The sequence below is a fragment of the Notechis scutatus genome, chromosome 2 (assembly GCF_049901735.1).
Source record: "Notechis scutatus isolate UNSWTSFEM ecotype Mainland chromosome 2, rNotScu1.2, whole genome shotgun sequence".
Classification (NCBI taxonomy): domain Eukaryota; kingdom Metazoa; phylum Chordata; class Lepidosauria; order Squamata; family Elapidae; genus Notechis; species Notechis scutatus.
In genome coordinates, this window is record NC_142010.1 from 200,894,066 (window position 1) to 200,966,154 (window position 72,089).

The 72,089-nt window shown below is 39.2% G+C and overlaps 1 protein-coding gene across 1 annotated transcript; it reads left to right on the top strand.

Moving 5' to 3' along the window:
• Positions 1–20,911: 20,911 nt before the first annotated feature.
• On the top strand, positions 20,912–39,065 carry ANXA1 (annexin A1). Its single transcript, XM_026675212.2, has 13 exons — positions 20,912–20,967; positions 26,357–26,436; positions 28,617–28,710; positions 29,733–29,827; positions 30,712–30,825; positions 32,482–32,572; positions 33,124–33,203; positions 33,303–33,359; positions 34,688–34,781; positions 36,276–36,371; positions 37,348–37,406; positions 38,198–38,320; positions 38,770–39,065. The coding sequence occupies exons 2-13, from the start codon at positions 26,371–26,373 to the stop codon at positions 38,827–38,829; spliced, it is 1,029 nt and encodes a 342-aa protein (XP_026530997.2). The 5' UTR covers positions 20,912–20,967; positions 26,357–26,370; the 3' UTR covers positions 38,830–39,065.
• Positions 39,066–72,089: the final 33,024 nt, after the last annotated feature.

Consider the following 72,089-nt stretch of genomic DNA (forward strand, 5'->3'; position numbering starts at 1 on the left):
GAGACTTTCAAGAAGAGATTGGACTGCCATTTGTCAGAAATGGTGTAGGCTCTGCTTGGGTGAAGAGTTGGACTAGATGAAATACAAGATCCTTCCAATTCTATTTATCTGTAATCTGTAATCTGAATCCAGATCCCATCCCAAGGTTTGGAATATCCACAGTACACACCCACCTTGCTACTACAACTAGAATAGAGCTGGAAGGGATCTTGGAGGTCTTCTAGTCCAGCCCCTTACTCAAAGAGGACAACCTATTCTATTTCAGATAAGTGACTAGTCTAATCTTAAAAACCTCCAGTGATGGAGCACCCACAATTTCTGAAGGCAAGATATTCTACTGGTTAATTGTCCTGTCAGGAGTTTCTCCTTAATTCCAGGTTGTTTCTCTCCTTGCTTAGTTTCCAACCATTGTTTCTTGTCCTGCTCTCTGGTGCTTTGTAGAATAATTTGACACCCTCTTCTTTGTGGCAGCCCTTCAAATATTGGAATACTATCATGTTCCCAATTCTTCTCTTTAGATTAGCCAAACCCAAATCATGTAGCCGTACTTCATGTCAGTGTTCCATCAAACCTCCATTCCAATCAGTAACTCTGAGACAAACATATCTCAAAAGTACCTTTATTAGAATAGCACCTGGCACATCTGTGGAAATTTAAAAAAAAAAAAAACAAAAAAAAAAATTTTCACAAAACCCAACCCCCCCCCCCCCCCCCCCCCCAAAAAAAAAAAAAAAACCCCCCAACCCCCCTCAAAAAAAAAAAAAAAAAAAAAAAAAAAAAAAAAAAAAAAAAAAAAAAAACAAAACAAAAAAAACCCCCCCAACCCCCCCCAAAACCCCCCACCCACCCCCCCCCCCCCCCCCCCCAACCCCCCCCCCCCCCAACCCCCCCCCCCCCCCACCCCCAAACCCCCCCCCCCCCCCCCCCCCAAAAAAAAAAACCCCCCCCCCCCCCAAAAAAACCCAAACACCCAACCCCCCCCCCCCCCCCCCCCCCCCCCCCCACAACACCCCCCCCCCCCCCAAAACAAAACACCCCCCAAAAACCCCCCAAAAAAAAAAAAAACCCCCCCAAAAACCCCCCCCCCCCCCCCCCCCCCCCCCCCCCCCCCCCCCCCCCCCCCCCCCCCAACCACCAAAAAAACCAAAAAAACAAAAAACCAACACCCCCCCCCCCCCCCCCCCCCCCCCCCCCCCCCCCCCCCCCCCCCCCCCCCCCCCCCCCCCCCCCCCCCCACACCCCACCCCCCCCCCCCCAAAAAACAAACCCCCCAAAAAAACCCCCCACCCCCCCCCCCACCCCCCAACAAAAAACAAAAAAAAAAAAACCCCCCCCAACAAAAAAAAAAAAAAAAAAAAACAAAAAAACCCCCACCCCCCCCCCCAAAACCCAACCCCCAAAAACAAAAAAAAAAACCCCAAAAAAAAAACACCAACCACCCAACCCCAACCAAAAAAAACCAAAAAAAAACCCCCCACCCCCACCCCCCCCCCCAACCCCCCCCACCCCCCCCCCCCCCCCCCCCCCCCCCCCACCCAAACCCCCCCCCCCACCCCCCCCCCCCCCCAAAAACACCAAAAAAAAAAAACACCAAAAAAAAAAAAAACCCCCAAAAACCCCCCCCCCAAATCTAAAAGTTTTTTTGGCTTTCCACAATTTCTCAAACTACAAATCCATCCTCCCTTGGTCGTCATCACATCACATGGCCCAATCACGATCCGTCCAAAAGTAAGATCCTTATTTCATCCAGCGCCATACTAAATGACCTTGGACTAACAAAATAATTTTATTTTGTCTACTTAGAGCTATTTAATTGAAATCACACACCCCTTCCAATCTCCCAGGCTATGTGGCATCATGGAATATGGCTTCCAAAGCTGACACTTCATATATTTTAGTCTCCAGGCCTTTGATCATCTTAGTTGCTCTTCTGTGGGCTTTTTCCAAAGTCTCAACATTTTTTTTGTAGTTTGGTGACCAAAATTGGTTGCAGTATTCCAGGTGTGGTCTTACTAGGATAAATTTATATGCTCCCATGTCACTGTTGAAGTGACTCTGGGTGGCTTATAAAATGATACAAAGATAATACACAATGACTAAAATTAAGAAAGATTAAATAGAGATTGCAAAGCAAGAGGCAGGTGACACAGGAGGGAAGATTTTTTTCACTCTATCCAATCAGCCATCCAGTGTAGACAGCCCATTGTTCTCAGCAGAGGCAGGTTTTAAGACTCTTCCGGAAAGTCAGAAGTCAGGGGGAATATTCCAAAATATGGAGGTCACAGCAAAAAAAGGCTCCTCTTAGATCCTGTCAGTCACAATTCTGTGATAGTTGGGACCCTAAGTAGGCCCTCTCTGATGGAAAGAGTGGGCTAGCCAATCTCATTGGAGCTAGATGGCTTCTTAGATACGACTTCTTTCTTAGCAGGGATTTTTTGCACCTCTTTTTAGTAAGTAGATACAGATACAGATAATCAGAGTTGGAAGGGACCTTGTAGGTCATCTAGTCCAACCCCCTACCCAAGCGGGAGACCCTACACCATTTCTGACAAATGGCAGTCCAATCTCTTCTTGAAATCTCAATTGATGGTGCTCCCACAACTTCTGAGGGCAAGCTGTTCCATTGGTTGATTGTTCATGATCAGATGAGGGGGTGAAGCTTCCTGCATGGTCACAGATAGAGGGGAGAAAGAGTAGAAAGCTCAGTTACCAAGTTTCATTCATACCGATGATGTTCTAATTTTACCTCATCCATATTTGGTAGTCCAAGCTATCATTAGAAATAAGTGGCAGTGGGTTTCCGGTTTGCTAGCCTTTGGCGGCGGCAGGGATTTGCGACCGCGCGATCCCTGCTGCGTTCGTCGCCAAGGTTCCCCCGATCCATTTGGATCTGGGGGATATAGCTGCCCCGTAGAGGCAGCTGAAGATAGGGGGATCCGGCAAGGGGTTTGGGGGTGTCGCAACCCCACTCCCCAGCCGGCTAAACTCCCTTTTCCCGAGGCGGACGAACGGCGGTCAGTAATGGCCGCCACGAAGAAAGCTGCAGCCGGGTAAGCAAGTGCAGGAGGGAGAAAGCTGGAGAAAGTGAAAGGTGCTTTTAACCAGGACAAGACGGGAGAAAGTGATTTGGAACCTTGAAAGCTGTTAAGGATATATTGTTCCTTGTGAGAGCCACAAGCTGCGAATACCCTAAAGGGGAAAGTTTTTTTTTCTTTGTTCTACTCTCCTTCCTAAAGTGACAGCGGGAAAAAAAATCTTTTTGGCTGTGAGTGGGAAGGGAGAGTGAAAAAAATCAGAGCAAAATTTGAAAATAAGGAGAAGATTGCCTAGAATTGCAAAGAGTTTAAAAACTTCCAAAAAATATATTTGAAAAGGATTTGTGATTACTTTAAGAAAAAGAAAAAGTGAAGAAGAAGAAGGTATTTAAAAGAAACAGTCTGTTTGGATTGTTTGGTGATTTTGGAACCTTTGGATTTTGGAACCTTTGGAAATTATTTCTGATTAAATCATCTGGGTGGTTGTTTGGAAAAACTTTTTCTCTACACAATGGCATCATCTGTGGATGGATTGGAACTTATATATCAAAAATATGAAAGAGAAAAACAAGGAGGGGAAGATGGACTTGGCACTATTTTTTAATACTTAGAAATGGCGGTTTATATTTATGCGAAGCAGAATGAGGATGATGGGGACAAAGAAGAAGAAGAAGCCATCTTTGATGAAAAAAGGATTTTGATTGGAGACGGGAAAAAGCAAGAGAAAAAGGAAAAGAGGTCTTTAAGATTTGAAAAAACAGTCCAAAAAGGGAAGAATAAGGTGAAAAAGGGACATTATGTTAAGAAACAACAGAAAGGGGGAAAGCAGAATAAAAGAGAGGTGGAGACACAAGGGGTTAAAGAGGACAAGGAGAAGAAGAAGCAAGGGAGAAAGGAAGGGATGAGAAGCTCTAATGGAGCACTTCATGCTTTCTTCCGCAGACGAACTTTATGGGGATGCTGATTTCATTTTCCAGCAGGACATGGCACCTGCCCACACTGCCAAAAGCACCAAAACCTGGTTCAATGACCATGGGATTACTGTGCTTGATTGGCCAGCAAACTCGCCTGACCTGAACCCCATAGAGAATCTATGGGGCATTGCCAAGAGAAAAATGAGAGACATGAGACCGAACAATGCAGAAGAGCTGAAGGCCGCTATTGAAGCATCCTGGTCTTCCATAACACCTCAGCAGTGCCACAGGCTGATAGCTTCCATGTCACACCGCATTGAGGCAGTAATTGCTGCAAAAGGGGACCAGACCAAGTACTGAATACATATGCATGCATATACTTTTCAGAGGTCCGATATTGTTCTATGTACAATCCTTGTTTTATTGATTGCATGTAATATTCTAATTTTCTGAGATTGTGGATTTGGGGTTTTCATGAGCTGTAAGCCATAATCATCACAATTATGACAAATCACAGCTTGAACTATCTTGCTTTGCATGTAATGAGTCTATCTCATATATTAGTTTTACCTTTTAAGTTGCATTACTGAAATAAATGAACTTTTATTTTTATTATAATATTTTTATTATAATAAATTTTTCGAGTTTCACCTGTATACACTAGTACTGAAAGACATCAAAACAATTACTGTAAAAGAGCTATCAAAAGAGAAATCAGGTGCCTGGCTATGGTTGTGTGAGCATAATGAATGTTCCCTTTGGATGCAGATTGGGTCCTCATATTTCAGTGATTCAGGGGACTTCCATTTTTTGTTGTTCTGCTGGTTAGCTGCTGTGTTGCAGAAGGTCAAATGTGTGTCAAAACTTCATAAGCAGAATAAGGTGACTGTGTCTTTCGGAACAGACAAGGATAATTACTAAGCCCAGAAAGTATAGTGTAAAAAAAGGAACTGGCTTGCTTCATTTTCTTTTGTTTGAAAAACAGAATGTTGACTGGGGGTTGGGGGGGGGGGGAGAAACAAGAGGACAAGTTACAACAGAGGATAAAGAAGTGGCAGTTATTCCTACAAACAATTGACTTACAATATTTGTTCAATAGGAATTTCTCCTGTACTATATCCTGATACTTATTAATTTTTAGAAATCTGATTATTATGTGTTATGTATCTACCACTAATGAGTTGTTCTCCAAAGAAGTGCAATTAAAGATACTCTAATGAACAGCCTATTTTGTGGCAAGGATCTGTGTTTTTGCATGCAATTTTAATATATAACTTTGACTCCTAAATAATATTTCTGTTATACAGCTCATACCATTTTAAGGCTGCTTCTCATTTATGGTTTACTGTTTTTAAAAAAACTCCGTCAAGTATAGATTTAACTTGTTCAGTGACTGAAGATCAAGCAATATCTGAATTGCAAGAAGATACATGGGGCCCAAGCAGGGGTGGGGTTCTACCAGTTTGCACTTATTCGCTAGAACCGGTTGTTAACATTCTAAGCAGTTCAGAGAACTGGTTGTTAGAAGAAATTACTGGACTAATCCTGTAAGGAAGGCAGGAAGGAAACATAGCCACCACCAGTATCACCCAACAAAATGGTAGCAAATGAATGTTTGTAAAATAGCTCATTTCAGCTAATGTATAGCTATTAATAGCTAATAATCCAAATCAATGTTTCTCCACCTTGGTAAATTTATGGATTTCAACTCCTAGAATTCCCCAGCCATTAAAGTTTCCAAGGTTGAGAAACACTGACATAAATCACAAATTAACCCATTTGACCCAATGCACTACATGATTTTGCAATATTCATTAATAAGGACCCAAATGAAACTGTTGTCCTCCATTGGTTCCCTATTGTGGTGTTCCATTCACAGCACAAGACCACTTCTAGAACTAGAAAACGGATGACACATTTGAGGTCCAAAAACCATCGGGTCATTAATACAAGTGAGAAAACCATTTTTCAGGAATAATGGATGCCCTGATCTTGCCATTACTTCAATCTCTCATAGCAGAAGCAACATATTTAATTTAAGCATTTCTGGAGCTTTGAGGAAACATAATGACAAACAGCTGTACCCATCTCAATAGCATTTGGCTGGCCCTATGAAAACAGAAGTTGGGATAAACCAAGGCGTCAGTCTCGTCCAGTATCTTGTCAGAGGAAATGGGAAAATTGTTTTTTTTTCCAGTTCTAATAGAGAGCCATCCTAGTCAATGTTTCTAAAAATTCTCAGTATGCTTATTTGTTTGTTTATTTATTTGCAAATTTATATTGCCGCCTATTCACACATGGTGACTCAAGGCAGCTTTCAATATATATATATATATATCATATAAAAACAATAAAACCAATAAAAGAGAGAATCAATAATAAAATAATAAAATAACCTCCACCCTCCACCCAGGCAATATCACATCACACAAGCCATTTAATGGGCTCCATCCCACTTTGCATTCCCCAGGCCTGCTGGCAGAACCAAGTCTTCAGCGCCTTCTGGAAGAGTGTTAGAGTAGGGGCCATTCTAATTTCTGGAGGAAATTTATGCAAATGCACAAATGTCACATTCCATGTCATTTTGTGCATTTGCAGTCATCTGACAAAGTGTGAATTATTGATGATGCTGGTCAAATGGGAAGCAAGATGCTGGTGTTGTAATGGGAAGCAAGAGGAATGGGTTGATATATAACAATTCTCTATATCAAAATACATGGAATTCTGCAACATATATCTAGGATTACCAGTTGATTCAGAGGTACTGTCATTATTGTAGGCCAAATATAACATCACAGAGAAAAATAAATAAAGAAACTACGGTAATAAATGTAAATATTCAGTCTTACTTTCAGATAACTGGATATACACTTGTACACTTAATACATCTATAGTGTATTAATGAAGTAATTCCTTGGCAGAACGTACAATATTGTCTATTTTCTACTTCCTTCTTTTTATGTGATAATTACTCATGAGACTTACTGACAGTCTCTTATTAAGTTACATTTTCATCTTTTACTATAAAAATATTTATATATGACAAAACCATTCTAATATAAATGTGATTTGGATATGCTGGTATTGGCTATTTGTTTCTACTTCTATTCAATTTACTGTAAATAAACTTTTGAATAACAAAAAAGTTGCATTTAAAGGTAATTTTCATTTGGTCTGAATAACTCAAGATAGTTTGCATGAATGATCTCTTAAAGTAGTATAGTGATAAAAAAACATAGTCTCTTCATGAAAAAATATCAGCTGAGGCTGCTATTGGCCAGCTGTTTATCTGAGGTTAAATCTTTTTTGTTTGGCCTGATCTTTAATCAAAGCTGTGCTTAGTTGCACAAGACTCACTGTACATACATCTGATGAATAAATAAGTATAGAATAAAGTTTAGACATTCATAATCTGGATTTCAACATTTCTGTTCACTTAATATAATATGTAAAAGCCACTATGGTTTGAGATTCGTATTTATAGCTTACTGTGATGTGTGAACCTGGCCATTGTGGAAAAATGATACAAAATCATAATTTAGCAGAACATAGGACTAAAATGGGTACCTGATTGCTATTTGGACTTATTTTAATTGTTAGCATATTTAGTGCTTGTGAAGGACACATTCAAATGAAGATAAACACTGTCCTTACGAATTTAAACAGAGTTGCAGCTGCTATTTGAATTGTACACCACAAATCAAGCAATTTTCCCCTCTTGCAGTAAAATGCAGATTAATGATTATTTCTGCTCATTGAGCATTATTTAATAAGGTTTAACGTGATAATAAATGCATTGATACAATGTATTAATTTACACATCCAGATCACAAATGTACTTACAAACAGAATTATGATTAATTTTCCCCATGGAAATGCACATCTAAACCCTTGCATTAAAAGATATCTCCTTTACACTGTGAACACCACTCATGTAAGCATGCCCTGACTTGAAACTAGTAAAAACTATGATAACAATTGCCTCATGAATGATGTCAGTGGTATATTATTTACATATAATTCAGGTGTAACCTGTGATAAATTTATGCTAGCCCTAGATTATTTCGACATTATGGCCTTTCCGTTTCGATCAGGCGTTGCTTTTAATTAGATGTCTTCATGTGGAATCTGTCTCTTTCTAGTACTATAGAGCATAACTGATGGATTTGAGTTTCTTGCAAATCTGATTTATATAATCAAGAGGTTTTACATACTGTGGTTAACTGACATGCAATTATATGAATTGTTATACCCTAATTCTGTTGCTGCTGCTGTTCAGTCGTTCAACTCTTTGTGACCCCATGGACCACAGCATGCCAGGCCCTCCTGTCCTCCACTGTCTTCTGGAGTTTGTCCAAATTCATGTTTATTATGTCTACGACACTATCTAACCATCTCATCCTCTGCCACTCCCTTCTCCTTTTGCTTTAATCTAAAGTGACTAAAGTAGTTGAGTTTCAGCTTCAGGATCTGTTCTTTCCTTCAGGATTGGCTGATTTGATCTCCTTGCAATCCAAAGGACTCTCAAGAATCTTCGAAAGCATATCGCAATTCTGACCAGGGAGCAATTACACAAACAGTTGTTACAAAGGAGAAAGTTGAAATTAATAATCTGATGGATTTTTGCTGATCCAGGCTTGAGCGAGCATTTTAGAAACATCAACAACTGGGTTGGAACTGCTTAATAATGCAGCACGATATTAAGTGCTGGGTGGAAGCACTATTTCCATTCCATTAGATTGCAAAAATGCAGTTGTTCAAGGCCAGGTTTCATAATCATTTATTCTCTTTTACAAAGGTTCTGTTTTTCTTCATGCCATTACCAGTTGATTTTAGGATTCAGGATCAGAAGATAAAAGATCAAAAAAGAATTTATAAGCAACTGATCTGTGGCAGACAATAGTGGTATTCTACCGGTTCAGCCCGGTTCTGCTGAGCCGATAGCAGCAATGAGCAGCGAAGACCAAACTGGTTCTCTCCGCCACTCTGCTGTTGGGCTGACCCACCTGCCTGGACTCCCATACTCACCTTTATTCCCTACTTTTGAAGTGCAGCTGCTTTGCGCGGCATAGCAGAGTGCTGGCGGCAGCTGCTGAAGCTACAGGGAGAGTGCAGGCTTGCAGGAGGTGAGTTGGAACGCCTCTGCACCTGCGCAAACGCCTTTGTACCTGCTCAAAGTGTGTGTTTGGCACGTGCGTGCATGCACACAAAGCACGCCCACCAAGCCACACCCACTGAACCGGTGGTAAAGATCTTTGAATCCCACCATTGGTTCTAGAGCTTTCGCTTTACAAATGCTACCGTATGTGAACTTAACTGTATAGAGGGTAAAAGAGTTGTTTGTAGGATAAACTCTCAACTGAAGGTCATTATTGCAGAGCTTCCCACTTTTGTGTCTTGTTACTACAGAGTCCACTACTCCTTTCCTTTCACTTCCCCTTATTTAGGATCAATAAGACGACAGAATGTCTCAATGTATTTGTAAGAGGCAACTGTAGACATATTTCCCAATTTCAATGAGGACACAAATGATTTTGAGCTGTACTGTCTATGATAGTAAGGCTAAAGTAGTCCCATGGGGAAGAGAATCCTTCTCTTAGTGTTTTTAATATCAAAATTACCACTAATATTTCTGTTCTCTTCACACTAATTTAATCTTCGTTGTTTGTTTTGAATGGTAAATACTATGGATAATTTTTGTGTTAAGTGCCTGATGCTAACTAGGTGAAACTAATAATTCCTAGTTATTTTAATAAATAATCAGTGGTAGAACGGATAAGTTTTCACAATCAGTTGAAACCAAGTAAGATTTCATTTAAAAAAACCTCTTTATTTATTTATTCATTTTTAAAATTGCTTTTATTATGGTTTTCAAAAATACAAATTTCACTCATATGCATAACAACGTTTTGGCATCAACAAGTGCCAACAAATACATATATCCTATATACATTATTACATACATACATATATTGATAATCTATTAAGGTCTCTTGCTTTATTTACCATAATCCTTCATCCTAATCTTTATATCTATTTTTTAACCACTCATACCATTTATCCCATATTGCATAATATGGAATCCTCCTTGTCTTTCATTTCCCATGTAAGATTATCCATTTAGGCGCATTCCAGTACTTTTTATATGACTAAATCTTCTGAGGGGATATTAGCTCCTTTCCATAATTGTGTGAAAGCTATTCTGGCTGCTGTCAAAATATGTAATATAATATACTTAATTTTTTTACTATATCAGTCTGTAATTATTCCTAGTAAAAAGAATTCCAGTTTGAGTTCAATTTGGTGTTTAGTAATCTCTTGTGGCCAGTTTTTTTTTTTTTACCTAATATTTCCTGGTCTCGGGGCATAACTACCACATGTGATAGAAGGTACCATACTTTTGTCCACATTTCCAACGATTTGGACTTGTGTTGGAATATATCTTAGCCAATTTCACTGGGGCCAAGTGCCAACGATAGAACATTTTATACAAGTTTTCTTTGTAAACCATGGAGATCGTTAATTTATAATTCCTAATCCATAATTTCTCCCATTCATCCAATTCAATACTGTATCCAAAGTTCTGAACCCATGCTATCATGGAACCTTTTACAATTTCTTCTTTCATATGAAATCCCAATAAATAGTTAGACGCTTTGGTTACAATTTTTTTCTCCACTCCAACTAAAAATTTATCTTATTGTTGTTGTTCTTTATCAAATCCAAATTCCTCTAAATCCTTTTTATATCTATCCTGTATTTGCAAATATGGTCACCAGTCAATTATAATTCCTTGTTGTCTCAGCTCTTGATTTGTTTTAAGTTTCCCTTGGTTATCTAATAAATTGTTATAGCTTACCATATTTTTTACATCCAATGTATTTGGGTAGATCATGGCCTCTATAGTTGACAGCCAGCGAGGTATCTTCATGTCATGTTTCTTTTTAATTTTCATCCATATCTGAATTCCTGTGTCCCTTATTTGATGTCTATAGAAGTAAGAATGTACCCTGTTCCTTTTTTTCCCATAGAAACACATGCCAGCCTATCTAGAGGTCATGACCTTCTAACGTTCAGTTTCTTTTATCTTTTAGATTTACCCATCCTTTATCCAAGTTAATGCTGCTGCCTGATGGTAGAATTCCCACTCTGGTAGTCCAAAATCACCTCCGCTCCTACTATCTGTAGCACTTTCAATTTAATGTGCGGTTTCTTGCCTAACCAGACAAATTTCATTGTTATTTTGTTTAGCTCTTTGAATTTTTTTTATCTAGTTTTATAGGAATTGTTTGAAATAGGTATAATAGTTTGGGCAAAATATTGATTTTTATTATTGCTATTCTTCACAATAATGACAATTGTAAGTTCTCCCATAATTCTAGATCTTTTTTTTATTTGTTTTAGTAATTTACTATAGTTGTCTTCTTTAATTGAAGAGCATCTTGATGATAACCGTACTCCTAAGTATTTCACCTTTTTTGCAATCTGTAGTCCAATTTCCCCTTCTAATTCTTTTTTCTGGTTTGCAGTACAATGTTTAACTATCATTTTAGTTTTGTCTTTATTAATTTTAAGACCTCCCTGAATTTTTCTATTTCTTGCAACAAAATGTGTCCAGTATTTAGTGGGTCTTCTATAAATATTAAGTTGTCCGCAAATGCTTGGAACTTATACTCTTCTTTTCTAATTTTAATCCCCTTTATTTATGAAATTTGTCTGGTTTGGGCTAATAACACTTCTAAGGACAGAATAAAGAGCAGAGGCAATAGTGGGCAACCCTGCCTTACTCCCTTAGCTATCTTAAAATTATACGTACGATCCCCATTTAATAATACACTGTATTGCCCATAGTGTTTTTCTGATATTTGTTCCAAAATTCATTTTTTTAATTTGCTGTAACATAAATTGCCAATTTAAATTATTGAAAGCTTTCTGCGCGTCCAAAAATATAAAAGTTGCTTGCTTTTTGGGGTGGGCTTCATAATACTTCATAATACTCAATAGCATTTAGCACCGTCCTTGTATTATTTCTTATTTGTCTACTAGGTAAAAAAACATTTTGGTTGGGGTGTATAATTTCACTCAATGTTGGTGAAAAAAAATTTCTTCACTCTAAAGTAAGTAGAGGAACTTGCTATTTTTTTTCAGAAATTAGAAGCAAATTTTGCTCAATTTCTTTCAAAACAAGCAAAACACTATGTCCCTTAATAATATTTCATCATTGCCAAGGTTGCGTTTTAATGCAATTGCTGGTTCTGACTGCCACAGCAAACTGAGGAATGGATTGCAACATTGGTGGGGGAAGCATTTTGCATTTCACTGCAAACCCTTACCTTTAGAAATATTTTTAAAAACTATTTCCTACATATAAAGCATTCCTGTAGGACAATAAGGGTTGGGTCCTGAGTTAGTCTCCTTGAAATTTGCACCCAAGTCTCCCCCCCTTTTTTAATATTGAATACTAGGCGTAATTTAAAGAACTGTGATACAGCTAGAGCATTTTTACTGTTTAAAGTTGAAATATGGAGTTTCAGTTTAATAAAGGGCAGTCTAAGTATTTGTTTCAAAGTTAAGTGGTTTTTCTTGTTTCACATATTTGTGTGGCTGAGAACATGATCAGGAATGACCTACTCATGAATTAACTCCCATTTGAAATATATCAAAATCAGAAGCCAAAGCTGTACATTCTCAATGAAAACCAGGAATTTATTCATTAGTATTTATTTATTAAATTTCTACACAGCCGGACTCCCACTCACTCATGGTCGCTCACTAAGTAAAAGCACAGGGGAAAAAAAACACACAACAGTAATACAGAGTCTCAACTCGGTTTGATACAGTTAACTCAGTTAACACAGAAAACAACTCAGAGAAAGTAGTGCAAGATTAGAAGATGTGGAGAGACCTGGCCCGTACAATTTTCAAGAATCAGACCTGAGCATCCTCATCAACACAGAAACGAAAGAAAGCTGGCAACATCAAGAAACACACCCATATGATCCCATAAGTTTGGTAAACACCCAAATTGAAAATCAGAGTGAACACCCAGCTTTTCAAGGCTTCTGAAACACCAGTAAGGTGGGAGCCACGTGAATCTTAACAATAGAGGAGGCTTGCTTGCAAGATCCTGATAGATAGCATTGTTTAATCAAAGGAACCCGGTGTGTTGGCTGCCGTGCCAGATCAAACTGGTTGGGCAGATATTATGGGAAACAGAGGAGCTATCCAGGTAGATAATTCCTAGTGTAATCTCAAGCTATGTGAAAAAGACCTGTTATTTTTATGCTATTTCAGGCAGTGGGGAACACCCAGTTTTTACAAACTAGCAGCTGGAATTAAACAAAAATTACATATACATACATATCAACCTTGCCATTCCCAATATACTAAGATAATATCTCGGTTGAGCAAATAGTTTACTTAAGATACTGCAACAATGAAAATAGCTAGAGCAAATTTACCTTCTGCCATGGTGAATAAACTGCAAGTTGAGAATAATGGGTCCATTCAGGTTAGAAATAGAAAAAAGGAAAGCACGTCATGGGGGGAGAATCTGACCCAGAGCATGTTTAAAAATTCAAGAGTCCTGAAAAGGAACACGGTGGGATTTTGTTTCCTATGGAAATGAAGCCATAGTTCTTATAGGGAATCTGGTTTCTTATCTGGCCAGCAATCATGCCATTTAAAGGGTTTATTTGCAGCCTGACCATATTTCTTTAAAAACAGCAGTGTTTTTGAAAACAAGAATGTCTACATTAGAATAAGTTTTTTAAAAAATGAATCTGTAAAGATTGAACTGAAAATGGTAAAGACTGAAGGAATGAAGCTCCATGGGTACAGGTAATTCTCAACTTACAACCAATCACTTAGAGGTCATTTAAAGTCACAACACACCCTGAAAAAACTACTTACACCCTGATGTGAAGTTCTGATGGTTCTTCGTCTGTCTCCCCCCCCTACCCCCATGATTATGTGACTATCTTTTAGATACTCAGCAACTGGCCCATTTATGGCCATTTGCAGCATCAGTGATCGCAATTTGCAATATTTACTTCTGGTTTCTGACAAAAAAACCTTCCCAACCGCAAGCCATGGGTTCTCTTTGTGACTGCGGCATTTGTAAAATTGGATGTAGTCACATGATTGTTTGTTTAACGACCATCATGCAGGCTCATTTACTATCATAAGTTGAAGACTGTGCTACAAACTTCTGCTGAAGCTTTGAATCATTGTAATGCTGATGTTAGTATATTGGTTCCTGCACTGACTACGGTATTGGGTTTATGAGGGAGAACATCAGTGCAATCACCATGTTTACTTAGAGATGACTTTTGATAACTTGATAACTATTACAAAATGGATTACTTTGCTTCTGGAGGTGCCCAATGATCACATGACAGCAAATATCAACTACCACTCATTTCCCCCCCATCTCTTTTGTTCTTTTGTTCTGGAAGAAATTCATGTTCAAATGAGGTCATCCAATGTTTATGAACATTTTATTTCTCATTGGATACAGTTCCAGTTTAGTTTCATTTCATTCTTTCTCAGGCCAACCCCCGGCGTTCACTTTGTTAGCTGGTTACATGCAGAATTTGTGAGAATATTAGACTTCACAGAAGTTGGGGAATAGCATAATGGAGAATGAAATGTGTCTTTCTTTTTTTGTGTGGTGAATGGCTGGAATTTCAGATCTCAGATCTTGGCTAGCTCAGGCTGAACACTTATTAGATGAAGGCAGAGGTGGTATTCAGCAGGTTCTGACCAGTTCTGGAGAACTGGTTCGGAAAACCGTCAAATACCACCTCTGACTGGAGATTTTACAGTATCCTTCCTCTGCCAAGCCATGCCCACAGAACCAGTAGTAAAAAAATTTGAATCCCACCACTGGATGAAATTATTCCTGTGTGCTCCAGACTTAACTAAATGCACTTGGGATCCGTGGATGAAAGCAACAAAATACAAATTACTTTTAAAGCCCTTCAGGAATGATATGTGGATGGAATGGATAGCAATGTAGGCGGATTCACTATTTTGGGGAATATCTAGTATGGAGTAGAAGGCTACTACTAACAATAATAAAAAGTAAATTCTAATTATTGCTAAATATTAAATGCTAAATATTGGGGTAGATCACTGGAAGAGGATGAATATTAGCACAGAAATGTTTTGAAATCCCGTGAAAACTTAAATTTTTGATACTGTAGCTTTTCATGTACTTTCATATACTTTTCCTGACCCGACATCCTCTGGATGTATCAGAGCTACAATTTTGAGAATTTACTGTCCTATCAACTAGAAATGGTAGGATAGCATAAGCAATATATTGAAAAAAAGGGGGGAGCACAAGTGCAAGCAACAATGTTTTCATTCCTATTTCATATTCCAAGGACCGATTTTCCTGAGTGTTTTTTAAAATTATTCATTTCTATAAAACATTAATGCTGCAGATTTGCTTTACCCAGCAGGACTACAAATGGGTAACTCAGCATTTGGTACATCCAATCTGCCTTTCCTAGTAGCCTTTTTCTTCATTTGATAGTCATGCATTACAGAGTTATAATGTAAGGTACCCAGAAGGCAACAATGAGAAAAATCTATATAAGTTCTTACACAGTCACACCACACACCAAGTGATGCTTTCGATGCATTGGTAGAGTCTAAAACTTTTAGACATGATTGGATGGGCTAAGAGATCCTAGTCTGTGGCCCTACTGAGTTGAAGTTTTTAAATACATTTTTATTAGTTGATCAATGTATAAAATACAAAGAAAATTTTAAAAAAGTAATAGAAAACTTGAAAAGAGAAATATAGGGAGTAAAGTGGGGAAAAGAAAGAAAAAGGACGGACTTCCAACTCTCTATAACAAGGGTTTCCAACCTTTAAGACTTGTGGACTTCAACTCCCAGAATTCTGGGAACTGGGCGCAGTAGAAGATAACATTACAACCTGAACTTTTTATTTTTACACAACGGTATATATAAACTAGCCATTTCTGTAGCAGGGTTTGAATCGAAGTGCAACGTACTCAGAACATGGGGGAAAAGCAGACTAACATTTCCTTTTGCAATTTCCTTAATGTTCATTGCCCCTGCAAGCCACACCAAATGCATTCGTCAAATGTCACCACAGCAAAGGAATGTCACAAAAGGCCGAGAGCTGAGAAAGGGAGTGCTGGTATTTGTGAGAAAGAGGATAGGAGTGCCTCTGAGTCATGGGTAAACCACTCCTCGTTGAAGCAGGGCTTCAAAACAGCCTGTCTTTTCTTCACTGGAATCCAATTTGCTGCTTCTCTCCTTAGAAAGCTGGGTAGAGAGACAGCAACCAAAGAACTCTGACTGGTTCATTTAGGGAGCCAAATGAAGAGGCAGCCTTACCCAGTCTTCTTCACCAGATGTAGGGCTTCGAGAAGTAACAGGAAATTCATTTGTTTCCTTGTAGTTGAAAGAAACTTCCGCAGCCCAATCATCTGACATATCAGGATTGTTAGTGCCAGAGAGAAAGATATTGAATAGAAAGAGCTAAAATTACTAAAAGGAATTTAGCTGCTTTGCATTTGACATAAAGAGCAAGCTGACTTAGTTTACTTACCGTGTTTCTCATATGATAAGGCCGGGTCTTATTTTTTTTTGAGCCCCGAAAAAATGACTAGGCCGTCTTTTCAGGGGTGACTTAATTCCCCCCCCTTGCATCTTTGGGCGGGCGGGCAGCGATGGCTTGGATGTTGACCTCGGCGTTGGTGGAGCACTTCGTATCGGGGTCAACGCAGGCAGCACCATATCCAGGTGTGCAACAAAAGTACTTCCTAACAGCAAGCCCCCTCGCCATTTCCCCCCCATTTCGCATGTTTTAATATAGGCCTTAATTTGGGGTGAGGGGCTTAATTTCATTTCATGCCTATAAAACATGCTGGGATTTCCTATTGGGGGAGGCCGTATTGTTGGAGAAACAGGGTAGTTTGGTAAATCAGTCACTTATACTTGGAACTAATTAGAATAATTAAATCAGGCTAATTAAACTAATTAAGTCTTGGCAACATCATGTAGAGGTTCCCCTAGGGCAGAGGTTGGAAACTATGGCCCCCTTTATGGGCTTGTGGACTTCCTGCCTGGCTCAGGAATTCTGGGAGTTGAAGTCCACAGGTCATAAAAAGGCCATAGTTTCCCACCCCTGCTTTAGGGTATATTTAGGTAATGATAAAAGTTGATGTTCTCCAGATGAGCTTGATTCTTGCAACTGCATTCTAGGATTTTTTTTTTTGTACTTTCAGATTCTGGATGTTTAAATAAGCTTAGTTTCTTCACAAACATAATGGGCATCCAAAATACACATATTCAACTTAATTAGATTTACAGGTAACTTAGAAATGAATTTGGGAAAACTTTTTATGCATCTGCAATTCTATATACAACTTCCAGCTTTTAGCTTAAAACCTGCATGTTTATATACCTCTAGGGCTGTGCTATACATTAATCACATCCACTAGTATTGTGCAGATTGTATCTGGCCTTTTATTATTATTTTTTCATTAGATTTTACTTAGCATTAATCACATCCTTAGAACAAGTTGGTTAAAGGGGAGGAGGTATGAATGACAACTCATGTGGGAAGAGAAGAGATTGCTTTGCTGCTTAATCTTTGCTTCTGTCTCAGTTCCTGCTCATACTTGGAAAATATGCATCAGTCCAACTATGTCTCATCCAGCAAATAACTTGGAACAGAATCATGGTGATGAAAAAGGATTAAACTTCACTCTTCTGTTGCAACGAGCAAAATCAATTTTGAAACGATCTACTATACATTAATTCAACAACAATACTATCTATAAATGTAGTTTTCTTTCACATTAAAATGTCGTGACAATTGAGAAGGGCTTTTTCAGACACAATTTTGCACTACAATTGTGCATTTTCATTAAACATCCCTTTATTCTCCATCCTTTAAACATTCTGACTTGCTCACATGGAAGAGTTAGGTTGTTGGGAACATAAGATGAGGAACAAGACAGAGGTCTTGCAGTCCAAAGCCTCTTGATTTTCTAAGAGAGATTGCACTGTTATAATCACATGAGTCATAACACTTGAAGAGGCCTAGGGTGAAGCAGTCATGTCTTCCTTTGGTTCTTTTCCTTAAAAAAAATTTAGCGCACTATACAAAAAAAAAAAAAAAAAAAAAAAAAAAAAAAAAAAAAAAAAAAAAAAAAAAAAAAAAAAAAAAAAAAAAAAAAAAAAAAAAAAAAAAAAAAAAAAAAAAAAAAAAAAAAAAGCCCCCCCCCCCCCCCACACCCCCCCCCCCCCCCCTAAAAAAAAAAAAAAAAAAAAAAAAAAAAAAAAAAAACCACCCCAAACCACCCCCCCCACGGAGAAAAAAAAGACCCCACCCCCCCCCCCCCACCCCCAACCCCCCCCACCCCCCCCCCCCCCATCGCCCCCCCCCCCCCCCCCCCCCAGCCCCCCCCCCCCCCGGCCCGCGGGCCCCCCCCCCCCCCCGCCCCGGGCCCCCCCCCCCCCCCCCCCCCCCCCCCCCCCCGCCCCCCCCCCCCCCGGGGGGGGGGCCACCCGAAGAAAAAAAACCAAAAAAAAAACAAAAAAAACCCCAAAACCCCCACAAAAAGGTCCCCAAAGCCCCCCCAAAGCAAGAAACAGAAAAAAAAAAACCCCCCCCCCACGCCAAGCCCCCCCCCCCCACCAACCCCGAAGGGGGGCGGGGCGCCTTCCGGGGGCCGGCCCCCACCCCAAAGGACCCCCCCCCCAAACCCCCCCCCCACACACCCGAAGAGGGCCCCGGCGGGGGACCCCCCCCCCCCCCAACCCCCCCCCCCCAAACACCCCAAAAAAACCAAAAAAACAAACCCCCCACACCCCCACCAAACCCCCCCCCCCCCCCCCCCCCCCCCCCCCCCCCCCCCCCAAAAAAAAAAGCTTATACCCACCTTAGCTCCCTTTCTAGAAAATTAGAATTAGAAAGAAGAAGTTTCTGGGGTTTTGTTGATCTTTTTTCTTTCTTGGTTGCTTTTTTTCATCCAAGATATGATACTTTCTGATTCTAGATCCTGCTGCTCTGGAAATTCTCTAGGGTGAAAGATGAAGTTTGGAAATAATGGTGTGCAGATAAACTCATATTATCTCCCTGAGCTTAACTTTTCATACATTGCATTTTGACAGATAACATTTATCCTCTCGACAAATGATAGTTGTCCATTTTACAGAGAGAGAGGGAGGGAGGGAGGGAGGGAGGAAGGAAGGATCCAAACTCTGTCAAGGACCTTGGAATATCCATCTCTAATGATCTAAGTGCTAGAGCCTACTATAACTACATAGCCAAAAAGGTGTTAAGAGTTGTTAACCTAATCCTACATAGCTTTTTCTCTGCTAATATCACACTACTAACTAGAGCATACAAAACATTTGCTAGACCAATACTTGAATACAGCTCATCAGTCTGGAACCCGCATTATGTATCTGATATTGAGAAAGTCCAGAAATATTTCACAAGAAGAGTTCTCCACTCCTCTACTCGTTGCACAATACCTTGCCACTAGACTTGAAATTCTAGACCTAGAAAACCTAGAACTATGCCGCCTTTGGTCCGATCTAAGTATAGTATATAAAATCATACATTGCAATGTCCTACTTGTCAATGAATACTTCAGCTTCAACCATAACAACACAAGAGCACACATTAGATACAAACTCAAGGTTAACCGCACCAAACTTGATTGCAGGAAATACGACATCAGCAACAGAGTGGTCAATGTCTGGAATATTCTACCTGACTCTGTGGTTTCTTCCCCAAACCCCAAAATTTAACCTTAGACTGTCTACTATTGACCTCACCCCTTTCCTAAGAGGTCTGTAGGGGGCGTGCATAAGCGCACCAATGTGCCTACCGTCCCTGTCCTATTGTTTCTTTTTATTTTTCTTATATGTATCCATTTCATGTACTCAATTTCATTCAGTATTTTAGCATAAATGTTATTTAGCATGGACAATAAAATTTAATGATACAACAAAGCAATAATTTCCTAAAATTGTACTCTAGAAGTGGCCTACCAAATAAGAGAGGAGCTACTTAATGCAACTCCCAACTTTTTCAATGTAAATGTCATTCCAGAAGGACACCATGGCTGTTAGGTTCAAGAGAATCAATGCAATTGTATTTTCCTTCTCTTCCAGAGATCACTCCATCAAATAACCAAGACTGAAATTGTCTATATCCAGAAACTCCTATTGAAATTAGACCTGAAAATCAGTTTTCTTTTATCCAAGAAGATGTCAGCAACTGGGCCATAGATTCCCCAACTTTTCTTCTTTTTTAATTGATGTAATTTTGAGTGGTTCGGAAAGTTGTCAAATACCACCTCTGACTGGAGATTTTACAGTATTCTTCCCCTGCCACGCCCACCAAGCCACGCCCACAGAAGCACAGATGGTAAAAAAAATTGAATCCCACCACTGGCCCAAAGCTTCCTGGGAGAACCAAAATATAAATTCTATACTGAATCACCTGTGAATTGTATATAGCTGGTAAATACAAAAAAAAGAGGAAAATTTATATTATGTAGCATGAAGCTTGGGAGATCATCCTGAATATCAGTTGTAATAGAATAGCCTACCTTACAGTAAGCTTATGCAAGCATTTGTCTATATGTTGAACTATAAGTCATACAGTATATTGCAATAGCTCATCAAGGCATTTCGACAGTTAAATGCCCTTGCCTCCAAGGCATCACCAAGAACATTACACAACGTTTATTCCCAGACCAGTTTCAGCATTAGCTTAGAAATCAATTTCTTCCAGCAAGTGAATAGTTTATTTGAAGGGCTGGCCCTTTGACTAAACCCTCTATTTACAGTAGCCTTCGGAGCAACCAATCACAGGGCTCTTATTAGTAAGCACTGGTTGCTAGGTGTGGCTTCCTGATGGGTCTATAAAAGTAGGAACCACAATTTAAAGTTTTCCACAGACTCATTTCCCAGCTTGGAAATTATTGCTTCTGAATTTTGGAAAGGGAAAGGTATGCCTCTTTTGATATTTGTCCTTTACTAATGATTTTAGAAGTATGTAGCTTCTTATTTACTCTGGAATAGAACTTACTTGGACTTATTTCTAAGTCAGTGTAGAGCTATTTCTAAGTCAATGTAGAGCTATAGGATTATTCATATAAATTTATATGCTGTATTTTCCAGCAAAAGAGTAGAAGGTGTTTAAAACTTCATAAACTACGCAGGGAGTTAAAATTGTTTGTAATAGTCGATAGCGTAATGCTGAATAACTGTGCATTTTTTTCTTCCTGTTCTTTTCCGTTACCATGGAAAGCAGAATTATTTTTATCTACTGAAGTATGAGTTAAGAGGGAAAAAATGTGCCCCGTGCCTTATGTGGAAACTTTTTTTTAGAAAAAACATACACCCTGTGGTTAAGGAAAGCTTGCTTAACTGTTTCTCAATTGTTAAATGTTTATTCCTTTGCAAACATCAGCCACACCAAAAATAAAATATGAACTGTAAATTTTTCAAAAAGGAAACTAAGTTTAATTAAGTTTTAATTTGTTGGTAGTTATTTTTAATATAGGGACATAAGAATTGCAGAACACTGTTTGCAGTCTTTTTATTTTTCACAAGTATATTTGGAAGGAGATGCTTCTTCTTCCTTGTTTAAGTTTTTTTCAGGAATTGGTGGGGAGGAGAGAGGGCAGACAGGTTTTTCAAGTTTCTGCAGCTTCTGGCCATCAAAGAAGAGTGACCTGAGAATTAACTAGTCCTGCATAATGACAGGCAAAAGACAGTTGTCCCTTCATTTGGAAGGAACTTCCATACCCAGCTGAATCTGAAATGCACTTATTAATGAGATGGAACTCAGTACTTACTTCTGAGTTAAATAGGTAGACATCTTAGAAATATTTTCTTAAATACTTTTCAGTTTGTTGAATTGTGCTCATTTTAGCCAGTTTAAGATTGACCCTCCTATTTTATGCAATCATGCAATTCAGCTCTAATTCCAAAAGTGTTTCTCAGCTAGTATCAAAAGATTTGCAATCGTCCAGAAAGCAGTCCATGAAATGTACAAGTTGGTTGGATCTCACAGTATGTGTAAGTTATAATACATACATACACTCATAGCATCAGCAGGAATGGGACTAAACCTGGAAAAGGTTTAGAGTGGAACTAAATCTGGAAAAGGTTTAAATCACTTGACCAACCATATGAATCAGCGGCCATACTGGGAAGTCGTCATTGTTTTCCTCCTGGGATTAGGAGGAACGGAATGGGCTCCCCAACAGCTGAGATGCTGGGCCAGACTTAGAAACACATCCACCTTGAACTTTGGATTTTGGCTGTGTGTAGGAAAAGACTCGGGAATTATATCAGCTGAGATTGTTTCAGAAGTAGAGGGAGGCTGGAAGGCAGTGGGAAGGGATTCACAGTGAGATAGTAACAGGATAGGGAGATGTGGTAGGATGCAGTGGGCAGGCCATTCTCAGGGAAGGCCATCTTGGCAGATAACACTTGTGTTGCTTTCCAAGGCCCTTTGCTCAGCCTCAAAGCTTGCTCAGCCCCCAAGCCTTCACAGCCTTGGAGGCTCTACAGTCCAGCTGCCCCTGCTTAATGTCAGGTTGACCTGCAATAAAACTTATCTGATTATGGATGAGAGAACTGATCTGGTTACCAAAATCTGGTTGATCATAGATATGGGTCTTCTTCTCTGAGAAACATACACTCACGGGTTTCAAGTGTGACACCAGCTATGGTTTTGAGGCAGGGCTGCTGGGCTAGCTGTTGCTATTCTCAAATCTCTAGCAGCCTTTAGGAGAGCTACCCTGGACACAGCCAGATGCAAGCTCTCTTTGTGAAGTTGATTTGCAGGGATTAGTTGAGCTGATATTTTGCTGGACCTGCTCCAGGGACTGTGGGGGGGGGGCACTGTTTTGTAGTGGTTCATCTTCTTTTTCTATGGCCAACACCCAGAGCCTCTGAGAGGATTATTAAGTGCTGGAACAAGACTAATATGCCCCCTCCCTCACAAGAGGACGCCCCTGACCTGGAGCACCCACTTGCGGGTGGTGGCCCAGTGGCCGCAGCAGGGCTCTTCATTGCACTGGCGGGGCGGGGCCCAGCCTGGGCAGGGCATCTCACACATGTGTGGGGCAGGCCGGGAGCACTGGTCCTCTCTCGCGGAGAGGGGCACGCCATAGAGGCGGTGCAGCAGAGCGGCATGTGCTGAGGGCAGGCCGGGAGCACAGTTTCCTGTGGAGGGGTGCACCATAGAAATGAAAGTAGAATTCAATAAATTATATAAATAACTGTTCACTGAGTTTCAGATTATTAAAGGTTATGTCAAACAAGGCTGCAAGGCGGTTTTGCTATGCACACAAAGTATAGAGTATGAAGTATATATCCAATTTTTTTTCCTTTTTAAAAATTTGCTTTTGTAAAAAAATTTTTTAAAAAAACCCCTTCATGGGCCTCCTTTGAGCTCCATGGGCCCCGGAACAATGTACTGTCTGCGCCTCTCCTCAGGCCTGCCAGTATCTGTCAGTGCTATTGGGGGGAGGAAAGGTTCAGCCACAGGCCCCATTTGGTGTGCTCAAGGCTCTCTCCTATTTAACATCCATATGAAATTGTTGGGAGAGATAATCCACTGGCATGGCATTTGGTATCATCCTTATGTTGATATTTACCAATTATAAGGAGCAGTGGTGGGATTCAAATTTTTTTTTACTATCGGTTCTGTGGGCGTGGTGTGGCATGGCGTAGCTTGGTGGGCATGGTGTGGCTTGGTTGGTGGGCATGGCAGGGGAAGGTTACTGCAAAATCCCATTCCCTCCCCACCCCACTAACTTGCTTTCCAACTCCATTCTCCTGTGCAGAGCAACAAAAGAAGACCCAGCCGATCAGCTGGGACTCAGGAGGCAGAGAATAGATGTGGGCGGGGCCAGTCAGAGATGGTATTTGCTGGTTCTCCAAACTACTCATAATTTCCACTACCAGAACTGGTCAGAACCTGCTGAATACCACCTCTGGCTTGGAGCTGTAAAGGCCTGAATGGGGAGAAGGTGGCTGGAATGCTGGCAAGATGGTTTTAGTTTTTGGCCCCTGGAGTCAGGTGATTGACATCTCTGACTCTGGATATGGTAACATTGATCTGGTGAGCAATCTGGCACTCCTCTTGGACTTACAACTCCTGCTGGAAGAAGAGGTGGCAACCATGGTCAGAGAATGAATGAATGTACTGTCTGAGCTTGGGTGTGGCGTTTCATTACCGAAAATAAGTAGCATTATCAGTGCTAGGCAGGCATTTGCCCAAATCTGTCTTCTGCATCAATTACACCCATTCCTGGACTGAGGAACTTCTCACAGCTATCTCTGTCTTAATTACCTCCTATTTGGATTACTGCAATGGAAGATATCAGAAATCTGCAAGTAATCCAGAATGCAGTGGCACATACAGTTTTAGGTGTCCTATGGTTCACCCAAGTCATACCACCATTGCATGATCTATACTGGCTTCCAGTTATTCTGGAAACAATTTAAGGTTCCACTTATTACCTTTAAAGCTCTATGTGGCACAGGCCTAGGTTGCTCGCAGGACGAGAGGTTCTCTCTCATTACTAGGTCAGATAGGGTGGGTGCACATCAGGTCTCCTTCCTTAATGGGACCTTGGATGCATGCCTTCTTGGTGGTCACTCCAGGTCTTTGGAACAGCCTCCCACCAGAAATCAGAGGTACCCAACCCTCTTAAGCCTTCTGAAGGAATGTGAAGATCTGGCTCTTTCCCCAAGCCTTGGGCTAGGATTGGGGGTTGACCTGTGATGATGTTTGGTCTAGTGCCTGGGGGAAGAGTACATTTTTAGTGATGGCTTATGGATTGTTGTGAGGTACCTAGAGTCACTGTATGAGATAAGTAGATATTTAAGTTTTGTAAATAGATGGAAAAATGCCTTCAGAAATGCAGCGTAATTCTGCACATCCTAAAAGATGCATTGACCATTGCCATAGATAAGTCAAATGTTGGGGGAAATTTATAAACAACAGCAAAATTTGCTAATGCAAAACATTTTTTTTCTGAAAAAAATATGAAATGGTATGTTCCTAATAATGCCTTAATAAAATTATCTGTGGCTGAAACCAAGATGATCTTAAGATCTTGTACAAGTCATAGCTTCAGTTAGCTTAGTGCAGGCTTGTTCAACCCGCGGCCCATGGGCCGCATGCGGCCCAGGTCGCCTCGTAATGCGGCCCAACGCCCACCCCAAACTTCATGAAAGATCCAGAAAGGAGGAGGAGGAGAGGCAGGCGCGAGGCGGGGCGAGGCGAGCAACAGAAAAGGCGGGCAGCTGCAGCCCAAAAGTCCGCCCCGCCACCTCCTGCTGTTGCCGCCGCCGCCACCACCACTGCTGCATTTGCAGGAGGAGAGGTAGGCGTGAGGCGGGGTGAGGCGAGCAACAGAAAAGGCGGGCAGCCGCAGCCCAAAAGTCCCACCCCGCCACCTCCTGCTGTTGCCGCCACCACCGCTGCTGCTTCTGCCCCCGCCGCCGCTGCTGCTTCTGCCCCGTTGCCGCCACCGCCGCTGCTGCTTCTGCCCCTGCCACCGCCACCGCCGCTGCTGCTTCTGCCCCGCCACCGCTGCCGCCGCTGCTGCATTTGCAGGAGGAGAGGTAGGCGTGAGGCGGGCGAGCTTTCTTCCCCCTCCCCGCCACCCGCAAAATTTGGCCGGAAAATTAATAAAAATAAATAATTTGCAGGAGGAGAGGTAGGCGTGAGGCGGGCGAGCCCCCTCCACCCGCAAAATTTGGCCGGAAAATTATAAAATAAAAATAAATAATTTTAATAAATAATTAATAATAATAATAAATAATAATTTTATTTTATTTTATTATTAATTTAATTTAATTTAATTTAATTTAATTTAATTTAATTTAATTTAATTTAATTTAATTTAATTTAATTTAATTTAATTTAATTTAATTTAATTTAATTTAATTTAATTTAATTTAATTTAATTTAATTTAATTTAATTTATTATTTAATTTAATTAATTATTTAATTTAATTATGTGCGGCCCAAACCAAATTTTCATCTTCTAATGTGGCCCAGGGAAGGTGAAAGGTTGGACACCCCTGGCTTAGTGTTTTTTTTTAACCCCTGGTCATTCCTCTCCTAATTCCAGTAAGAGGGCAGAATAAATCAGTAAATGATGCTATTCCCTTCCCTGGTGCCCTCCAGATATATTGGAATTTGGGTTTCTCTTTTGGAAATGGGGAGAGGAACCCTCTTTGACTTTTCTGATTCTTAAAATGCCTAAAACAGATAAAAGGCCTTTTCCCTACGGAATAAAAAAGCAAAAGAAAGAAAAAAAGGGGAAAACTGTGACTTTATTCTGTTTCATTTTTTCCCCTTTGCAGAAAGTTGAATCAAGATGTCCTTTGTATCAGAATTCCTGAAGCAAGCCAGGTTTATGGATAACGATGAACAACAATACGTTGTAAGTTTCTCTAACAACTAATCAATTTGACCTTACAAAGGAATGTTGGAAGTACAGTTAAATGAATGGGACCTGTCATAAGGTGCTATAGGGCAGAGTATCAACCAGACAAAGCTCTTCCTGAAATGTATTTGAATATAAGTAGCCTGGGTTGGTAGTTGGGCTGTTGGGCTGAGGTCCAAGCTTGGCAATTTGGTTGCAAATGTTTCATCACCATTCGAGGAGACATTGTCAGTGCGCTTTGAGTTGTGCTGATCTGAGACAGATAAGCACAATTCATCGTGCACTGACAAACTCTCCTCAAATGGTGACGAAACCTTTGCAACCAAATTGCCAAGCTCAGAACTCAGACCAACAGCCCAAAGCTCTTCTTTTTTCTTTCCGGCAGTTTCTTTTCCTCTTTTTTTGACTAATCAATGTGTTCAATTCCCCACATCAGTGATTGGAGGTTCTTCTTTTTTCTTTTTTAGCTTTTTCCTCCTATTTTACAACTGATACTTTACTAATAAGTATTGGTATGGGCATCCTTTGTCCAATCCTTTTATGTATGCACGCCTTTAAATTTAGCATCCCTTAATTTAAATTTTACATTAGCATAACATTTGTAAATCAATGCTTTTCATATTTTTTGGAGCTGGTAATTGGAGGAATAATGACAAAAGTAGAGGTTTGTGGCACACACCTGGGGAAAGGCAGACTGTCTTATATTCCTTTCTATGGTATTAAAATAGGTGGTGATGTTCTTTTTAAATGGCGTTAAGCTTATTTTTAGGACTTGCTTAAATAGGCAAGCTCTGCTATGCTTTTCACTTCAGAACAGCAGGAAATGGCTCTGCTGTTTTTAGCAACGATGAAGCAAACTGAGCCACCCAAAGAGATTTCTGAGGTAGAGAGAAGTGTTTCAAAATACTGAGGCAACATTTAGTTGACTTCCTAAAATAAAAAATTCTACAAGTAGTCCTCAGCTTATGATCACAGTTGACCCCAGAGTTTCCATTGGTAAGCAAGACAGTTGTTTTTAAAAGAGTTTTGTCTCATTTTATAACCTTTCTTGCCATGGTTGTTAAACAAATCACAGCCATGGTTAAATTAGTGACATGGTTGTTCAGTGAATTTGGCTTCCCCATTGATTTTGCTTGTCAGAAGATCACAAAAGTTGATCACATGACCCCAGCACATTACAACCATCATAAATACATGCCAATTGCCAATAGCAATGGCACTTAGACTTATATACCACTTCACAGGGCTTTACAGTCTTCTCTAAGTGGTTTACAGAGTCAGTATATTGCCCCCAACAAGCTGGGTCCTTATTTTGCCCACCTTGGAAGGATGGAAAGCTGACTTAATCTTGAGCCAGTCAGGATTGAACTGCTGGCAGTCGGCAGAGTTAAGCTGCAATACTGCATTCTCACCACTGTGTGGCTCTTTGCCAAATGTCCAAATTTTGATCATGTGATTATGGGGATGCTGCAATGGTCATAAGTGTGAAAAATAGTCATAAGTCACTTTTTACAGTGCCATTGTAACTTTGAACAGTCACTAAATGAATGCTTGTAGTTCGAAGTTGCATATAGCTTCTGATTATTCACATTTAAAAACTGTTTGAAATAAATACTGATACTATGGAATAGTTATACTACTGAGACCTTGCTGAAAAACACAAATATTAAAAAAGGGAAGATTTTGCATTCATAGAATTTGTAAACTCATGCAGAAGCAGGCACCAGTGTCAAGATCATACTGCTCATCATATTGAGTCAGATATAATAGTAACCTGCTATCGCTTTATAATTACTTATTATAATGAATGTGTTTTAGCATATTCCCTTACAAATGGTGAAAATGGGTTTCCATCATTGCATCATCCAGGTTATTCTAATTTATGATGTTTTAGTTTTATCTTATTAATTAATTAATTATTTTAATTATAAGAATACAACACGGTGCAGCTGTTCTGGCGTTACAATATATATACTATATATATGTTGCTTCACTATTTACAATCCTCTTATATAATTATTAAAATTAAATTTTATTATTTATTATTAAATTTAATAATATAATCATTAAAATTATTTAAAATTATTATTGTTTTTGAATGTACCTTGAATATTTGGGCAAGATTTTTAATTTGTAAACAAATTAAATGTTTTAATTTTTCAATTTATTCTTAACAGAAAAATTCTAAAACTGGTTCCGCAGTCCATGCTTATCCCAGTTTTGACCCTTCAGCTGATGCGGTTGCACTAAACAAAGCCATAACTGCTAAAGGTAGGAAGGAAAGATAAAATCTGTGAATGTAGATACAGTGATTTTTGCTCAGATTCTTATTTCTCCAGTGCCAATGCCAATTTAGCCTATTTTTTAAAGGTCCACGCAAAAATGCACCCACATTTTTGTGTGCTTTTTCCTAAGCATCTTGTGGAACAGTAGATCAAGACAGTTTCAACAAAGTCAAAATTGTAGCAGAATAGCTTCAAATCATGGTGTCATTTTTTTTCTTGACTTCTGTTTCCTTTTTCCTTGAGTTGTCACATGAGCCATCCCATTCAGCAAAAGGCCATATTTTGCATTGCCTTACAAGAAATCATTTCCTTAAATCAGGGGTGTCCAACCATGGGAATTTTAAGGCTTAGTGGACTTTTAATTCCCAGAATTCCCCAGCCAACTGGCTGGAGAATTCTGGAAGTTGAAGTCCACAAGTCTTAAAGTTGCCAAGGATGGACACCTGTGACCTAAATAACGATGAGGTGAAGACAAGCAAGAGTAGTTTTAAGCATTTAGAGAGAATAGACGCAAGAGAGCAAGCATTTCCTCTTAAAATGTTAGGAAAAGCATGCAGAATGTGACTTCTGGAATTCTTTCCAGCTTCTTAAAATACTCTTAGTCATGTGACCAGCAAGGAAGAGACAGGAGGGTTTTAGAATGGATGCATCTGTGATAGTCTCAAGAATGTGAATTGGTAGGACTTTTTTCTTCAGAACCTCTGGCCCATGTTTAAATTTAAATTTTGGAGGCTTCTTCACCTCATACCAAATCTAGTGTTCCATTCTAGTTTTAGAAAGTTGTTCTTCAGCTGGATAGAATCCAATATCCCTTGACATATTTCTCTTTACAATGTAATGTTGGAAGGTATAAAAAAAAGATTTTTAGCCAGGTTATAGATGTCAATGAAAACAAGCTTGTTGATAACTCAGTTGAGCAACAGTGTTACCTTTTGATTTATTGGTTATAGTATGGATTGAATTGATTATGCTTCTGTTAATGAATTTCCCCCCTCATTCATGATTTAGGAGTTGATGAAGCAGGCATCATTGAAATTTTGACCAAAAGAACCAATTCCCAACGACAGCAGATCAAAAAGACCTATCAACAGGTGCATGGCAAGGTAACTTCCTTAGTACATACCTTACCTAGATATAGTACTTTTCACTTTTAGCATATTATGTATGATTAGATCAGTCTTTCTCAAGCTAGGCAATTTTAAGAGGTGTGGAATTCAACTCCCAGAATTCAGAAGTATGCTGGCTGGGAAATTCTAGGAATTGAAATCCACCCATTTTAACATTTCCAAGTTTGAGAAAGAACAGCTGAGATGAATAAATAAAATATTAAATTCATTACCATGTTGATGGTTGGAATATGATTTCTAAAAATAGGCTACATAAAGCACACTAGCTTTTTAATGTTGGGGGGTGGGAGAAGTATAGCTTCAATTGACCATCATGGTTCTGATTCGGGTTTGAGGAGCTTCATTGTAGAACATAGAACATAGAATAGTAGAGAGGAAAGGACTTTGGAGGTCTTCTAGTCCAGCCTTCTCTTCAAGCAGGATTTGCTATAAATGGCTGCCCAGTCTCTTCTTGAAAATAGGAGTTTTGTCTCCTATTTTTTAAAAATAGAACCTGGATCACTCAGCTACAGGCAGGTAAGCCTCACCTGTGAACGGGTGTGAACAGAATGAGCAAAGAAAAGCCACTTTACAAGGATAAATTAACAAGGACTTCAACAAATCTATCAGAGCTGTTTGTTCTGTAAGTGCAAGCGCTTTATTTAGGAGATTATCGCATGTCTAGAGGACAAAAGACAAGGAGTTACTGTATGTACATATTAAAAAATGTAAACCAACTGTTTTTTCCTTGAGGCAAGAAAATGAAGTTTTTATACATGGTTTGTTATCAAACATTTTCTTGTGTGTTTCGAAAGTAATGTTTTATCATCTGAATAAGTTCTATAGAGAGTTGTTATACATTTGTTTGTTTTTTCTTGTAGCCTCTGGAAGAAGCTTTGAAAAAAGCTCTCAAAAGCAATCTAGAAGATGTCGTAGTGGCTATGCTGAAAACTCCTGCCGAATTTGACGCTGATGAGCTTAGATACTCTATGAAGGTATGCTTGTCTTTCAAGGCAAAAAGAGGAGAAAGAGAGAGAGAGAGAGAGAAATCTTCTCAGTTTAAAGCAGGGGTGTCAAACCTTGGCAACTTTAAGACTTGTGGACTTCAATTCCTGGAATTCCCCAGCCAGTGGCTGGGGAATTTCAGGAGTTGAGGTCCACAAGTCTTAAAGCTACCAAGATTGGACACTATTAGCTTACAGAGACATTGGAATGAATGGTATGTTTGCTGGAAGTTGTCATGTGCTCAATCAAGAAGCTGTAGGAGTTCCAGGATGATGACACTGTCAATATATAACCAATATAGGGGGTAATCATATGGCTCAGGACAATGCAAACTATTTTGGGATGAATTCCCACTTGGTCCTCCAAGTTCTATTAAGTGCTAAGTGTTAAATTCCAAAAGTGCACAGTGAAGTGATCAAGGACTGAAAGAATCTAGAATAAATGCAGTTAATATAATTGCTTTCTGGTGCGTGGAATCACTCCATTTCAACAATATTCCTTCTTTGTCGTTCCTTACCGAACTTTCTTCAAAACAGTTTATGTTGTATCCATCCAATTCATTCTTTTCTTTGTTTCTCTTTTCCTTTCTTTTTCTGTCAAAATATTTCAGTATAATTAATATAATCCTGGCATATTAGAAGAATAAACGTCTTGGAAATTACAAGGCAATTTATCAGACACAGAAGAAATTAGAGTTACCTGCATTGGAGAGCAATGTAGAATTATTCTTCCTTTGAAACTATAGGGTAGTTTTGACAAATGATGAGAGTCAAAAAAGAAGGTAAACAATAGAGTCTTTTCCACAGTGTCCTCAAGGCAGATTAACATTTATGTATCATATTTATACCATATGGCAATCTAAACTTTCTGTGGTTTATCAAAAAAACAGACAAACTAATACATAGTAAGGCATCAAAATACCTACAACAATCTGAATATTAAAACCATTGATAGAAGTCAAGCAATGTCACACTTTGGTGCTTTCTGGGAAAATTCCATGTTCAACTCCTCTAGAAAATGGATAATGTTAGAGTCAATTGAGCTGCCATTCCAGAGAGATGAAAAAAATCACATTTCTGGGCTTTAGATCTCTGACCTCCTGACAATAAAAAAGTACCCAGGACTTCTCCAAACTTCATTGGATCATTTGGTACAACTTCAGTGGAGAAATACAGTCCTGCAAGTAAGGTATCAAGCCAGAATAGGCTTTATGGATTAAAACTGCGCTTAAAATTGCACTCAGAAACTAATATAGACCTGTGCAGTGTCTGCAAAATAGTATAAGAGGAACCCATTAGCAACTGCTGAGCCTCTGCAATTCGACCACTACAAGTGGTCTTTAAAGGCAGTCCCATGTAGGGCACATTGTAGTAGTCTAAATGGATGGTAATAAGGATATGACAAAATAAAATGTCAAGCTAGCCCCATGTTAACCTTTGTAGTTCAAGATTCCATTATTGTGATCTGTCATCCAGATAGATATAGGTGAACTAATATTTCCAGCAAGGGCATAAAAACTGGAATTGTAGCTCAGTAACATTTTATAGCCAAAGGTTTCCTGCATCTGTCTGAACATTGCACTTGATGGAATAAATTATTTTATAAAGCAAAGCTTTGCTTATGTATATTGATTTATTGCCAAACAGGGGCTTGGAACAGATGAAGATATCTTAATTGAGATTCTGGCATCAAGGAACAATAATGAAATTAGAAACCTCAGCAGACAGTATCAAGAAGGTAAATTACTCCTTAAAAAAACAAAAACACCTTAGATCTATTTTGTTAATGCCTCTTCAGCCAACAACGTGAAGCATTTTGGTAGTCATTTGTTGATACAGATGAAGTTATGCATCTTGTTTATGGTACACCTGAACAGAAAAAAACAGCTGAAAATTTTAGAATGCTAAATTCTACTAGTTTTTCACCAATTGAAGATAAAAATGAGCAGGCTGTCAATCTAATGTACAAGAAAGAATAGAACATCTGTAAAGTTATATTCTGTTTTTGAACATCTAATTGAAAATAACTTGTGCATAATGATAATTTTTATTTATGATAACCTGCAAGTTTTCCAATGAAGATAAAATTGGAATTTCTTCATGGATAGCTTTCAAAGAATCATTTACATCTTACATTGTGAAATCTAAGCAATGATTTAAAAATGCAAGCCCGAGGAGATTGCAAAATGAGTTGAGTAAAAATGTAGAAGCTGTATGTAAGGAATAAAATAATGTATGGCTAATTCTTGCATTTGAAGCTCTTTTCTCAATATGTTTGCTCTTCTGCAGCTTTTAAGAGAGACCTCGCCAAAGACATTGCCTCAGACACTTCGGGAGATTTTCAGAAGGCTTTGCTTGCCTTAGCAAAGGTTTGTAGTACTCCATGACGTTCAGAAGACATGTTGATTCAGGAATGATCTGTGTTTGTAGTCTACAATATTGAACTAAGTGAGGCTGATTTGTTTCAGGGTGACCGGAATGAAAATCCACATGTGAATGAAGAGTTGGTAGACAATGATGCCCGGGTAAGTAATACTTATTGCTACCTTTTATGTCTCTTTTGTCTTGTCTGTCAAAAACAAGGCTTCCTTCAGGCAAGTGAATCCGTTCCAATCATTCCTCCCATGTTCCCAGGAAAGAATGAATATGGGGACTTGGAGCTGCATTTCCCAGCAGAATGTCCCCAAGGTGTTTTTTTCAAAGACAACTGGACTTCCTTGATTATTTCCTTTTGAAAACGTTTTGCTTTTCATCCAAGAAGCTTCTTTATTTTAGAACTGAATAAGCTTCTTGGATGAAAAGTGAAATGTTTTCAAAAGGAAATAATCAAGGAAGTCCACTTGCCTTTTGGAAAAAACATATTTAGGACAACTATGGCCTGTATGATTGAGAATTTCCACAGACATTTCCCAGCAGAAGGGGGCTATATGATACAATACCCACTTTAAATTTTACAACCACCAAAAGGCACAAAGCAAAAGGATGTGGGACCTATGGGTTTCCTATAATCAGTCTTTGTTGGGGGATTTACTTCCTGCCATTGCTTTTCCCAGTTGGTCAGTGGCTGATCCATTCTAGGAACCATCTTATGTTTCTTAGTCAGGATGGCTCATACAAACTCATTTGTTAAAGAAGTGTATTAGAGTTGCAAGCCAAGAAAGGAAGTGAAAGATCCTGCAGGAACCACACGTCTTATGTAGACAAAAGAAATAGGGAATAATAATGCACATCAAAATGTCAGAGGGTTGGACTTACGCTGAAGCCTTTAACCCTGACATTAGCTACTACCCAGCTGTGTCTTGCTGGGGTTGGTAAATGAGCTGAATCTAGTCCCTGAATGTGATTAAGTTGCTCGTGTGTTCATTGGTTGTGGGGAACTCTTAGGGAATCCTTTTTAATCAGGACATTAAATTAGTATCAATAACTACTGAATTTTGGGGAGGTATATATTAACATAACGATGTCTTTATTTGTTAATTAGCCATCAGCTGATCAAAGGAAACTCTTCTTTGTCATACTGACAAAATGATAGCTATTGTACCTGAAACAAGATAAGAGTTTCTTTGGAGTAGAGTTAACACACATCACTGAGTTTTCAGGGTCACCCCATATGAGAGCTAATATAGTGGTGAAGAGTGTGAGATATGGGGCTGAAAATTTTGGAGTTAGGATTTTGCTGTGGTTCTAATCACAGTAAATGGTTTGGTTCTCAGCCTTTCGTCTGCAGTTGGGGGGGTCAAGCTGACACCTTCTGGAAAGAATGCTGTTACAAAGTCTTTTGCTTGAATTCAATTATTATAATATCTAATATTTTGGAATCTCTCTCTTGAAATGGTTTCTTTCATTGTCATAGAAATTGTATGAGGCTGGAGAGAGAAAAAAAGGAACGGATGTTAACACTTTCATTGAAATTCTCACTACCAGAAGTTCCGCACACCTTCGAAGAGGTAAGAAGAAAATATGTTGCTGAAATGCTTTTATTTTAAAGAGAAATGTTTTAATAGCATTTTTTAAAAAAAATATGCAAAAAAAAATACTATGTAATGATTTCTTTGTGAGATTTGAAGAAGGGTTAACCAAAGCTATTCTGCTGTACGATGGACAATCTGCTAAAATTAGTATACAGGTAGTTCTCTACTTACAACCATTCATTTAAGGGCTGTTTTAAAGTTACAGAAGCACTGAAAAATGTGACTTATGACCATTTTCCACACATGTGACCTTTGCAGCATCCCATGGTCATGTGATCAAAGTTCAAATGCTTGGCAGCTGGCATGTATTTCTGACAGTTGCAGTGTCCTGGGGTCATTTGATCTCCTTTTGCAACCTCCTGATAAACAAAGTCAATGGGGAAGCAGATTCATTTACTAACTTAATAACTAGCGTGATTCACTTAAAAAAAGGTCATACAGTGGTGCACCAACTCACTTAACAATTGTCTAGCTGAGCAATTGTGGTTGTATGTCGAGGAACATCTTTATTTAAATCCAGAAATGGAGCGTGCAGCCCTTCTTATTTAAACTAGCATAATGTGAGATTCCAGGAGTGTGTACAGGTAGTCTTTAAGTTACTAATGGAATGGAGCCTGCCCATTCCATTTGTAACCCAAGGATTTGTGGGAGTGAATCTCGTACCTTCAACAGGATCACTCCCTCCTTTCGCCCACGCATTCACTAATCAAATGTGAGGCTTGTTAAGTGCACGTGAGGTATTTTAGGGTGAGGAAGTCCATGGGGGAGGGGCTAGTGATGGAACAGGCCACCTGCCTAAGACCACCCAAGGTGGTCCCCGATCCAGTGAAATATCTCATGCTCCCCACAATTGCTTTCCTTCCCACCCAACCTGCTGTGCCGGGCCATTTATATTGTGAAGATCTAGCAAGCAGTATCCTCTCCAGCCTCTCAGCCACATGTGCCACTCTGCGCTCCGTTTGGGCCTCCACAGGCCTAGTCTAGCACGTTGCCAGCCGAAATGGAGCTTCTCAGGGGTGGATTCACCCCTCAGAGGATCCGTTCAGGTGTTCAGAGGCCTTGCCTGGCATGTTGCCAGCTGAAATGGAGTATTGCAGGGGCCGATTCACCCCTCAGAAGCTCCACTTCGGCCGGCAACATGCAGGATGAATGTTGCAGAGTCTCTGAGGTTGTTTGTAAGGGTGAACAACTGCTGTGGTGCTGCAAGATTCGTAATTTTGGGAGTTGTTCATAAACCTTCGGGGGGCGCTCATTGTGTAACTTCAAAAGTTTGCTAAGGAAATGCTCGTAATCTGGGGATTACTGTATAGCTCCCAGAAGCCTTGCATGTGGTCTCTGTCCCTTCTGAAAGCTGACAGCAAATTATAATCTTGATCTGATAGATGGGAAAATTAAATACATGCAGCACAATCATATGCTGTGTACTTGTTAGGGGAACAATCTATTCCAAATTGTCCTCTTTGTTTTCAGTTTTTAAGAGATACCAGAGCTACAGCAAACATGACATGGAGAAAGTTCTGGACCTCGAGCTGAAAGGAGACATTGAGAATTGCTTGACAGCAATTGGTATGTAACCCTCTTCTGTACGAAAGGTGTTCCTTCCTAAATTTGATTCCAAGATTATGCCTTCTGAAATGTTATTCTCTCAGAGATCAGATTGGTCCTGATCCTTTTGACTTTTAACAAAGCCCTGAAGGCTTGTGAATGCCCTCATGTCCTTGAGGATGGAGGTCAGCGTGTCTCTTGGGCCACAGTGTGGTTTTATTGCCAGTTATTATTGCTTTTATCTCAGCTGCTGACTGTGTATTTATTTTGCACTTTTGTATGTGTATTTTTTGCTAGGGTTTTTTCACCCAGTCTTACTTGTTTGAGAGAAGCAGCTAATAAAAATAGAAATAAATTAATTTGCCTCTTAGGTTAATAAGGCTGCAGTCCTACACAGTACCCTTGAAGCTGGGGTGGGCATAGCCTTAGATCTTACCCTGCATTGTCAACCAGTGACATTAACAACAACGAAGTATTATATTATGTTTTGTCAAATTTTTGTCATTCCATAAGTGAGTTTTGGTACATGCAAAAGTATGAAAACAGACAGAGTCCTATCTTATTATTATACAATCACTTCCAGAAGAAGACTGGTAAATCTGAGAAAGCAATACAAATATTTTATGGGTGGTTTTTTAAATGAATGAATGAATAATAAATAAATAAATGGGAATTAACTTTGGAAAATATTCAGTTGTATCAACAAAACAGAGGAGCGTGCATCTGTTTTATCTTTCCTTTGCCAGCTGTGTTTTAACTTTTGGGATAAAACTTTACTAAGCAGTTCAAGGTTATTTCTTAACGTCATAAAGAGGTTTCTTTTCTTCCTGCTTCTCTCCCCAGTTCTGCCACAATTCTATTGTTAGCTATATATAACTTAATGTGTAATTATTCATGAGATCACAATCTTTGGGAAAATACATGGTGTTTCTTTCTTTGCACCTTGCCTTTGTTTATCTATGGTTCATAAATAATCTTGGTTCTTTCTCATTTCTAGTGAAATGTGCTGTAAGCAAGCCGGCTTTCTTTGCTGAGAAGCTGTACCTAGCAATGAAGGTAAAGTAAATGCTACTAGCAGGAAGAGGGCTTTGTTTTAAAGACGTGTATGCCAACACACAAAGATTACATTTTCGATCTTCTGATCCTTTCTCTTGAAAATGAGAATAATCAGTTTGTACCACATTTCCAATTAAGGCAGACAATATTGGGCACAAATTAGAAATAATGTTTTCAAAGAACTTAACTCCTTCCATTCCCACCCACCATTCAGTCAGATCTGAAGAAGCTTCCTGGATGAGAAGCAAAATGTCTTCAAGGAAAAAACAAAAGTGCAGTTACCTTTTGAAAAAGCACACACATTTTTGGAATCACATACATGTTTGCAAGATCTCACACCCGCCTGGCAAACAGTATCTGGGAGTGGTTCATTATGCTGCTTACAATAGCAGAGGCCTTTCTGAAATGAGAAAAGCTCACAGCAAGGACTCTCTGACTCTGTGGAGACAGATTCCCCTCTAACAGAAACTCAGGTGGTGTAAACAGTGGAGTGTGAACTCAGATTTCTAGTACAGACAGGTGTGGCTTCAGTTTCATTGATATGGGTGTAGACAGAAAGATTATGATGCCTATTTCTGAATGAATATGCAAGGACATTTGTTTCTCTGAGGTGGCTCTTTGGTGTGGGATCCTTGGTGTTTTCGGAGCTACAAATGGCTCTTTTGTCGTCTTCTGGGTTGCCACTTGAAAGCCTGGAGACTTATCATAAAGGCAAAGAGAGTTTAAATTATCTCACAAACCAAGCAGAATTATGAAAAGAGTTTGTTTCCATTCTTTTTCCCCCTCCAAAGGGTTCCGGAACCCGTCACAGAACTCTGAACAGAATTATGGTGTCACGGGCTGAAATCGACATGAATGAGATCAAAGGTTTTTACAAGGCAAAATACGGGGTGTCTCTCTGCCAGGCAATTTTGGTAGGTTATTTCTGCTTTTATTTGCAGTTAACAGGGGTTTAAGGAATTAGACCTTGTGGTTAAGGAATTAGAACCAGAACTAAGTAGCTGTGTGGTTTGCAATAGGACTTTTTATTTCTATTGACAGAATTACACATGTTGTTACTGTATTTGGATGGGGGTAATAGTAATATAATTTGAGGCTATTATAATTAAGAGTAAGGTTTTTTATTAACCTTGTTAATCTTTAGAACATGGGTTCGCCCAGTTTTTAAAGTAATTCTTCAGCACACATAAAATACTGAGTTTTGGTTTTGTGTGATTGCAGCCAAACAAGTGGAGACAGGATTGTGTACAGTGCATGAACCTAGCTTTGGAATATAAGCAGGGGTGAGATGAATGGGAGGGATATGATTGCACTACTCTGGTTTAGTTGGATATGAATTCTTTTCATTTTTTCCCCCATGCAGGATGAAACAAAGGGAGATTACGAAAAAATTTTGGTGGCTTTGTGCGGCGGTGATAACTAAGTTCTGCATCTTGTACATTCCAGTTACTTCCTTGAGAATAGTTGGGAATATGATCTTCCTTAACTAAAGGAATATTTGAACCACACTTTCTTTGAATAAGAAGAAAGTCTTTTTTATATACATCTAAAGCCAAGAGCATAGAAAGAACCATTGTGTTTGCTTTTGCAAGATATATAAAACATTAGTGTTTGTCTACGCAGGCCCAGTTAACATTCCAAATAAAATAAAATCTGTTATCCAGTGTGATGATTTATTTTCTCCTGTCGACGTTGATTCTGTGCCTTTAAGAAAGAAAGATGCAAATGTTAATCCCAGGAAGAAGCTCACTAGAGTCACCACAGTCTCAACACAATGAGCCTTACCAGTGGCCCACACACATCCTTAGACATGCATTCTGGTTGCCATACAATGGAAACTTTCAAAAGTTCTAGGGAAGAGTACTAGTAGCATGCTGGAGATGGGAGGACTCACCTGATGGTTTTCACTATAGTCAAGACACACATTTATAAATATTAGTGGTGATTTACTTGAGAAGCACCTACTTGTCAGTATGCAAGGTTTGGAAGGGATCTTAAAGATCATCTAGCTTTCCTTTCCCATTGCAGTAATCTATTATTATAATATTCTGGACAGATTATCATCCAGCCTGTGTTTAAACTCTTTCACCAAAGACTCCACCATTTCCTGAGACTCTCTGCTGTATTGCTAGACATCTCTTACTGTAGCATAAGTAAAGCCAATATTCCCTTTTTCATTCAATTACAATGAATGTACGTATTTCTGGCCATAGAACACACAACTTTCTCATAGACTATATTTAAGAAACCTCTAATGTTTACAGATAACTTTGCACAAAGAAGAAACATGTTAGGTTTGTTTAAATTAGTAATTGGCTCAGGTAAAATCTAAAAGCAGAGGCCACCTGATTTGGTACAATTATAGGCATTGTACAGGTGTATGTCTCTCTTGAACACTCTGGTCTGTAATTATGAGACAGGATGTTTAGACCTTGATGGAATAAATTCTTACATCTTTCTAATTAAGTGATATGTTGCGTTAACTTGTATCCCAGATAAAATTTTAGCATTTAGGGTTTCAACCAACTAATGATTACGATGTCTGCTCATCAAAGACAGACTTTTAAAAAAAAAGAAATTTCACAATGCAAAGGGGTAGGATTCATTGTCCAAATTGAGAAGGGAATCACTGGCTTTTTGGTAAGGCAACAAGAAAACCAATGCCGCAGCAAAAAATTGGGGTAAGCCTACATTTCTCTTCTATAAAAATATCATTTTAAAATACATGATTGTGGATCTGGGACCTGAGAGGTTTTAGACAGAAAATCAACTTCTATACTGCCTTGTACAAGGAATACAAAAGGAGACGAACTGGAGTTCCTAAAACAAAGAACTTCCTTATATATATAAAAAAAGAATGGCAATGGTCTACCAAGTATCAAATTCCCAAACGGTTCCACCCTGCCCAACCCAACTCACCTGAGTGGAAAAGCAGGGTATACATTTAAAAATAACTAAAGGAAAAGATTAAGTCAGTTGAAGTTTCATGAGATCTAGAATGAAGAGCCACACCTCGTTCAGCTTTTGTTAAATAATAAGATGTGTTCTTAGTATTGTGGGTAACAAAACATCTATGGTCTTTCCAATAAATTGGGTTGTTGTGTTGCTGTTAAGACTTTGTAAAAAAATTTTTTTATCTTGCCTTGCTTGCTACCTTGCCTCCATATTAAAATACTGATATAAATCAGGAGTGCTAATTATTAGCTACAAACCTTCCAAAATAGAATTGGAACAAGAGGGTTGAAACCACAGCCTGGTTTACACATTGCGCTTAGTTCTTTCAGCCATGTCTGGTTAAATACATTACAGTGGTTGAGCTTACACATTGCATTAAGCTGTAAACTACAGTTTACAAACCACAATGACAGTTCACACAAGAAACTAAGGTAGATTCGGCTATAGTTTACCTTGCTATCTCAGCATCACACCTAGTTTCTTCCTCTGAAATATTCTGGGCTGAAATTAAAGCTTTATTGTTTATTTAAATTTTTTGGGTAGTCCAATTCTAGAAGACTTATCAGTGTTTTACTTTGGATTAATGTGGATTAAAGACCCTGGACTAAATATTGTCCATCCAATTTCATGTATTTAGGTAATTGAATGCAGTGTAATCCCAACTTTTAAAGCCCCAGATGGCAGGAGAGCAGGTTGTTTGAGGGACTGCCTCTCCTTAGTTATATCTATCTATGGTATCCCACACGATCTGGCTGGAGAGGTATGTTGCGGGTCCTGCTAGCCAGGATATTTTGTCAGCTAGGACCTACGAGAGACAACCTTTTTTGTCATGGCTCCTGCCCTGTAGAACATCATTCCTGCCAAGGTAAGGCTGGCACCAACCCTGTTTGCCTTCTGGAAGAGCCTCAAAACATGGTTGGGAATCTCATGACAGAGTGAAGCCTACTAGAATACATTCTTTGGAATGTATTCTCTTTTTTCCCCACCATTTTGCTTTTTATCTTTTTAATTATATTTAATATTTTTATGCATCTGGACTGTTTTATTATGCACACTGCCCAGAGTCACTTGTTTGTGATGGACACAATTTATCTTTTCATTCCTTCAAATGGAATGAATAAATAAATATGAAAACCAGTTTGCTGTAGTGGTTAAGGCTCTCAGGCTAGAAACTAGGAGACTGTAAGTTCTTGGGCTCGAAACCAGTTTGGGCCAGTTACATTATGTCATCCCTAGGAAGGAGGTAATGGCCAACCACTTCTGAAAAACAGTGCCAAGAAAATTGCAGTGTCTTCTCCAGGCAGTCTCTTGAGAATTGGACATGACTGAAGGGAAGAAATATGTACTATATGCATTGCATGTATATGTACTTATGGATATATGTAGGTGGATTGCCCTCTTTTATCAAGGCCTGCCAGAAAGGCCTGCATGGTTTTGCAGTGAAGCCCCCTTCTCACTTTTGTGTCTAAAATGAAGCAATTATACCATCCATAAAAGCTTCTCTCAGAGGCCCCAAAATAATTTTTCTTCTTTTTCTTCCTTTTTTTAATGTTCTTTTTTTTTAAGCTCTTGGGTCATGCTAACAGTTCTAAATTATAGCATTCCTGAATTAATTACAGTATGCCCTCTGAAGCTAAATACATTAAACCTTAAGAGCGGCATTCTTTCCTTTTCATTGGAGGGAGACCTCAGTTAGAAAAAAACGTATGGTTAACTAATAGTGTGTAGTAAAGTTGCTATTGAGCACAACTAGGACTGCAAAAATCTGGTTAATGGCAGTGAAATGCCTCTGGATTTTTGCAGTGTACACCTGCTAGCTAGCTAGCCATACGGCTTAGGAATCTGCTTTAAGAAAATAATAATTATTATCAAAAAAAAGCTGAATTCAATTTCTAATGCAATATTCTGCATGTTTTTTTACAATCTTGATCGCAACATGCATGCAGTCCTATTTCAAGACTTTGGTGTTCAGAAGAGGTCTCTTCTAGCAAATAACCTCAAATTCTACTACATCTCATTCATTGGTATTTGCCTTTCTGGAATGTCTTCCTTTTTCTCTGCACACACCTAATTTAAAGTTATTTATGATCCAGTGAGCAAATTCATGCCTATGCTTGCCCATGAACAAAGAACTGAGAGAGTTTTGATTTATTAACATTAATTGCCAAGTTGTCCTTTGTTTATTCAGGAAGAGGAATATAAACTTTCTTGCTATTGTGAAATTGATGACAAATTTTCATGAAGTACAATAGATTCTTCTTCTTATGATTTATAAAACATATGAATAAGCTACTATAAATATAAATGTCTCAGATGACAATTCCTTACAATATAGGGAACTTCATATCCAGAACCTACTATGTATGATATTTAGCAGCTTTTGTTTTTGGAATTTTGGATAGGAAATTAGCAGAATGTGGGAGTAATTGGTTCAAGTGTTAATCACATTTCATTATGTGATTTTAGGAAAGCTATTATATGTAAGCCTCAGACTTCTATTTCAACACAAATTAACAACACTGGTTTACATTAGTGGTCATATAATATACAACTGGCTGTTATAATATTATAATTATTTTGTATGTGTCATGTGTGTGTCAGTGCTGATACACACATGTGTGTCAGTGCTGACTCCTGGAGACTGCCTGCACAAGTCTCTGCAGTTTTCTTGGTAAGGTTTTTTGGAAATGGTATACCATTTCCCCTACCTTAGGGCTAGAGACAGTAACTGGCTCAGGTCATCCAGCTAGCTTTGTGTCCAAGGTGAAACTAGAACTCTTAGTCTCCCAGTTCCTGGCCTGATACTTTAACAACTAATTAGTCTGAATTCTTTTAGTTCTTAAATTTGTGGTTATTTTTTTCTTTTGTTCAGGAAAGAAAGTATAATTGCCAGGTAGTTTTTCAAATTTTTTGTTCTGAAGATCTCTAATAGCCTTAGGATAGTTAAATAAGCAATTTCCAAAAGTGATTAGAAAGTGAGGTTAGCAAATTCAGTGTTCTTTAAAAGGCTCCACTGTAGTTGTGAGCATGATAGTTGAATCCTTTCTCTCAGGCATGCAGGAAAGTGTTATTCTACAGATGTAATACTACAGATGTAAACTCCAGAGAAGTTCCAAAGAACCAGACTACTCATTGGTTTATTGGTTTTTACTACTATCATATTCTCCATTTCTTGGGAGATGTGTTTAGTTCACCATGCCTCTGGAAGTCTAGGACAGGAAAAATATGTACAATTCTGAATGAATGCTATCCAGGGAAAATAAAAATCTGTTAGGTACTGTGAATAATTAGCTTGAGCAAGGCAAGAACATTATCAAATAAATAAAAAAATAAAAAAATGGGCTGTTGGATGACCCAAGAATGTATGAGAAATTGAGCGATTGAATAACTGCTTAGAAAAAGTTGTGTTTGTTTTGAATATGTAGTTTATTCATGCATAGTAAAGGAACAAGCATAACAAGCATGACTGATTCGAGTGTTAAAGTTGAAAGACGAAAGAGAGACAATTAGCAAAAGATAGGAGGTTGCTGAGAGATTGAAAATGAGAGACTTTTTTTGGAGAGGCAGGTTAATGAAGGCTGGACCCTGGGTTAAAGTGGGAGTAAAAGAAAAGGAAAGAAGCATGAAGAATGAAAGTTGAATAGCTTCAGGAAGAAAAAGTTTGAGAAGTGTCAAAAATAGAAGGCAACTTATGAAGGGTTAAATTAATGTGTTGGAAGCAAGGATGTTTGTAGTAGACAAAAGGGATGCAGAGGTATATTGAATGGGGTTGATGGAAATTAGTTTTATTTATGTAACCTTAGCTGCTGCATTTAATTTATTTGGGTTATTGATATTACACCTCTTTTTCTGCACTTTGCAGAACTTTGTTTACCCAATCTTCCAATATTTGAGGGGCTGCCACAGAGAGGAAGGGGTCAATCTATTTTCTAAAGTGCCTGTAGGCCAGACAAGGCATAATGGATGGAAACTGAACAAGGAGAAATTTAACCTGGAAATAAGGAGGAACTTTCTGACAGTGAGAACAATCTAACAATAGAACAGCTTGCCCTTGGAAGTTGTGGGAGCATTATCATTTGAGAATTTCAAGAAGAAATTGGACTGCCATTTGTCAGAAATGCTTGGGCAGGGGGGGTTGGACTAGATGACCTATAAGGTCTCTTCCAACTCTGATTATCTGTTATCCTGAAAAATGTAATGCATATACACATTTATTTATTGTTTATTTATTAATTTGTTGCCCATCTCACAAACCACTCTGAGTGGCTTACAAAATATATGTACATGTGTATATATACATATACAAAAATAGATTAGTTCATAGGTATCATTGGGAATATGTTATATTGGGGTGGGGAGAACATGAAAATAGTAGGGATAGAAGATCGTTAGAGGCATTTAACCCAGCAGAATTCAAGTTGAAAACTTCAAGGTTTTCACTATGCTTTTTTTTTAAAAAAAATATATCCTCTCTGCTCTTTTTTGAAGATAAAAGTAGCAGGAACAAAGCAAAGGAAGCACCACAGCTTCCAAATTGTCCAGAAAACTACAAAGAAAATTGTACTGAAAATGCAGAAACTGCCATGCTTCAGTGTCAACAGAATTTATCCAAAACAATAGATAAAAAGTAAGCCCTCAGTTTTACTCTTACTGTTTTGTGAGGGCAGCCTTGGCATTGACACTGAAAAATGACCACCAAAGTGCACTTATGAAGTACTGTAACTTTTTTGCTTCTGATCCATGGGTTTTATTGGGTGTCTGCTGGTCTGTATGATGGGTAAAAACCCCCACACCATTGGCAGTGATAGTGTGCCAGAGAAGGCAAGGCACACTATATTTCTGAGCATCATTCCATTGTGTCAAGGTTGTGTGGTTTGTTAGCAATATTTTTGGTTAATTCAGCAAACAGAGCTGGGACAAGCAGGCATATTCAGATGCAGTGCCATAGAGGTAATATAAGTGGCTTTCATAATCTTGCAGTCTCCTCTTTTGCTTTTTTTTTAAAAAATACATTTTTGTGTTTAGCTTGGCATCCATTTCCTGGTAACCAGGAGATTTTAAGCTGCCCTTGTCGCATAGAATTTAAAAGAAGGGTTTGATCAAAGGGACAAGACTGGCTGCCCTTTATTGAATCCACATTCTGACAGTTGAGAATTGAGTTGAAATTCAAATTGGATGGTTAGGATCATCATAGCACATTCCATTAGAATGAGAGAGGCAAACATGAACAAAGCCCAAAGCAACATTAGCTTTGCCTTCTGAAAATGTTCCAATAGCTGGAGAGGTTAATAAAATGAAAAACTCGGTTCAATCATTCCTGAATAGCAGTCCAAAGTTCCTGACCCTGTTAGGGCCCTGTATTTACTATACGTGGAAGTGAAGCTGTACCATTACGTTGTTTGCAGTAACTACGGAAGCAGCAGAAAAAACCATCAGATCTGTGTAATATTGAAAATACTTCACAGCCATCTAATTTGATTTTCTTCAAGAGGTCTTGGCTTCAGCTGGTGAATCTGCTGTAAAGGGCAATTTGATAGAAATAGCACTGTTGAATCAAAGAAACTCTTCAACACTTTGCAAAATCCTCTTAACAAATTTGGGGAAAAACAGAATGTTTGCATGCATATATATCTACCCAAACTTTTTTTTTTATTCCATAGAAAAAAGGTGAGGAATCTGTTGGGTGATAGCAAATCTGGTAGCTAGAGTCATACAATGCTCTCAACCAAAACTAAACAAATCAGTTTGGATTAGGATGATGTGTGAACCTAACCTTAAAGTGGGGACTGTCAAAAGCGATGTAGTAGAAGCCAGAAGTTTCCACATTGTGTCATTAAAATAAATCACATATAAACTCCACACTTAAATTTACACATTGAAAAAAAAAAAACCCAGTGGTGGGATTCAAATTTTTTTTACTGCCCTCGGAAGTTGTGGGAGCGCCATCACTTGAGACTTTCAAGAAGAGGTTTGTCAGAAATGGTGTAGGGTCTCCCGCTTGAGCAGGGGGTTGGACTAGATGACCTACAAGGTCCCTTCCAACTCTGATGATCTGTTATCCATTATTTAAACTTGCTCCTTTTGTAAAAAGGATCTCCCTTGGCTGAGCTCTGAACAACTTCATTTCCCTGGTGAAATGGATCAAAGAAAAATGTTTTGCAAAATAGTTCTTTTCAAAATTAAGAATCTTAGTTCTTCCTTTAACAAAGTAACTGAACCTGAGATTCAGGAAAATGCAAAATCCCTTTCAACCCCTTCATATTTTATGTTAAATAAGCCAGTTATGAAATCTTTAATTAGGTTTGTGTATATGAGTGTGTGCATGCGGGTGCACACATGCATGCACATATTTATGAATGGGCTCTAGAGGACCTTATGCATTTTATAGTGAAGTAATCAATCTTATTTCATTCTTTTTAAAATGGTAGATGATTATTAGTATTAGGTGGTTTCATAGGATAAAGTAAAACCATACTTAACTATTGCAATCTCTTTTTCTTCAATGAAGGAGTTTTAAAATAATACTCACGCCACTCATCCCAAATGACTATTTTTAAAGGTAATTCTCCATTTTGGGCCAGTTTAGCTTATTGATTAGCCCATGGGCCATATCAAAGTGCAGAGTTCCAAATATGAATTATTATTAAAATCTGATAAAAACAATTTAAAATGAGATTGGAATAAAATACAATTTAAAATGAAATGGAACTTGGAATAAAATACAATGATTTAATACATAGGTAAATAAAATAAAATTATATTTCAGTATCACCCTACAATCTACCATGTTGGGCAATTTTAAGGTGTCTGGACTTCAACTGCTAGAATTCAAGGAGTTGAAATCCAGGCATTTTAAAGTTGCCAAGGTTGAGAACCACTATTTATGAGTTTTCCTACAAATCTGTTGCTTGAGGAAAATAATCTCTAGATGTAGGAATGCCCTTAGTTTTCTTTTCTTTTTTTCCAGTTTTCTTGGTTTCATTGCCACCTAGTGGTTTGCAGCCATAAAAGAAATCAAACTTTTTTCCCCCTTAAAGACTTATACACAATACAACTTTCATTGTATTAATATACGCTGTACACTTTTATTACAATCGAGTAAATAGCAATTGCAATGGGAAAAAAAGAGAACTTAAACCTTTTTCTCTTAGAGCAGTGATGGCTAACCTTTTCAGCTTGGTGTGTCGAAAATCGGGAAAAAGTGTAGCCTTCCTCGGGTTGTGTGTCACTTCAAGAAATATCAATAATTTGGTTTATGACGGACTGGGCTGGGGTGATCACACAGGGCTGTGAAACTCGTCTCCCTGGTCTCAGGGCTGCAGGTGCAGGATGTGGGGATCGGAAGGCCACCTTACAGGGCTGTGAACCTCATGGATCTCCTTTCCTCCTGTAGCGTTCCTGAGGTAATGAAACTGACAAACCTCAGTTTATGGCAGTTAAAACTGGTTCTCTGCTGCAAAGATCTTGCGGCAGCGGTGACACCACGCCTCCACGCAACAAGCAGGGAGCAGGGATTGGAGCAGAGCACAGGCAGCCTCTAAATGTGCAGGTTTTCCCCACACCAACAGGCGTGTCAGTCAAAGTGCCTCGGCGTGTCACGTGTCATAGGTTAGCCATCACTGTCTTAGAGGCTACCAGTTGCTGGAGCCTTTAAAGTGTCCTCATGCAGCATAGAGTCTGATGTGGTTCAGGAATCCATAACCACCCTAGAACCAATGACCTGTCCTGTTTATTTATTAGAATTTGTGAAACAAAAATGAGAACAAGAATAAAAATACAACGATAGGGACGATAGGCATGTTAGTGCACTTCTGCACATACCCTCCACTAACCACTTAAGTATGCTGTGAGGTCTATGGAAGTCCATTTGTGACTGAAACTGTAAAAATTGGTAGCTGAAACAACTGAATCAGGTAGAGCATTCCAGACTCTGACAATTCTATTACAGAAATCACATTTTTACAGTCAAGTTTAGAATGGTTTACACTGAGTTTAAAGCGGTGGTTAGCGTGTGTATTAAATTTGCAGATAAAATATTACTACGTATAATTTTGTATGCAAGGGACGCAGTTCTAAATTATCCAAACTGAGAATTTCGAGCCTAATAGCGCAGGGAATTCTATTGTGTACAGAAGAGTGCAAGACTTTGCTCGTGAAATGCTTCTGAACCCGCTTGGTTGTACTGATTGAGGCTCCAATAAAAGGAGGGGGCACAAATTAGATCTCTCTTTTGTCTTGAAATGTGATTTGAAAGTAGAAGATGTTATTATTCTTTTGCCATGGTCAGATCATTTTTTTTTTGGGTTGCTTTACAGCCTGCATGGAGGTTGGAATTATTAGACTGGGCTGGGTTTCATACAGAGCTTGTTTTTTTTTTTTTAGGGAACCCGTGTGCAGTTTCACTGAGACCTTAATCTCCACATGGGCCTTGAGGGCTTTGGATCTAGTTGCTCTTATGTTGCCTTCCCCTGTTTGTTGACTGCCTGGTTTTCAGATGTGATCTTCGAGAGAAGAGACACCTGGATATACCTAAAGTGCTTCTGGAATAAGATGAGGCATGAATTTGACTAGGTAGCCTTCACAAAAATATGTGGCAAATGTTAGGCAAATATGACCTTAGTCCAGAAAGACAAGAAAAAATGAGAGAGAAACTCAAGACCAATCTTCTTTCTTTCTTTCTTTCTTTCTTTCTTTCTTTCTTTCTTTCTTTCTTTCTTTCTTTCTTTCTTTCTTTCTTTCTTTCTTTCTTTCTTTCTTTCTTTCTCTTTCTTCCCTTTATCTATTTCTTTCTTTTTCTCTCCTTCCTCCCTTCCCTTCCCTTCCCTTCCTTCTTTCCAGAAGAGGGAGGGAAAAATAAATGCTATCATGCTTTCAACATTCTGTTATTACAGCATGAATCAATCAAGTAATTTCTTCATTTCCAGTGAAGAAAGCTTCCTAAAGGAGCTTTCATGGGACTCAACAATTGTGGATCACTTTTGACTAGTTTCCAATTTATCTTTGGGGGGAACGTTGTTGAGAAATATACAGTTTGCAGCTTCAGGATTATCTGTCCCTTTTCTAGTCAGGTTTCTAGCAGGACAGATCAGAGATGCTCTGGTTCACATTTACTGATAACTTCTAATAGATTCCCAGAATGGAGATGGGTCTACTTGATCTCAATGACTTTTGATATAATTGATCATGCTGTCCTTCTTGACTGAGTGTGGGGAATAGGAATAGTATTGTGGTGGTTGTCCCTCCTCTGGGTCTGGTTCCAGCTGATGTTGACAAAGGGTCAGATGATGAGCCCAAAGTACTTCTTTTCCAGGATGTCACAGGTCTCATTGTTTCATCTCTCCTGTTCAGCATCTATATGAAGCTACTGAGTAAGGTTCTGTCAACAAAGGGCCATAAAATTGGAAGAACCTAAGAGATTATCAAGTCCAGCCTACTGCGTACTGAAAGATTCATTATATCATTCCTAATAAATGACTATCCAGCATTTGTTTGAAAATTTCCAATGAAGAAAAACAACAACACTCCCTGTAGTAACTTATTCCATTGATTGAAGGCATAATATTGTAAGGAAGATCTTTCTAATGTCTAATCTGTATTTATGTTCTTGAAGTTTCATCCCATTAGTTCTACTTTGGCTGTCTGGAACAAGTGAAAATAAGTCGAAACCTTCTACAATGTGACAATCATTCTGATATTTGAAGTCAGCTTCCATAACTCCTCTCAACTTTCTCTTCTGCAAGAAAACACGCCTAGAACTTTTAACTTTTCCTTGTAGGACTTGGTTCCCAGTCCTTTTATCATCTTTGTAGCACTTCCTGGACTTGCTCCAGCTGATCAGTGCTTTTTAAAGTGGGGTGTGCAGAACTTCATGCAATGCTCCCAGTGAGGAGTATTGACTCAATTGTATATCTCTTGAACCAAGAGTCTCTTGTCATAGTCACTCATGCCTTTTGCAGTGTGCCGTGTCTGGGCCTGGGGCTACTACTAAAGAACACAGCTGATACATAAAGCAATGTCATGAGCAGTTGTGGGCATTTCTTGGTACATGTGTAACTCTGCTATGCAAGCTATACTGATGCAAGCTATACTGCTATGCAAGCTATACAGGTGCAGTTCAAGGTATATTATCTACAATTCCCATGATGGCTTAAGCACTGGCCATCTGCTATTCCACCCACTCATTGTTTCTGCCTATTCTGTAAGATCCATGATTTTTTTTCACATCTATTAAGTGATGTTATCTGATGGTACCTAGGAAATAAACCTTTCTACCCTGGTACCCATCCTCTGGAATGCTACACTCCTGAAAGTCTCACAGCTCCAGCCCTATGATCTTTTTAAAGAGGTCTGAAGATCTGCCTCTTTCACTGTACTCCATATTATCCATTTAGACTATTATTATGTTTAATATATTTGTGGTATGTCTCTTCCTCTGCTACGGAATTGTTTAAAATCAATGTAATGTGTCATCCTTTGTTTTTAATCTGCCTACTGCCCTGAGTTGTGGTGAACTGGGAGGCCTTATACATTTACATCAGAGCCAAAAATTGGTGTAGTGATTAGAAACGGGGAGACGATGAGTTCTAGTCCCATCTTAGACACAAAGCCAACTGGGTGACCTTGGGCCAGTCACTTTCTCTCAGCCCTAGGAAGGAGGCAATGGCAAATCACTTCTGTAAAACATTGGCAAGAAAAATGGAGGGATTTTTCCAAGTCATTTTCAGTCAAATTCTGGAACCAAAGGATGAAATGGATGGGTGGGGTGTTTTTTTCTTTTCTTTTCACACTGCATTATTTGGAAAAACCTGACTTAGGCCACAAGCTCATTTTCATGAGGAAATTTTTTTAAAAATGTTGTTTACTTTTTCTCTTTTTTATTTTAAAGTTCTATATTTTCCAGGTTTTTGTTTTAATAAGTTTTTTTTTCTTTTCAATAAAAGCATAAATTAAAATTAAGACAAGCCTCCTACGAATTCAGTTCAATTCCTAGTGTCTTTAGATTTCTCAGCATTAACATATAAATGTTACTACCTTCTTCCTGGCTGGGTTTCCCCCCCCCCCAACTTTATGGCCATTAACTAAACACCTAAAAAAGGACACTTACCTGTATGAAGAATACACGGATTTTAAGAAGAAATTGTACTGTGACATAGTATCGCTAGATGGCGCTCCAGATTTTTCAGCAAACTCTTGAAACCTGATGTATTTATTTACTCCCGAAAAGCTTCGGTGGGAAGGGTCTAATGTAGCTTGTGTAAGACACATGAACTTAGTATATTAGCTGCCTCCAACATAAACTACTGAAAATTCTTGTACTCGCTCCCCTGTGCTGAAGACTAAAGTGCCAAGTCTGAATAGATAAGAGGAGCTTTCATGAATTAATAACCAGCCCCAGTACCGGGGTGTTTCAAAATAAATTAGGTTATAGGTTTCAGCTATCAAACTGCTACTGTAACTACAGGACAGTTTCAGAAATGCAGGTTTCTATTGCAGCATCAATGCATTTTGCATGGCGAGGATCTAGCGGTAATCCGATCAACAGCCATTGCTCCAGTACTAGACGGAGCTCTAAGAATAGCATCCAAGAGTAATCTGTCTGGATTATGAATTTGATGAGTAGCTGGTGACAAATCAGGAAAATACTCAGAGAAATGGATTTGAATACAGATACAAAATGCGACCTTTATTTTTAGAGTGATATCTGCATTCTGATTTCAAGGATTTAATCCTCTCCCCATCCCACCCCCTGATGTTTCCTACCCCCTCCTCAGGAGATATTTAAAATTCCAGCCTTTCTGTTTGAATTTTCGAATGATTTATCACTTGGTTTTCCTGATATGATTATGGACTATAGAGTCTGGAATGATAGGGGGCTCCTGAGAGGTTAGTGCTCATGTTCTGGTTGGTGCAGCTGAAATGAAGGGAGGAAAAAAAAAAAAAACTCCATCAGTCTGCAAAGCACTCTGGATGAATTTACAGCATCTGACAAAAAGGATGAGCCAATTTGGAACAGAGATTTCTCCTGGTTTTAATTTTTTTTTTTTTTTTACTATTTAACTATGAATTAAACCTAGCCTCTTCAAATAGGCATCATAACAGAGGCCTCCATCGCAATATTTTGGCAAAATTACTGGTGAGAAAGAAGAAGCATTAGGTCCTGGTGTCGAGGTTGTGTTCCTCAGCTTTTGATAAAAGGGTGTAGAGATTCCTTCTGGTTAATTTTTTCCTTTTTTAGTGAGTTTAGGACAGATCATTGCAAACCTGTGCTTTTTGGCAACAAATAAGACAAGTGTATTTACAGCTAGAGATATCCTTCTAGTTAGCAGTGGCCAATTGTAAGTAAGCTATCTTGCAGTTAGTTACTCCCTAGTTACTTTAGGCCAGTGTTTCCCAAATGGAGCAACTTTAAGATAGATGGACTTCAACTCTCAGAATTGTCCCAGCCAGCAGGCTTGCAGGGGAAATTCTGGGAATTGAAGTCCACCCATCGTAAAGTTGGTGGGATTGAGAAATACTGCTCTAGATAAACATTTTCTTTGGAAGATAGCATACTGATGAGTTACCTACTCCTATTAACTTTCTTTTCTTTGAGCTTTCTCAGAAAAGAAATGAAAAAAAGATTTTTTTTATCATAATTCTCCAGGCAAACCCACCCCAAAGAACCCCAAATTAAACCAACGTCCATATTTAATTGCTGTGTGTGTGTGTGTGTGTGTGTGTGTGTGAGAGAGAGAGAGAGAGAGAGAGAGAGAGAGAGAGAGAGAGAGAAGATTAATAGAAAAAGACATTTAACTTTCAAGGCTCATATACATTAAAACTCTGGAGGTAAAACTGCAGAACAGCAAATATATTTTATAAGTGAAAGAAATGTAAGCAGCTCATTCTGGGGAAAAGAAGTTACTAGTAAGATGGAAACTTCTTGAAAGCTTTCTATATCTTGCTTCTGTACTGAGTACTTTTTGCAAAAATCACCTCCCTCTCCCAATTCCACCCCCAGCCCCAACCTGAAAGCTAGTAGCTGCAGATGTAAAGGACAAGCCAAACGAAACACTGAAAATAATTTTTGAGAGCTACAACCCTCCAACCTTTTATATAGTATCCTAAAAATTGTTCTCCAGCAGGATTCTGTTCTCCTGCTTTGATTAAGTTATACTTCTGGTACTAATAGGAAATGTCAAATCAGCACTTGGAGGAAAGTTATGTGAATTACTTTGGTGGAGGGTTGGTTGACTACAAAGATATCCGAGATCTTCTTATCATATTCATGACTGAAAACTTGGTTCGTTTTATAACTTTTAACATATTATATGATGTAAACGTTCTATGTTCATTTTGCTTAAAACAGCCTTTCCAAACCTGGTCCTCTGCCAAATTGTTAAGTTTGCCAACCATGGTTTCAAAGGATAGCAGGATAATGAAGGCTTGTTGGAAACATGTGTAATTCATGTTAGTTTTTTTAATAAGGAAGTGAAAGAATATCAGGAGTGTCCAAAGTAAGTAGAATGGAGTGGGAACTGGAAGAATGGGCACTAAAACAAGAATTAAGAAATGGATGCACAAGTGAAACCAGTACTATGGAGAAGCGATTTGGTCACATGATGTGGTGAATGTAGTCTGGATTCCCAGAAGGAGGGTCTGCATCACAGAAGACCAAGAGACAGAGAAGTTTAGATAGTTTAGTTGGGAGGAACTTCTCATCCCTAGAAGTTCTCAGCAGGGGTGGGTTTCTACCGGTTCTCACTGGTTCTATAGAACTGGTTGTTAACGTCACCGGTAGTTCTAAGAACCAGTAAAACCGACCCCTGCTTGGCCCCGCCCCTCTCCGCCGCTCCAACAGGCCCAAACCAGTTTTTATTACTGCGCATGTGTGAAAATCCCTTCTGCATTCTCCCCCGCCTGCCCCTCCCTTCGCTGCCCTGACCCCCACCCCATCCACTGCTCCAAAGTAAAAAAACCATTTTTTTAAAAAAAAACACGTTTTTTTGTACTGAGCACATGCGGAAATCCCTTCTGCATTCTCCCCCACCCGCCCCTTCCTTCGCTGCCCCAGCCCCCACCCCTATCTGCAGCTCCAAAGTAAAAAAAACACCTGATTTTGTTAAAAAACAGTTTTTTTTACTGCGCATGCGCTAAAATCCCTTTCTCATTCTCCCCCTTCCCCCCTGCCCCACCCCTACTTATAGCGCATGTGCGCTAATTACAAAAATTTACCCACGCGGTGCCATCGCTCATACCAGCAGCAGCAGCAGCAGCTGCCAAGCCAGCCAGCCATCTGTCCCTGCCTGCCTTCTGCCGCCCTGCTGAGTGAGGGGCCGCAAGCCCCAGTCACCACCGCCACTAACCGTCCTCACCCGGCCAGCCTGCCTTGCCCTGCCTGCCTCCCGCCGCCACTGCTAGCTGTCCTCGCTCGCCCGGACTGCATACCCTGCCGCCAGCCTCCGAAGATGCGGATCGGTAAGTACGACCTCCAACCAGGTCACCTACCTACCACCGCCAGTCCCGGTCGACCACCCTTGCTGATGCTCCCTGCCTTGCCCACCCCATCTTCCCTCGCCTGCGGCCCTCCATTGTTGCTGCCTTCCCTTCCCACCAATGATTGGTAGTGAGGAGGCAAAGCAGCAACTCCTGCTGTGGCCCGGTCCCTTACCTCCTCCTGCCACAGCCGCCATCGCCCCCAGCCCGGTCAACAGCCAACTCCTGGGCTGGGCACCACTGCCTCGCCCACATGGTGGCTGCCATCTTGGCTAGGCTGCTGGCCCGCCACCTTCCCTCACCCACCATGGCCCAAGGGTTGCTGCTTTGCCTTCCCACCACTGATTGGTAGTGAGGAGGCAAAGTAGCAAGTCCTGCTGGGCCAGTCTCCTACCTCCTCCTGCCGCCTCCGCCACCAGCCCAGTCCTCGCGGCAGCAAGCTAGTAGACTGAGGAGGACCCCAGCATAGTTGGCTAGCCAACTTGCCTGTCTTCTTTTTGGTAAGTTGCTTTTTTATATTTATGTATTTATTTATTTTTTTACTATCTGTTTCTGTTTTTATTAATCATAAAAACAAAGCAGATACTAAAGAAATAAATAAACATATAAATAAAAATTATTTTACTATTCATCTTGATGTTTCTTTCTTCTTTGCTTAAAGAAACATCAAGATGAATAGTAAAATAATTTTTATGTATGTGTTTATTCATTTCTTTAGTATCTGTTTTGTTTTTATGATTAATAAAAACAAAAACAGATAATAAATAAATAAATAAATACATAAATAGAAAAGCAACTTACCAAAAGGGAGACAGGCAACTTCTTGTTACATTGATGTTATACATTATCTGTTTCTGCTTAAATCAATATATAGCAACATCAATGTAACAAGAAGTTGCATGCAAAGAGAAATGGTTTTTTTTAAATAAAAGTGTTTTATTTTTTTAAACATAAACAAAAACATAAGACATAAACCATCTTCAGTTACATAGTGTGTTGGTTGATACAAATCACTTGTGCACAATCTCTGCAGTCTTTCCTTTCCAATTTGCATTAATCCTTATATCATATGCTAAGTAATTGGCCACTAAGCGAGCACCTGGTCATTAAGTGAGGACCACTTAAATTTGGGTTGCCAGCCACATGGCCACACCGACCCCAGTCACATGACCACATAGCCACGCCCACCACAGCCACATGACCACATAGCCACGCCCAATCAGCAAGCCACTCCCACCCCAGTCACATGACCACCAAGCCACACCCACAAATTAGGCCATGCCCACAGAACCGGTTGTTAAGAAATTTGAATCCCACCCCTGGTTCTCAGAGTATGTTTTTAATGATCCAAGTAGCCGCTTTGGCAAGATTTCTGTTTATAGGTGAGGAACAACAAAGGAAAGTAAATATTTCTTGGTTTTTGGAAGAAGAAACTGTGTATATGTCAACTCATAAAACATTTCTATGGTCTTTTAGAGTTGCCAACAGAAAGGGAGGGGGGAGCAGTGCGATAGTTTGCAAACCGAAACTGCATTCCATAAATGTGTTCAAAGATAATAACTAGGTGACTGAAGTTTCTGCCCCGCAAAATTCTAACTGGAGAGCATGATTGATGACTCTTGGATATTGGATGTGTTCCATTGGAGAATGTGAATTGCGATACACCCGGTGGGTGGGAGAAAACCTGGATCAAGGGTGACAATGAATGATGTGTCTCAGAGTCGGCTACACTCAGGAAATGTCGCACCTTTAACTCCCAATAAATCCTTTTGAAGTTTTGGAAGTTTGGCTTGAGACTCATGATTTAGATGGGGTTAAGTGCCAGAATCCTGACAGCTTGGTTTTGGGAGACTGACATCAGGATAAAAAAAATATGAACTTGCAATTTGACTGAATTGCAATACAAAATTACAAAGAATGCACAAATGGCATAAAAGACAAGGGTAAAAACAAGAAAGTTGTGCCTGGAGAGATTTGACCAGGTTCTCTATGGAAAAGAGGTTAAGAGCAAAAGTGGTGAATGGACAGGTTAGAGGCAAGGAAAGGTATGGAATACTGCAGTATAATGAGTACTGTTGGTTTAAACTCATTTACTCTGGTTTCTTCTCTTATGCCTTTAATTTATCTAATTTATATTTCTTACTCCTTTCCTGTACTCTAATATTGTTTATCCTGAAATGAAATAGAACGATGGATATATACTTATATATGCATTATGAACTCAGACTTCATTTCTAGACTAAATTTTAATCTAAAATTAGGTCTTTAATTAAAAAGGAATTCTACCAAGTTTCACAATTGCTCGCACACAAAGATAGCTATATATTATGACCTCTGGTTACAACAATAAACTTACTTACATGTGTATTTACACAAAAAATATTCCCTTTTTTAAATAGACATAGCATCGTCTCTATGTGGAGAAAGGACAAAGCTAATGCATTGGTCCCACTGCCCCTTTTCCTGCCCTTTACATGTGTAGTTTTTAAAAGACAAATTTTCCTAAATTGACCTTGATTCATGTGTGTTTTCCTTGGAAACAAAACAAATGTGATTTGACATTGCCTTCTTTTGCTATTTTTTCTTCTTTTTTTAATCTTTTTATATTAGTTTACAGTTGTTAGGACTTCCCATTGAAGTAAAACCCAGTCTGACCCAGAGGTGGTATTCAGCAGGTTCTGACCAGTTCTGGAGAACCGGTAGCTGACATTTTGAGAAGTTCGGAAAACCGGCAAATACCCCCTCTGACTGGCCTCGCCCCATCCATTCTCTGCCTCCCGAGTCCCAGCTGATTGGCTGGGTCTTCTTTTGTTGCCCTGCACGGGAGAAACGGAGCTGGAAAGCAGGTTAGTGGGGTGGGGAGGGAATGGGATTTTGCAGTAACCTTTCCCCAGGAGTAAGGAGGGAATGGAAATTTTACAGTATCCTTCCCCTGCCATGCTCACCAGCCACGCCACACCCACCAAGCCGCACCCATAGAACCGGTAGTACAGTTTTTTGAATCCCACCATGGGTCTGACCTGTTAGCCTTTCAAGATCAGACACATCAATTAAGTATTATTATATCAGCATAATAATTTCTGATATGCAATATGATTGTGAATTCACGTTCTTCCTTTCTGCCCATAGCACAATAATTTTGCAACTGCCTCCAAAATTAATATGGTGCGATTAGGCAAGAATTGTTTATAATACTCATGGAATAGTTGGATAATATAATTACTTGATTACCTGGGGCAATATTTTCAGGTCTAGAGTCTACATTTATCATCTTTAAAGGAGTTTTCTTCACTCTTTTTTTCAACAAGCCCTTAAGTGTTGTCATGATTTTTAAAGTAGACCAGTTGTGACTTCTTAAGAAGCCTATTCGTGAATTAAGAAAACTTGATTGGTTGTTGTTGCAAACGTGATAGTTTCACCTTCAGGCTGTCAAGGCTTTTAAACATTCATGACTCTCTCTTTCTTGTGATAAGTTCTCATGCACATTTTGCCTACTATCTACCGACATTTGAGAATCTAGGCAAAATGCAAGCAAATATTTTTGCTACCTTTGGAGAAATGAGTCTTGCAATTTCATCAGACATTGATAAAGAGCTTTGTGAATGGAAGAGCTGAGTGTTAGGAAAGAGGTTGTTAGTAAAGTGGCTGGAAGCAAACAATGCGTGGCATAGAATTTGATCCATTTCAGAATGATCTTATAGTGGTAGAAATGTTTTGACTTTTAATGACCCCATAATCCTTTGCCTCAGGGTGGAGTCGGGGCAAATGAATGGAGATGAGTGCTTACTGGCCGGATGCCCTTCCTGTCCCCAATGCAGAGTTCACAGCTGATATTTACTCATTGTGCTCAGAGAGAGAAATATGTGCAGCTACCTAGGATCGAACTCAGAGGCTCCTGATTGTGAGGTGACAGCTCCACCTTTAGGCCATTGCACCACTCATCTTAGTGGTAGAAATGTCCCCACTAAAATAGACTGAACTAGATTGATTGATATGACAATATAATGTGCATCAAATCAAACTGAATCAGCGTCCTGTTCTAGGCTTAATGATGGAACTGTGAACAAGACTTGTCATCTCATTTCCCCCTACGAAAGAGGGTGTGTTAGCACTAAGCAAAACAGTTCAAATTCAAAAAGGGTTGTTTCAACAAACCCATAAACGTTTCATGTTCAAAACCCAGGCTAATGCAGATGGCAGAATGCTTCAAGATGGTTTAGGAGTATGCATCAGGGTTGGGATGCTACCAGTTCGGCCTGGTTCTATAGAACCAGTAGCTCTGAAGAGCAGCAGACACTGAACCGGTTTGCTGCAACGTTTGGCCCACCCAGCCGCCCGGGCTTTTGGCTGTCATTTATTTCCTGCTTTTTCAACCTCAGCTGCTTGCGCGTCAAGCTGAGGTTGAAAAAGCAGGAAAGAAGAGTCTTTTCAACCGCTGTGTACCCACGTGCAGCGTTTGTCAGCTGTCAGCACAGCAGATGTTTTTCTGAAAATGCTGTACATACATGCGCAGCTCTCTCTGAATTGATAGTAACACCGGTTGAATCCCACCAGGGGTGGGATTCAAACTTTTTAACAACCGGTTCTGTGGGCATGACTTAGTTGGTGGGCGTGGCTTGGTGGTCATGTGACTGGGTGGACATGACTTGGTGATCATGTGACTGGCTGGGCATGGCCAACTCAATATCACTTACATCGAGGCACACATCTCCTCACCTGGCTTCTCGTGACTGTGGGGATGCTGCAACAGTCGTAAGTGTGAAAAATGATCATAAGTCACTTTTCTCAGTGCCATTATAACTTTGAATGGTCACTCCACACAAGCAAAGTACCAGCAAAGGAGGGGGAAAAAACTCCAGAGAAGTTCCTGAGACAGGAAGTCTAGTCCTGCCAAGAATGTAATAAGGGTTAACGGAAAGGCAGTTTCTGTAAGCAACCCCAGAATGTTTCCTTCCTGCCTTCCTTACAGGATTAGTCCAGTAATTCCTTCTAACAACCGATTCTCCGAACTGCTTAGAATGTTAACAACCTGTTCTAGCGAATAGGTGTGAATTGGTAGAATCCCACCCCTGAATCCCACCCCTGGTATGCATGTTGAGCTTGAGCTGTTTTAAATGCAAGTGTTTTGCACAACTCTAATTTACAGATCCCAACTTCTAAATTGCTGGCCGATGTAATCCCTGAGGACAAAATATGATTTGCTCTAATCAAGAATATTACCGATTCTGATCCTGAAAACATAAGAGTGTTTTATTCCCCTTGCTGGCAAACACCTACACATCCACAAATACGCAGACAGAGTCTCAGAGAAATTCCCAGTGTGAGTTTCTTGTGCATGCAGCAGTTCTAAAGACAGCTAAAGGATATGTAGGAGCATCATTCTGCCTTTGATTGTACACATGACTGCAGCCTTCATTCTTTCACAGGCTTCAGCAAAATCCCACAGGAAGCCATCATGGCGAAACACTTCCCGTTGGGCTTTTCAGATAAGGAGCCATGGGCAGGCCCCGGATGAGGGAGAGATGCAAAACACAGAAAGCCAACAAGAATTGTAGCCACTGTCATCTCACAACAATAAAGAAGTTCAAAATACTTTCAAAAACAACTCAAAAGCACCGCCTGGAGAAAGGAGTGGAATCAGAATTCTCTTTTCACTGAAGATGAAAATGCTCGAGAAATTGGAAACTTGTTTTTAGTGCATGTTTAAGAAGTCATGTTTTTTTATTAACATAAAAAGAAACTTATATTCATCTCTCTCTTTTTGTCAGTGTACACACACACACACACACACACACAGACAGATTTAAAACTAGCATAAACATTACATTTTTAAAAAGGTTCTTGTGCAAATCTAAGCAAAAAGATGATCCCAATTCCAACTCTCTTGTTGGTATTCCTGATGATAATGCTGCTGTTGGAAGAATGCTGCCTACCCATTTTAAAATGAGAGTGTCTTATGAAACAGAACCATGCTGGTTATTGTGCTATATTGTGTTCTTGTGTGATATAATAAACTGATTTGCAGAATAGTTTACCCTAGTTTTGAAATTCTGAGATACGGAAATGCAAATTCCCAGTCACAATTTGTAATAAATACTCCACAGGAAACACTGCCTCAGTTATATGGTGTTCAACCACTGCTACCAAAATATCTTTTCCAACAGGAGTAGGAACTTGTTTCGTTCCAGCAGTGAGTGACTTTTCCCCAGCATTCCCCACACAATTGGACATATGACCTGGAAACATTGAAAACCTGATATTACAAGTCTTAAAGTGGCCAGGTTGGACACCCTGAATTAAATAGAATTCCACTCCTATGGTCTTGAAACTGTGATCTTTATTCCAGACACATGGAAGGGACATTATGACTTGAGAAACCTTCCCAGTTGAACTTCATTAAAAAGGTTTATAAAAATAAACATTTATAAAAGAATAATATTGCAAGATATTGTTGCCTTTCTCTCAGTCATCATTTGTCTGACTCCACAATGACTCTTTCCAATGAAGAACATATGCCATGTAATATATTTCTCTGCCTTCAGCTCTTCTGGCTGCTTTGGGTTTTTCACAGACTTTTTCTGAAGTAACCTCAGATGTTGGAGTCTCTTGCCTATCTATGTAAGGCTCAGTGTGATTTTATGGCATTATTTCCCTCCTTTTTTCATTTGCCAATCTTGATTCTCATCCCAGCAGTAATTTCTCTCTCTCTTTATAGTAAAGTGGTTAAAAATTACAATTCAGATACAGATACAGATAATCAGAGTTGGAAGGGACCTTGTAGGTCATCTAGTCCAACCCCCGCCCAAGCGGGAGACCCTACACTATTTCTGACAAATGGCAGTCCAATCTCTTCTTGAAAGTCTCAACTGATGGTGCTCCCACAACTTCTGAGGGCAACTTCTGTTCCATTGTTTGATTGTTCTCCCTGTCAGAAAGTTTCTCCTTGTTTCCAGGTTAAATCTCTCCTTGTTCAGTTTCCATCCATTATTACTTGTCTGGCCTATAGGAGCTTTAGAAAATAGCTTGACCCCCTCGTCTCTGTGGCAGCCCCTCAAATATTGGAATACCGCTATCAGGTCTCCCCTGGTCCTTCTCTTTACTAGACTAGCCAAGCCCAGTTCCTGCAACCGTTTGTTGTATGTTTTAGCCTCCAATCTCCTAATCATCCTGGTTGCTCTTCTCTGTACTTTTTCTAGTCTCAACATATTTTTTATAATGTGGTGACCAAAACTGGATGCAATTCAAAAGATAATAATCAATGCAAATGTAAACTACTAAAGGATAAAAAGAAAAAGTACAAAGTGCACAAAATATACAAAAAAAAAAAAAAAAAAAAACCAGAAGAAAAAATGAGAATGTAGTAAAGGAAAAAAGAAATACGTAAAGAAATGACATTCCCTTTTGTCACAATAAGTATAAACAATTTTAGTATCTGATTACCTTCTGTTAAAATACAACACAATCTCTTCAATCCATATTCTATCTCTTATCTATAAACAAATCCTTAAAGTCTCGTCATTCAGCAAAAACCTGCTAATGTGTATTTTAACCTTGATCAAATAAACTAACTTTATATTCTTTTACTTCTAACAATCAAAATATGGTTTTATTTTAACTGTTTTCCTACTCTATTCTTCCCTCCCTTACTCTTCCCTTTCCCTCTCTTAGGCTTTCCTCTCTCCCTCTTGGTCTATGCCAAGGCCTATTTTTCTTTTTGTTGTACATAATTTGTAGTTGTGTTGTTCTTTTAAAGGTAAAACTAATAAAGTATTTTTCCAAAAAAAAAAAAAAGTCTCATCATTCAGCAAAAACCTGCTAATGTGTATTTTAACCTTGATCAAATAAACTAACTTTATATTCTTTTACTTCTAACAATCTTGATCTTTTGCCAATTCAAATAATATCCTAGAATTTGATTTCTTTTCTTTTTTTCTTTGTCTCTTCTCACAAAATTCTTCAAAGTTTTAACGAGACTCTTTCATAAATCCAAGACAGAAGAGTTACCCAGGTCACTCTCTTGGTTTATTTGTGTATATCCCTTTAATTATTAAGACTTCAGCCAGTTTCATTTTGTGTGCCCAATGAAGCAATCTTTGCCATATTATTTTTGTACTCTGTAATTTTTAATCCACTTGCACATCTGTCCGAGACTTGTGTAGTAAAACTTGTTCCTCTTCCGTAACATTTTTAATCTATAGAGGCAGACATTCTTCTAGGTCCATTTTCGAAAAATATTATTCAGTATGTCCAATGTTAAAATATTTTGTTCCATTCTGCATTTGTAAGTCAAATTTATTCTCCTTTAATGTAATCTTTAGTTGATCCTGGTTCCCTATGGCATCCAACTCTCATTATTATATTTTTTAAGAAAATTCAAACAAAAGCATTTTTCTATGGGAAGGATTCTTTATAATTAATTCCAAAATTTTATTTGAAATCCATCTAGACCCTTAGCTCCAAAATCAAAGTTCTAACCAACCATTTGCTATTTATCCCAAAACAGTTCTTTTGAAGTTCTTAAACTATTTAAAACTTCTTTTGCTATGGATTGAAGGAAACTCACTTCATAATGTAAAACTTGTCAAGTCAAAGTTCTTTAGAGCTGAAAAACAGTTAACAAGCAATATGCAAAAGTGATTAACCAATAAATCCAGTTCTTTTTGAAAGTGCAACTGTGGTTTCAGCAAGATGGCTATTCTCTTATCAAACCATAGCTTTAAATGCTCTGCAGACCATTATCTTGTGGTCTCTTTGTGTGGAACAACTGTCTGGAGCACTTGTGGGCAATCTCAAGTCCTCTCCTTGTCCAGAGAGGAATTACCAATCTATTCGGCAACTCTTCATTCTGCTCTTATTTTCCACTTTAACAGAGCGATCTTCTGTTTGCTATTTCATCCCTCAAAATGCTAGGGATTCCAAGCAATGATTTCTCTTAGTCCTCTACATTGGTTTTCTCTGAGCTCTATTCTCTTGGGTCATTAATCACCAATTTTGTGGTATACAGCATAATGTTTAACTGGTTGTATTCCCCAAAGAAAGCAGGGAGAGCAAATATATCCATTTCAAGAGGTAATTGAAACAAACCAGAAACCAGACTAACACTTGTTACAGCACTATTTTGTTTTTATATAACAGATAGAAAAAATATATATATAAAGGATTACTTAGCATAAATGTAATATTGATACTTCCTGTTCATGTTATGTTGTGGCTAAATGCTGGCTGAGGAAGTCTGAGAGTTGAAGTCCACAAGTCTTAAAGTTGCCAAGGTTGGAGACGCCTGGTCTACAGGTGATAACACTTTGAATTGTACCTGAAAGCAGATAGGCAGCCAGTGCAGTTCATGTAATATTGGTATTAGAGGTGCCAGCTCAAAGAATTCCAAAACTGAGTCTGCTGCTTTATTCTGAAATTATTTACTTCTATGAGAATAACATTTTTATGAAACTTTTTTTTGGGAGCTTTAAATAGTTTGGATTTCCCCATCCCATTTCCAAACATTTGTCAAAGATTAGCTGAACATTACAGTTTTGGTCCAGTTACTCTCACCCTTGCATTAGAAAGGACCAATCCCTGGTCTAGAGGTGATAACAGCGGTATTGGTGATGGATGCTGAGGAAATCCTTCTGTATATGTGATAGATGGCATTCTTCCATTGTGACAATGTTGATTGGAAATTCAGAGTTGCAGCCTGCACACTTGTAAAGAGACTTCAAAAGCCATCACATTTAGTCAAGAGAGAGAGAGAGAAAGCGCCAAGGCCGAAATGTCACCCAACTTCTGTGAAAAAGGTCCTGATTTTTTATTGATTTCTGGAGTTGATGGAGAAGTACGTCACTGAATGTTTTAGTAGAGGCATGAGGGAATTTACTGCTGACTTTTTTTTAACCTTACATGTTATTCATTTCTTTACTTAATAAATGCATGTGGCCAAACATCTTATACATGTTTCTGAACAGCTACTGTTCACAAAATTAAGATAAACACCCAAATTAAAATGAAATCTTTAGTAGTATAAAACAGCTGCTGAGAACATTCCCAATATTCGAGTCAAAGTAACCTTGAAACAAGCTCTACCATTTTGGCAGGACCCAGGATACATAAAAAAGCCAAAGCTTGAATACCTTGCACAAGGTTGGGACAAGCCTTTTGATAACAAAGACAGAATTCCTAAACATGGGCCCTTCCCAATAGGTCATTCTAGGATGTAAAATATGATAGAAATCTCTCCAGGAAAAAGTCTGTAGAGATTCTCAGTCATCAAGGTCATGGTTATCCCAAAGATGCTTTTCGGGAGGCAACTGGACTTCGTTTTTTCTTTTGAAGACATTTTGCTTCTCATCCAAGAAGTTTCTTCAGCTCTGACAGGATTGTGAGGAATGGAAAGATTTATACCCCTTCCAGACAGCTGGTCATTTGCATTCTTTTAGGATTACTGAGAATCTCTACAGACTTTTAGCTATACACTTTGGGATGAACACCCTTTAAATGGTGTGGGAGTAGGAATTAATTTCCAGAAGAAAAATTGCATATTACAAGAACCAGGAGTATTACTCAGGTGATCCTGAGGACACAGATAAACTTCTAAGTGCTTCAATGACCCTCTAAAAGAATGCAAATGACCAGCCATCTGCAAGGAATATAAATCTTTCCATTCCCCATTATCCTGTCAAAGCTGAAGAAGCTTCTTGGATGAGAAATGAAACATCTTCAAAAGAAAAAACAAGAAAGTCCAATCGCCTCCTTAAAAAGCACCTTTGGGATTCTCCAGAAAAACATAAATGAAAAGTACATAACAGGAACTAAGAATCCCATAGAATTCACAGCTCACAACAAGGCACTAGATATCTTTCCAGAACACTTCCAGATTTATAATCCTTAGCTTGTTAGATTAGTCCACTGGGCAAAGTGCCACTTCTCTATTGCTCATGGTGAGCAAGTCCTAATTCTCCCAGAAGCATTTAGTGCTATACAAATGCTTCCATTGATTCTTTCCCATTGATTTTGGTGTACTGGACAAAGTTTATTTTTTTATTTTTATTTTTTTATTTTTATTTTTTTTATTTTGATTTGTCAATCGCTTACAAGATAATAGGTTTTAAGTATATACATAATTATGAATACATAAAATGGGTACATATAAGAAAAATAAAAGAAACAATAGGATAGGGACGGTAGGCACATTGGTGCGCTTATGCACGCCCCCTACAGACCTCTTAGGAAAGGGGTTTGGTCAATAGTAGACAGTCTAAAGTTAAAGTTTTTGGGGTTTGGGGAAGAAACCACAGAGTCAGGTAGAGTATTCCAGACATTGACCACTCTATTGCTGAAGTTGTATTTCCTGCAATCAAGTTTGGTGCGGTTAACCTTGAGTTTGTATCTATTGTGTGCTCTTGTGTTGTTATGGTTGAAGCTGAAGTATTCATTGACAGGTAAGTCATTGCAATGTATGATTTTATATACCACTTCTCTGTAGCTCACAGTGAATGCCTCTCCATTCTCCCAGAATCCTCTGGTGCTATGCAAATGATCCCAGTGACTGCAATTTAACCAGTAAACTATAGATGTTAGCAGGATGATGGGTAATTTCAGCCGCAGAATGTTGTTGGGAGTGGAGATAATTATAATGAGAGACTGTGGGAACCAGCTAGTGGGCAACAGAGAAAAGTTTGAAGGGTCAACAAAAAAAAAAAGTGGAGCCCCACGGGGAAAGAAACCATTTCTAAGAGATGCCATCTTAGTTGATGTGCTAGACATTTGCCTGGGAATTATGTTAATCTGAGCCTGCTGTTTGATACATCGAGCCACTTTGTCTATTCCTAACCCTTCTGCTGCTCCCTTATTCCTCCATCTAGGCAATACAAAACCCATCCACTTCTTGTTTGCCTTTCCAAAAAGAATCAGGAGATGCTAGATGCTAATGACCACCTAATCTTCCAAAACCCCAGATAGCTTCTGGATGGCTGGTCTTACAGACAACAATACCTGGTACTTGAAACTCCTTCCATTCAGCTTAGATCAGGTTTCCTATTTGATTGTTATGGATACAGTTTCACGCTGATAAAAGTAAACCTGAGATCCAAATGACCAGTCAGCAACTGAACTGTTCTTTTCTTTTCCTCCCTCATCTGACAGAGCTCCTCTGACTAGAATATAATTTAAATGCTGAATTGCTTGCTGGCAAGTGCACCGTCTCCTTGCAGTAGCTCCAGCATTGCCATTAAGAAATCCAGGGGCTGCCAACCTCAAAACATTTTGATTTTTTTCTTTGAAAGTGCAAGTTCGTTATAGGAAATTGTTTGAGATGTCTGTACAATAAAAGAAGTAAACGTGCCCATGAATGCTTGCTGGGAAAATCTTGCTGTATACAGAAGTCAGATAAATTTACTTCCCAGTGTTTCTCAGCCTAGCCAGCTTTCAGGCATGAGGACTTCAACTCCCAGAATTCCCCAGCCACATGCTGGGAACTTAAAATCCATGAAAGTTGCTAAGGTGGAGAAATGTTCTTCTGAACTCCCATACCATAAAGCATCCTCTCTGGCTAATGGGATAATCAGGTTCACAAGACATTTTTGATGTTCTCGGTTGGGTTAAAAGATGGGTGCCTTCTCTGAGCTATTATTCCTTCCTACATTGGATTAACTGGAGCTTGGAAGATTTGATTTGAGAAGAATTATTGTTATTTACTGTTTCATCACTTTAAGGTTGACTGGTGTTTTTAATGTTTGTAAGCCACCCAGAGTTGCTTCTAGAGGAAATGGTTTACACACAAATCTAAATAAATGAAATATTGATTGCAATATTGTTTATTTAGGTTCTAAATTTTTCTCTCTTCTTCATTTCCTATGGTCAAAAGATGTGGGTTTAAATCTCTACTCTCTAAGCCAGGGGTGTCAAACTCGCATCGTCATGGTGTCGTCACATGATGTATTGCGACTCCGCCCCTTGCTAAATTAGGCGTGGGCATGGCCAAGGCGTGAGGCATTTGGCCCGCAGGCCGTGAGTTTGACAGTCCTGCTCTAAGCCATTCTCGGTAGCCCTTCAAATTTAGAAGAAATGATTGCTTGGCTTAATCAAGGAAACACTGGCAAATTTCTTTTTGAGCGATTGTAAGAAAAGGATTATAATGGAGATACAGCTTACCTTTTAGCAGCAGTTGTGTTCCTTTTAGATATTAATTGCTTAATTTTGAGTCAAAGAAACATCAGAGTGTCTATAAAAACATGCCTATGACTGGATTCATTTTCTCCTTTGGAACATTTTAGAAAAAGGTCATCAGTTTCTCACAAAATAAGGTAGTTCTGTCTTTGTCATGAGTTGAACAAGGCTTCAATTTTAAACCACTGTCAGGGTGTCAAAATGCTCACACTTCTTCAGTTTCACCTTTTCAGGAATGGCTCCATGTTTTGAGTGGCCGTTGAAGAGATGCCATCATTAGAACAGGCCTTTCTCTTCCTCACAGCTGCTACTCTGCTCATATTTTTGTTCTCTTCCTTTGGGTGTAGGAAGCTATGGTGATCTGAGGGCCAAGCAACATGGACTCTAATACTAGCAACATGGGTTTTGTTGTCTTCAATGACTATTCATGCTTAAGGCCACAAGAAAATAAGTGGGTGACAGCCAAGACATGTCCATCTGGGTTCAGTTCCAAGTGGGGAGAAAGACACTGGAAACATGGAGGCTAAATGGAAAGATGGTTTAATAGTGAAGCAGAACCACCAAACACGTGTGATTCTGAATAGCTGACCACATGGAGGAGAGAGAGCAGTGATAATGAAATATCTATAACAAAACTCAGAGAGCACCAAGTTTGCCACATTACTTAAAATATAATGCAGCCTGGAATTTAGCTCTTTGCTGAATTTCACACTTTTCAGAACGTTGCAAGTAAGTTCTTGGGGGTTGAAATGTGTATCAAAATGCACTCTTAAAATAAATATGTATTTCAAGAAAAAAAGACATGTTTAAATATGTATGGTAAAACATTCGCTTCTTTTTCTAAAAAAAAAAAATATGCCACATTAAAGCAATAGTCGAAGGAATAAAATTATGGGTAAAAACAGACCCATGGTAATTGAAAGGCAAACCTTGGATTAGACAACAGGATTCAGGGAACTTCCTAATATGTGGAAATCACAACTTTCAGAATTCCCAGCCTGGGTGAATTATTTATTATCCAACAGGTTGAGGTTGTCTGGCCTAGGACATTGGGATAAATATTTTGAGATTTCTTTTAGCTGTTTTCGACAAATGGGAAGAAAAGGTCCCACTTGCCTTGGAAAATAAGCTATTATTTTGGAATCAAATTTAGCAACACAACCAGAGCCAATGAATGTGAGGCAAATGTTGCTCAGAATTCAGCTAAAGAGAGCATGCTTCGCACTACATTTCCTAGCACACATTAAAAGTTACAAGTAAGGTCTTTCCTCCTTTGCCTTTATGTATCTTGAAAACAGTAATATTCAGAGGCAGCTTCAGAGGGAGGTCAGAAAAATCAGGTACCATAGTGCACAATTGAAGCTCTGCCCTCTTTCTAAGGGCAGAAAAGGGCAAGGCTATGATTGTGTGGTTATGGTTTGCAAGATTGACCTTTTTGTCTTGCCCATGGGGAGGGAGGGGAAATCACTCTTATGCAGAATTTATTACACTTGGCTTGTACTTCTTCTCTAGAGTTTTTGTCCTCTAGAATAGCTGAACTTCTCTCATCTATTTCAGAAAAAGGTTAAAGAAATAACCACTGGCCCTTGACTCTTTTGCACACAACTACAAAGCTTACCTACCAATCAAAGGGAGAAGTGGAGTTGCAACTCAAGAAATTAGGTTTCTGCAGAATGGGCCAAGGATGGCCCAAACTTTGGTAGTTCCTTTTCAGTTCATGCAACCTTTTTCTCTTTGACTACAGACTGATTGCTGTCAAGCAAACACCAATATTTAATCATAAACAGATGAACATTAAACCTGGACATCTTGCTTCCAACTCCTGGGAAGAACAATTAGTCTTCCATATGTATTCTGACCCAGCTCCCCAAACACAACAAACCCTCTGACGTGAACTCAAAAGATTCCTTTATTTGGCACGCCGGCAGCCCCAGCAAAAAAAAATTCTCTCGCAGGCTAACAAGTCCTTCCGGACGGAAGATGAATAGTTGTCTGGCACACTTATTCATCTCTGCCCCCTGCCTTTTATTCCCAGAGCTAGGGTAGGGCCTGGCTAGGTGGCTCTTCCTTCCTCAGGATTGGCCCATGGCTTTCCACTGCTCTTTCCTTCTCTGCCTTCTGCGCAGCCTCGTGTCAGGCACTGGATCCAGCTGTTCCTCCTCTTCTTCATCAACCACCTCCAGACCTGGGGGCTGTTGACTCTCCATCTGAGGGCTGATGGATGGCCCAGGTTCCACTTCTGTCTGTCTGTCTGTCTGTCTCTCTGCCTGCTCCATTCCCTCTTCCCCTTGGTGCTGCCAGGTTGCCCTGATGCTGACCCCTGACCTTCCCCTGCTCCTTCTCCCTCCTGCTCCTCCTCCTCCTCCTCCTCCTCCTCCTCCTCCTCCTCCTCCTCCTCCTCCTCCTCCTCCTCCTCCTCCTCTGATTCTTCTGCTGGTGGGTCCGGCGGCCACAACACTATGTTTTCTTTTTCTAATGTCACATGTTGCATTTGGATGTGTTTATAACCACCATCTAGGGTGGTTTAAAGTCTCTGAACTTAACTCATAAAGCATTTAACCTCTGTGGATATTATTTCTGATAGCTGAATATCATCTCCATATTGTGGCTTCGTCCTCAGCCCTAAAAGCTTACCATAGGAGTTGGGATCAGTATTTTACTCTCTACCTAGCCTACCCCACAAGATTGTTATGGAAAAGTTATAAGAAACGCAACGTTAGTTACCTTCAGTCCTTGAGGAAAGATGAGATAACAATTAATAAAACAAAACATTACATTTGTTTTCAATAGTACTTTAGGCTAAATAAGGATATGCAAATATTTGCAAAATATGCCTATCTGGATTTATCAGAATTGTATTAGCTTCCCGAGAAATTCCAAAATCTCCTAAGGGACAACTTGAAAATTTGCTTTGACTTCTGAAATCTCAGAAGTGACTCCAATCTGTGAATGGCTGAGATACCTATATCTCTGTGGAGCCTCTGTGGTGCGCTGGTTAGAGTGCAGTATTGTAAGCTACTCTGCAGCCAGCTGCCTACAATTTGGCAGTGCAAATCCCATCAGGCTCAAGGTTGACTCAGCCTTCCATCCTTCCGAGGTGGGTAAAATGAGGACCCAGATTGTTGGGGGCAATTATGCTGACTCTGTAAATTGCTTAGAGAGGGCAGTAAAAGCACTATAAAGCAGTATATAAGTCTAAGTGCTATTGCTATATCATAAGGATATGATTTGACCATCATATTAATGGGCACATATGCTCAATGAATGTTAAGGCTGCTTGTATTCTGAACCAACAGAATAGCAATTTGCCTGGTTGTTATATGTACAGTTGTTGTTGTACATTCATGGGATTTCTTGCAAAAGCCCAGCCATGTCTCCATTCCTGTTATGTTCTCCTGCTTAGTTTATGAGTCATCTATGTTTTTCTTAAAGAAGAATCTGTGATGTGCTACAGTGCAGCCTTCTCTTCCTGCTTTCATCACAACTTTATTTACAGTTCAGAGGGACTTCGGAGTGAAGGAATGGCAAACAGTTAATAAAACATTTGATGGGTATTAATTACTTTCCACTTAATTACCTGCCATGTGGATCTTGTTGAGCTATTGATTACTGGCAAACATGCATCCCACTGGGGATAGTGTGATTTAACTTTATCCAAGGAGTCAATTAGCCCAAGGAACACTGGGAGAGCTGGTGTTTTGCCTCACTAGCTGGGGGTGCTTGCCAAGAATGGTAGATAAGCCATTTATTTGTTCATTAAAACACAGTGCTACTGTGTCAACAGGAGGCACTTACTAGGTGTTATTGAGACTGGTGAAATGTCACTTCATTTTGTCAAAGATCAGCAGCATCTAAAGACAGAAGAATTAGCAAAGTGGACATTTCTCATTGAAAACAGAGATCATTAAGATAGGAAGGTTAATTCTTGGGTTAAGAGCTACTGTAGTGATATGGAAGAATTATTTCAGGGTAGGGTCTTGTGGTGCCACTTCATTTCTCATAGCACCAAAACCTCTTGCAGATTATATAATCAGGTTTTGTTAGGAGCATCTCTCTCTCTCTCTCTCTCTCTCTCTCTCTCTCTCTCTCTCTCTCTCT

Bases quoted from the DNA above. Each gene is read 5' to 3' on its own strand.
- ANXA1 (XM_026675212.2), top strand. From the start codon at position 26,371: ATGTCCTTTGTATCAGAATTCCTGAAGCAAGCCAGGTTTATGGATAAC. The intron at 26,437-28,616 runs GTAAGTTTCTCT...TATTCTTAACAG, and splicing joins ACGATGAACAACAATACGTT to AAAAATTCTAAAACTGGTTC. The intron at 29,828-30,711 runs GTAACTTCCTTA...TTTTTCTTGTAG, and splicing joins ATCAACAGGTGCATGGCAAG to CCTCTGGAAGAAGCTTTGAA.